The following is a 60,948-nucleotide window of genomic DNA, read 5'->3' as shown; positions in this document are numbered from 1 at the left end:
CATCCACATTCTCCATGTTCCTCCTAGTTCTAAAGCCTTGATTATACTTCATTGCAGATGTGCACACGGACACCCACAGATACATAGTTGTTGTTACTAGGCCAGTGTTATACTGTGTGTCCGTGAGAATACTAAGGTTCGCATTATGTAAACTCCATCATCTCCTTAAGAAAATCTGCGTGGATCCCTTCTTATATGTCCATGTGCAGACCACAGTCCATGCAACAGTGGTGTGTCATCAAGGCATTATACTACTTTTCTGGAATGTGGGAAGTCTCTTGCAAGACACTGTTGCATACATGCAGATGAAGTTGGATCTGTATATTCTGTGCATACATGCTACTGACAAGTATGGACACTATTGCCCTTGTAGAATAGTCTCAGGCAGGCACACATTTTGGGCCAAAGAGACGTATGTGACGGGTCTGCACAAGCTCTCTTGTGGAGATAATGAAATATAGATAGATAGATAGATAGATAGATAGATAGATAGATAGATAGATAGATAGATAGATAGATAGATAGATAGATAGATAGATAGATAGATAGATAGATAGATAGATAGATAGATAGATAGATAGATAGATAGATAGATAGATAGATAGATAGATAGATAGATAGATACTTTATTAATCCCGAGGGAAATTCAAGTGTTCAGCTTACACACAACAACATAAAATAACAAAAAGGCAGGTTAGTAACATTAACAATAAAGGTTAGTATATACTCTGAAAATCTATCACATAGACCCTCACATACTAGTGGACAAAGAAAGGATGAACTGTTTAGGTTCAGTGAACTGATATCTCTAAATTACTCCCTGAGTCTGAATGTGAGTGTTAAAGCTCTCGTGCTATGTAAGCTACTGTATGTTGGGTATGCCCTGCCTCTTGCTCGATGTGAGCTCACATTAGATGTAGCTCATGAGACTGTACATGGTTATTGGCAAGATGAATTTCAACAATAATAACAAAATATCCTAAATACCTCTCCTGGTTCCAAATCCTTTAGTGAAAGCAAAAGATCACATAGGGCCTCCAAAAAGCTAAAACCTACAACTGGAACCAACAAAATTATAATATGTACAGACTGAAATCAGTTTATAGCTGACAGTAGTACGTAGAGGCTTAGGATTGGGCTGGTAATTAGTCTGGTCATCCACCAATGATGTTTCTTTAGAGAGTAGCCCAGAAGTTCAGTTGGTTCCTATGGGGAAGACTCTTTAAGGACGCAGAAGAATTACAAAATAAGTCATGGATAAGGTGGCTGAATAGTATGAGGTAGTTCTTTTAATACTGATAACTCAAAGTTAGATTACAGTCATGGAAAAAATTATTAGACCACCTTTGATTTCTTCAATTTCTTGTTCATTTCAATGCCTGGTACCATTAAAGGTATAGTATCTGAAGAATACAATGAACACGACAAAAATGCAGCGGATTTCATAATACTTCATGTCCTATTTGACATACTTAAGCTTAATTGTGTTTTCGGGGTATATAAGAGGTCATTTCATGTCATAAGCAGCACTGCACATGTAAAGGCCTGGAGTGGTTTCTTGCTTACATTGGGCTACTCTTGAAAACAGTCTTCTTCCATCAGCTGGAAAACTCTTTCCTGCCTCCAATGACTAGATTTTCCAACAAGACAATGCCCATTGCCAAACAGCAATCAGTTAAAGCCTGGATGGAGAACCAGAACAATGGAACCATGCGTTGGCCTGCTCAATCACAAGATCTAAATCCGATTGAAAACCTGTGGAAAATCATCAAACGCAAAATGGAGAACCACAAGTCCAAAATGATGCAAATTTGTTTGAATTTGTTCAAAAGAAATGGGCTGCTGTGACAGCAGAACAATGCCAGCAGCTGGTGGAGAGCATGCCAAGATGCACGGTTGCAGTCATCAGAAACAATGGTTATGCAATCAAGTACTAACTCCTGTGCGTAACATGGGACTAAAACAGACAGAAAAGAAAACATGGAATGTCTAAAAGCACTGGCAGTACAATGGCATAGCTATTGAGGCATAGCTATTGATGCAAGAACTTAAGTGATTTTGGTTACTATCAAGAAAACCATGGAAAATGATTAGATACCAGCTCTTAAATTAAACTCTTATGAGCTATTTTGGTTGTTTTCACCATGTACCAGGCATTAAAATGAACAAGACATTGAAGAAAAAAAAGGCAGTCCAATATTTTTTTCCATAACTGTATATCAGCAATAATAGAAACATAAAATAAATAAATACATAAACATAATAAATGTGACTGGGAGCTGTGTGACCAATGTGGTGGTACATGGCTTACAGTGACAGTTTAAGGGAAGAGAGTAGAAACCATAAAACACCAAACAGGGCGGTACACAAAGCAGAGGTACTGACTGTGTTGATGATGAAGCAATTTGTGAAGGAAGAGCAGCAGCAGACTTTAGACCATAGTTTAAAGGTATTTTATAAAGAAAAGCTCATCGTCTACAAGAAGAACATCAGGGTCAAGAGTTGCTGGGAAGTCATTAGTGCTAAATGTTGAGAAAATAGATTACAAAAAGAGATAGAACAAATCCATGAAGTCTAGTGGATGCACATTCCGGGACAGCAGGTGGCGGTAATGAGCGGCAGGTCAGCGTCGTTTAAAAACAACAGAAGAAGAAAAATCCACCAGCGATCACTTGCGATGTTAGCCTGTGTAGCTCCGCTCAGTGCTTGTGATGGATATGTATGTGCGAAGCGCGGTTTGAGCGCCATTTTTCGCCAAAATATTTTGGTATTGCTGTTGTAACTTGAACGACTTCGGTTGTTCGCCTGCTTCGGGACATGTCTGGAGCGACAGTGAGGTAAAAACTGCGCTTTGAAATGCGGTTGTTTATTCTCACTAGCAAGTATAACTTGCCAGCTAGCTTAGCGACTAGCTAACTGAATCAGCTAACGGCTAAGCTAACTAGAGTAAAACCACAAATATCGATAATTAATTAACGCTGAGTTAAGTAGTAGCATAATATTAGCGGAGGTAACATAGCACATTTGGTTTAGTTAAATTGAAAAATGTATTTTTGACTTCTCAGTGGAACAAGTAGCACATTTTAACGCTAACTTTGGATGAGGTAAACGTAACCTAGCTAATCAACTCAAAATCACTCAGATGCCATGAACACAGACATAGATATATACATCCATCCATCATCTATTCACCGCTTGATCCTCATTAGGGTAGCGGGGGAGAGGGCTGGAGCCTATCCCAGCTGACTTGGGGCGAAGGCTGGGGACACCCTGGACAGGTCGCCAGTCCATCGCAGGGGCCATCTTTTAAGTGATTTTAAGGTTGTGCTTGGGATACTTTGGGATATAAATTGCATCATTCTGAATAATAATTTGTTCATTCCAGTTGTGTTGCTCAGGGTAAGGCATCAGTTATAAACAGTTCAGTAAGAAATCAATCTAAACTATTTAAATCATTTTAAACCAGAACATTTTTGTGAAGGTTGAAGTGAATTCATGCAGGTCTGTCGTACTAAACTGCATTAGTTTGGGCTGGCTGTACTGTCACCCAATAAACTATTGTTATAGAGTAAAGTTAGTTCAGTATCTGCAATAAAGGTGCACACAACCATTCCTCCATGCTGAAATAATAGTTGTCTGATTTGGATTTATAAAACCTACCGTCACCATACTCTACGTTAGTAATCAGAGGATATAATCTGTAAGTCTGATATAATGTAAGCTGTTGTTCTTGCAGGTTGTCCTCTGAAGTCAACAAAATACTGCAGCTCACAATACCTGAGTTTATTGTTTAAGTTCTGATATTTCACCGCAACATATGATAGATTTTTGATGTAATGTGCACCGGGTTCATGGTAAACATGTTTATATAAATTTCATGTTCTTATCATATTGCAACCATGTGCAGACTGCTGATAAGAAAAGATGAAAACATTGCAGTTGATGCCTGGCTTTTCTTTTTATGTTCTGTTATGGCTTTTTTTTTTGTCTGTTAATATGTGATATGTTAATGTAACCACTTGAACACAAATATGTGCTAGGTGTGTGTTCACATAGACTGCTTTATGATAAGGATAACCTGAATGCTAGAGTCAACAATTTATCAATGCATAACAAGCTGTAGGGTTAACTGAAAAGCTACAGTGCTTTGTTGTGTTTGCACGAGCCTTAAAAATGGGACAGTCATGTTTAATTTTATTCATTACTTGTTCTGGAAAGCTTAAAGATAATATTTTGTGAAACATGATATTTCATGATTGTAAGCTAATTAAGTGTGAAACCTTCAGTCATTGTTCTTCCAAAGATTTTTTTGGTTATCGGTCACCCCTTATTTGTAATGCAATGACCAACTGATGATATTATCATAACCTTGCTGTTTTCTCATCACTGTAGCACCTCTACCAGTAAGCTGAATGTATTGGTCAACAAGCTTCATGACTACTTGGCTCATTCCGCTGTTGAGGACAGCAGTGGCACGATAACCTCTGATGCTGATGGTATTGATTTTCATGAATCTAATAGTTATTAACGTAAACATTTTATTCATGTCTACATAATTGAAAAACATTTTTAACTGATCTTCTGTTCACAGGTTTCACAAATAGAAGCTGTTCTGTGGGGAATTTAACAGGACATAGTCTCACAGAGGTAACTGAAAATGTTTGAACATGTCTGGGTGTTTTTGTCATGTCTCTAACCAAGTTTGGTTCACGGCTGGCAGCGCTAATGGTGCCGGCAACCCTAGATGGATTCAGCGCACAGTTCGGTTGTATTCAGATATGTACCACAGCCGTAGTCTAAAGACTATGAAAGCAGAACTATATCTAACTTAAGTAAAGAGACATTCAAACAGTTTATCTGAACAGTAGTCTAACTCTCTGGTGACTTATCCATCTTTGTGTTCACTGAGTTTTCCATTCTTCAAAAGAAATTCTTTATGTTCGACTTTATGACGTTGCCATTACAGTGTGTCCACAAAACAGGCAAGGGCGACTTCCATAAAGAACTAAACCAACGAACGGTCTTGTTTTGCAGGCAGGAGTGGATGGCAGATACTCCAGGAGGTGAGTTTGCTGTTCCTTTAAATCGGACAAGTACTGATAGTGCGCCATGGTATCTAACAGTGCTGATGTAGAACCCAGATATTTAATCCTGCCAATCCCCAAAGTACTGTATGTTCAACTACAGTGACTGCAAAGTAAATCAGCCATAATGCATTCTATCTGTACTCGTGGCTCCATTTTCACTGTCCTAATAGATTGTCAGACTTAGGTAATGTTGCTGATGTTCGAAACTTACTTTTTTTATGTTACAGAAAACCCTCAGTTGTCATTAAGCACTCTGGAGTGGATGAATCCGGGGACTCAAATGAAAGCGAGGACGTGGATTTACCAGTCAGTGCAAATGGTCACCTCGATATCTCCAGATTGCCTAAAGGTTAGTGGTAAAGCTCTGGACTACTGTCACACAACTTGCTTTGACTTTAATTATGATTATTTACTTTGCCCAGTCACGTTTTTTTGTTCAAACTGAGATGCAATAATGTAATTTGATTGCCGTTCACTGTGTTTCCGTACCACATTGCATAAGAATTTATGTGCCACTCGAAAAATGTGTTATTCAGTGTCATTTGTCTTTGAGATCCGAAGTAGCTGTATGTGCTTCTCTCCGACTTTAAGACATACAGCTGCATTTAGGTTGTCACATTTCAGTCATTATCATTAAGGTGTTGTCTATTTTGCTATCTGTAGGGGATATGAAATCTTTAGCTCTGTCCCCAGCTTTGAGGCTAAAATTATGTCTTTCATAATGATAGAATATCTTAGATTTATTGGGTTTTGTTTCTACAGGTACTGTACTGGTCAGGCCTGAAGCTGCTGACAATGGAAGAGATGATTTCAGGGGTCCAGAGTTTCGCAGCCGGAAATCCAATGCGATTCGGAAAGAGTTTTCAAGAAGACGAGGAGGTTAGTCACCACTGCCATAAAAGTGCTCACAAGTTCATGATTAGCTGAGGCAACAATTACCAAGCAATCAGTGTAGCAACACATGAAACCAAAATAAGACATCTTTATTATTTATTGATTGTCTCAAGGCACCTTGTTCACTTTTTTGTGAGAGAGCTTACTTGTAGTCCAATCTGGTTGCATTACTTATGCCAGGTCTTTATATCCTGAAGTTTTTTTGCTCTTTATCTAGCCAGAAAGAGCCTGAATAAGGCAAGCAGCTGAGCAAACCATATTTCTAACCATGTTGTTGCTAATGATGGAGTTCTTGTTTTGTAGGAGGCGAACATGTGGGAATTGTGAGTTGCACTGCATGTGGCCGACAAGTTAACCACTTCCGGAAAGATTCCTTATATCGACATCCAGTTCTTAAAGTACTAATCTGCAAGGTGAGTCTGCTTATTTTTTTGTCAGAAACAAAAAAAAATTGCATATAATTTGGAGTTTACCATAATTGATAATCACATTTAAAGTGATTCATTTTTTGTGGTACAACTCAACACAAGGTTCTGTGTTCGTTCTTTTTGCTTTGAGTGGGTTTCTTACTTCAGGATAAGCACTGACGTGAACCATGGGTTACACTAAAGAGTGGCTGGCTTCTCTTTAAAGAATGTGAGACATTAGCCTGTAAAACATAAAAAATAATCAAACCTACTCTGATTTACTTTAGTATTTTTTGTTGTACTGATTTCTTGGCCCTCCACAGTTTAAATTTGCAGTTTAAGCCTATTTATTGAGTAGATGATTCAAGAGACCCATTAGAAGCCTGTAATCACGTAGTTGAGCAGCTATTAATTTAATTATGATATTTCTGAGGGATTTGGAGCGCATAGTATTTATAAAAATAACTTGTTGATGTTTCTAATGTACAGTTTGTCCAAGTTTTTTCTAATTCAGTGTTTTGTTTTGTCAGACTTGCTACAATTATTACTCAAGTGATGACATCAGCAAAGATGGAGATGGAATGGATGAGCAGTGCAGGTAGGATTTCTTGTGGAAGTTGACCACTCTTGTTGATTGTTGGCCTGACCAATTTTCATATTTTATGTTAAGCATTTTTATGATTATTGATGTTGTGTTTTATTTTTGAATTGATTCTCAATAAAAGGATTTTAAAATGTGCTACTTTGGCTTTGGTGAGGTCACCTCTCGATCTGTAGTCACCATTCTGTAATCTAAAACATTGTTCTGTGTGATCTGATTATTGGTTATACGTAAAGAGCAATAGTCTCTCAACACCAAAGGATAAATAATGACAATTTCTCCTTTAATTAAGCACATATAAAACACAAGTAAAAGGATTTCAGCACAGTTTTCTTGGGTCTGTTTGGGTTCATGTTCTTCAGCCTTCTAACACCAATATTTTAATTTTTACTGCAACTGTATATTGGTTGCAATATTGATTTTCAGTCTCCTTGATTAAAAACAATTATTACCACTGAAAAGAGCATATTGTTTAACTCCAATTGATTGTACTTATTATTTTAACTGAAGTATAAACACTTCCCTTAACTTAGTGTGTACTATGCCTTCGTCTCCTGTATTTACATCAGGTCCTATTTTTTTCCTAATGCAGGTGGTGTGCTGAAGGAGGGAACTTGATCTGCTGTGATTTCTGCAGTAATGCTTTTTGCAAGAAGTGTATTCTGAGAAATTTGGGAAGAAAGGAACTATCAGGCATCTTGGAGAGCAAGTGGTACTGCTATGTGTGCAGCCCAGAACCCCTTTTTGACTTGGTGGTGGCTTGCGACAGCGTCCTCGAGAGCATGGAGCGTCTGTGGTATCAGCATCGCAGGAGGAATCGAGTCGAGCCAGGGAAATCTGAACTTTACCACATGTTGCCACAGAAAAATCCTTTGCACAAGTGGGATCACACTGGCATGGATGGGAATGTTGTGTTCCACTATAACACACTGCAGATTTCTAAGGACATTACCAAAAAGGCCAAGCATTTAGTGGACTCAACAAATGCCTTAAACCAAACATTTGTCAATTTCATTCATACTGTGACAACAAGCAAGCAAACACCTGGTGTTCGTAATCTGTATCTGAACTCTTTTTTGACAGTAGTCAAGGGCTTGAGGAAATCGCTTTCAGCACTTGAGGGTAGTCTCAAGGAAGAATTCAATGACTTGGATGTGTTGAGCATTTGGGAAAAGTTCCTTAGCGATGATTTTGATACAGTTGTACCAGAAGCAGACACAGAGCTGGATATCGCTGATGAAAGATGCTTGAGTAACTTGCAGAAATTGGCAGCTGAACATTTGGAAGATAATGATTCTGACTCAAAGGGCTTCACGGACGGGAGAGGCCCAGATGACTGCACTGAAAATGCCATGGAATCCCATGAAGTCAGACTTGGAGCAAATACGACTGACTTAAAGGCTTCTGAAAGTGGTGTTAATATGTCTAAAAAACTTGTCGTACAGCTTACACCTGTAGCTATGGCGCAAGGGCAATCCAGTGATGCCCCAAAGACAGAGGAAGACCACACTAACGATAAGAAGTCAAAGGGCAAACATGAATCAGAAGATGAAGATAGCGTATGTGGTAAAGCAGACAGCAAGATGAGCAATGACAACTCAAGCGCATCTTTATACCCAGAAGAGGAACATGGCAATAGGCGGTCTCCTCGTGTGAAGACAACTCCTTTGCGCCGACCAAGTGATGTCAAGACCAAAACGTCTCTTTCAGCAGCAGATAGTGACAGTGACTCTGACGCTGAGGAGAACCCAGACACAGCACCGGCAAAAAATACTGAAGAACAAAGTCTGAGCAGAACAAGAGATGACTCTGACTCAGACGAAGTCCCTGCTGCTCTGCTTGAGCGAGCAGCTATGACACAAAGTTCAGATGAACCCCAGAGCGATGAGGATGGTGGTGAAGCTTCACCAAATAAGGTGGCCAAGAAATGCCTTTTCTGGCTCACTAAAAACCCCCCGATCTCACCAGAGAAGATGCGGCGAAAACGGAAGATGCTGGACCGCTCCCCAGAGTCTGACTCAAGCAGCAGAAGAGTCAAAGCTCGACAGGAAAGTGGAACAGATTCCTCTAGTGATGACCAAGATACACAGGACAAAATGCAACAATTGTATACCCTGAGGCCGATAGGGACAACACACCTGGTCAAAAGAGAAGAGGAAGATGTGGCTCGAAAGCAGAGGAGGATACAAGCAGGGAAATCTAAGGCTAAATCTCGTCGGGAAGCAATGGAATCATCATCGTCGTCCAGCGATGAACAAGATGACGACTCTGGGAGTGAAGGAAGTGATCAGAAGATGAAACCAATCACAGAAGGTCTGGCCTTACTAGGAGCTGCAGCATTCCAACAATCATCGGGTGAGTCTCTCATTTATCATCATGTGTATATATAGACTTACAGTATATGTTGTCAGTGGGTGTTAGAAGTACATCACTATGATTCCATGCTGTTATTAATAGCTGTCCAGTTGCATGTTGTTTCTTCAAGATCTACTTTTAAGCAGATGCTTGATTTGCATTAAAAACCATAACAATAAATATAACCTCCAGAGAGTTCCTCATAGATCTTCAGGTCTTTACTACTATTGCGCTAAGCTCTTGGCAGATGATTAATGTGCATATTAAAAATGTAATTTAAAGATGCACAGTTGTGCATTCCAGTGGTCTGGGTCAGTAGTTTCCACATTAAAGGCCAATTAATCATTTCCACATCCCAAAGTGTAGACCATTGCGGACTTTGAGATTGAACATGCACATGGTTCTATTATTACTACAGTAGGTATGTGTCGGTTTACACTCATATGATCGCATTGCCCTTTATTTCAAACTTCATATACACACATGGATGTTTCTGAAAGACTCCCTGTGACTTGCACTTTTTCTAAGCTATAACAGTTAGTCACAGACTGGGCTGTAGCTCCATATCAGTGGTTATTCCTGAGGTGTTCTGAGACACTAGGCAGTCAGCAAAAGATTACTGGAGATTTTTATTTTTTTGTAAGTAATGGATTTCAAAAGATGTGGATAATCGAGAATCTCCTGACACAGTCTCTCCTCACAACAAACATTTGTTTTCAACACCTGGCACATGTGCATTCAGCAAATTTGCAATGTGTGCACTCTGCAGTCACAAATTTTAGGCTTCATGCGGTCGCCTGAAGTGAAGTCTGTGTGGACCCTCGTAGACATTAGCAGATAATGAAATTTACACCACATGTACCCTTGTGGACACAGATGTGGTAGGAGTGAATTTGCCTTGAGCGCAATTGCTACTGGGCCTGTATGGCCAGTGGAAATGATGTGGACAGAATTGCCATGACAAGTTAAAATATCTGCTGTGAAAAGATTGTATGATTCTGATAGTTTCTGCACTGCATAGACACCAGAGTGCTCCGATATCAAAATTTATGTTAGCAAAAATAATTGAGATAGAAAAGTACCTTGTGATGTACAAGGTGGACAGACTTTGACAGAGAAGAAAAGTTGGGTTATGCCTAGTGATGGGATGATGATGCCTCAAGGAGTGTATTGACACACTACCCAAACTGTCACTGTATTGACACTGTGTTGGTCACTCAATAGTGACCTCTGCAGTAGTTCTAAAATCATTGCAAGTAAACAAAATGAAAATAAGATGGAAAAGCTTACATGCTGCAAACCCAACATCAGCCTGTGAAATAATATTTAATCTTTATTTAATTGCTAGTCTTTTACTGAAAATATGATCTCATCATTGTTTAATTTCATTTGCTCAATTTGTTTGCTGAGTTGAAGTTGTTTATGAGAAGAGTTTTAAATTTGCTTAAAACCTTGTTTGTGTAAATGCTAAAATGAGTTGGTATGTAAAATATAGCAAATTTGTCTATAATAAAATTCAGAGTTCCAATTTTTAACTTATGTATGGAATTTTTTTAACTTAAGTGTTCAATCATACGAAATAACAGACTAAAAATGGATTCATTCATACACTTTTATTGAGGAACAAAAGTTTTTGTAGTGTCTTTGCTGCAAGATGATTTCTCTTCTTGGACACCAGTTCTCCTGCCTTAGAAAAAACTCTCTCACAGGGTACAGATGAGGATGGTGTGCATAAAAATTTAAGTGCGAGTTGATACAGGTGTGGATATGTTTTCTGGTTATTTTTCCAATATTGTAACGGATCTTTTGCTCTGGGTGTGTTGGTTTCAGCCAGGTAGCGTTGGACTTCAACTATGGAATCAGCTGTAGTATTCGAGGTCGAGTTGTTCTCCTCAACCTCCATATCCAGAGGTTTCCAGAGATTGTGCCCTAACAAATATTTTAGAAATAATTCTTTGTTAGTTGTAAGTTTATTTTCACATGACAAACTGCAACAGAAATATACAAACAAACACAAAAATATGTGTTTTCATACCTGAACTGGGTTTTGATCCATGTGAAGAGCTAGGCTCTTCTCCTGCTGGGTCAGGCTCATGGCTCCTCATTTCAGCAGCACACTCCGACTTCAGTCTCTTGACAGCTTCAGTTGCTTTTAGTGGACTAAAGAAGCCAACTGTTTTAAACCTGGGGTCCAACAGTGTTGCCAGTGTCATCACACTGAGCGATTCCAGGTTGCAGATAGCCTCAGTTAGCTACTTTCTCAGATTTTCAGCCAGCTGTTGAGCAGCTGTTTTTGTCACTGTTGAGGCTTGACGTTGAAGTTCAACATGGATCATTCTCATCAGTGGAATAACCTTTGACCCTGAGACTCTTTTTTCCTCAGAGAGTTCTATTGTGGCTTGGTTAAAAGGAGCGAGCATTTCTTCAATGATGTCAAGTTCTTCAGGAGTCAGTGGAGTGATATCAGTTTTTAATGCAGCCAATGACACCCAGACTGCCTCCTTCTGCTCAGTCATTCTTTCCAGCATGTGGTAGGTGCTGTTCCATCGTGTCGGCACCTCATTTATTAATTTATGGAATGGTGTTCCCAGCTGTTGCTGCATTTGAGTGAGCTTTTCTTTGGCTGTGGTGCTTGATCGAAAGTATGTCACAATTTGCCGTGCTTTTTTGCGTATTTCTGTTAGTGTTGTTATTTGATCACATGATTTTTTTAAAATTAAATTCATGGAATGGGCAGTACAAATGGTGTGTCATATTTGCAGCATTTTAGCACATGAAATCATGTTTGCTGCTGCATCAGTGACAAGACACCTGACCTTGCCCGCTATGCCCCACTCCTCCATGAGGTTCCTTTTAACCGTGGCCATGTTTTCTGCAGTGTGTCTCTTAGGAAAATGCTGCACTCCCAAGACTGATGAACAGAGTTCATGGCTTTCTTTGTCCACATAGTGGCAAGTAACAGCAAGATATGCCTCCATATTAATGGACGTCCACATATCAGCTGTTAAACTAATAGCAACGACGCTCTGGAGGTCCATTTTTGTTTTCTCCTTTTCCTCCTCATATTTCTGGCTCACCAAGTCCTTGATGGCCTAAAAATAACCATACAAATACTTTAATACATTATGAATATATATATATATATATATATATATATATATATATATATATATATATATATATATATATATATATATATATATATATATATGACATGACATGACATGACGGTACTCATTAATTAATTCAACCATACATTTCTTAAACATACCTTCCTGCTTGGTAGAACATATGAGGGTGCAATAAGCTTCAGGAGCTCCCTGAATCCCTCATTTTCAACAATGGTGAGTGGCTGACAGTCTTTGATGATCATGTTGACCACAGCCTCATCCACTGCTTGCTTGTTAGGAACTGCAAGCCAAACGGAAATATTTTGTTTAAAGCTTCTTAAAGGACTGTTATTTTTACAAACAATATTACAGAGTCACACAAAGCCTTTTGTGTGTAATACACTATTTTTGGAAATTCAAATTTTTGACAATTTCAACATACCTGGGGTACTCCCACGAGTATCTGCCAATTCTTCATTGCCATGCGGAGCTCTATAATGCCTCAGCATTGATGAAGTGCCCTTATTGATGTAAGATAGCTCTGTGGAGCAGAGCCGACACTTCACCTACAATAAAATAAGAAGTTAATCTATCTGAAAACAATCAAACCTCTTACAGAAAAGAGTATAAACAAATTTAATTAAAAAAAAAAACTAACAGTAAACAATGCCCAAAGGAGAAAAAGATTTACCTTATTTGCCGTCAAAAGATCAAAATGATTCCAGACTGGGGAAAACTTCTTCTTATTGGAACGATCCATGAAGTCAGAAGTTGAACAAGGTGAGGGCAAACAGACACAGCAACAATACATGTCGATACAGTTTGTTTCCTTATAAACACAATTTGGCGTGGCATTTCCAAACGACACACTTCCTCTATCGGTCACATGATTTTTTTTTTTTAAAGCGATACGCGCACCAATACGGGGTTTCACACTTGTGTGCTCGGCACAGTGCTGACGCACCAGTGTTGTTCGTCCCATCACTAGTTATGCCCATTAAGGGACCACCATTTTAGACAAAGGTTGTTTCAGGTGAATTTGTTCTACTTGTACAGTTGCAATTCAGTGACTTGGCAGTCTGCATATTTGTTATGCAAAAAGCAGCATGATGATTTTTCTCTTGGTATGTCAATATTATCCAGCTTACAGTCTGCCCACTCTTTGATGTATTTTACTTTTCTGCTGAAACACCACTTGCTTAACAAATAAATTTATATCTGATTGTTTGTTTTTGCAGGAGATGAGGAGCAGTCTGGGCCCTCGTGGGCAGCAGAAGATGACGATGATCCAGAAAATAGGTATGGTTTAAAAAGCCCGGATGTAGAGTTTATGAAACATCCTAAGTGTAGGACAAAGGCTACATCTGCGAACTCTGACCTTCACGTAAAATCTAGAAACACCCATGTCATTAGGACTCAGTTGCAGTCTATTCAAATGAGACCTAAACGTAGCTGCAGTAGAGCCCCTGATATAAAATACACATTCTAGAGATACACTGTGAGACACGGGGCCCATGGTATGGTAGAGTAAGAATGAATCCTGCTTAAAACAGCTCTGTAAATGATAAGCAACTTGCTTAGCTTGTCTGTGTTTTATTTTGTGCGTTTAGTATATATATAAATTATAGGCTTAAAATTTAATCAAGTTTATTATTATTTTTTGTATGCCATACTTATATTTTTTTCCTGATATACGTAGCTGCTGAAAAACAGGAAACTTTACGGTTAACACACTTTACTCTTAAGGAGTTCCAAACATATCTTTGAACAAGGAATACAACTTTTTTGCCTTACACTTTAACCTGTTAATGCAGCACAGGTTTGTTGTCAGTGATAGTGTTCATACATATTTAGAAAGTGTTGAGCTTTAGCGTATTGTTTGTTCTGTTTTTACAGAATGCACAAAGAACTGTTGTCCACCATTGAGCAGCAATGTTAACTTAAGTAAATTGAATATTGTTATTTACAGGTGAAGTATAAAGTTTGAAACCTGCCTGCAAGATTGTTTGCACATATTTTTATTTTAAAACAATACAATTCAGATTTTTTTGTTTCCATAACTTCCTAATAATAGAAATCATAATAGAATTTTTAAAAAATTATTTATTTTTATTTTTGTTACAAATGGTGGGCAAGGCTTGCAAGGTTGTAAGCATACACAAAACTTTTATGCTTCACCTTTTTGATTTCTGCTCTTAAATTTACCTTAAATGTGTCACAGATGTGGTGTGACAATTGAAGTATGATTTGCGTATGATAAGTTGGCAAAGAGTTTTAAAAAAAAATAAATAAAATATCCAATGCAATGTACATGGCTCTGTAAATGCACTAAAGTTTTATTTCATTTTGCTTTTCAATTCTTTTTGGCACCAAAGTGACAGTTTTTGTAAGCAGTCCGTCTTAACTTCAGATCACATAATATATTTTGTAATTTTTCTACTGCACATGAGTTGAACATAAACTAAGGCGCCTTATTACTAAAGGGCCAGTGTTTGACACCGCACTATTGATGCATAATGGCAGAGTCTGACTGACAACTCTGGTTTTAAAAACATTATATATATATATATATATATATATATATATATATATATATATACACACACATATATATATATATTGATGTTTATAATGAAGATAATGGTCTTGTGAAGATCTGTAGATCTCAGGAATTGCTACAAGACTTGCTCACACAGTCCAACAAACAAAATAACTGGAGCTTCTCTAAGATAACAAGCTTAACAAATCTCTTCTGAATACACTGAAAACTATTTTCTGAATGCCCTTAACTCAAAACTTCTTTCCATTGGTTTTGAGTTATGTGCAAATTGTGGTAAGCGAACAGCAAACTGCCAGATTGCATTGCCTTTCAGTTGACACTGATTTGATTGTTAATTGGTACTTGGCATGAACATCAAGGCTCTGGTATCAACACTTGGCCACCATTATGAAAGGTATATATTTTTATGACTTAATACTTCAATAACATGTTTTCTTCTTTCAAAACTAGTTGCTTTAACTGTGAATGCAGTCTAAACAAATTTAACACTACCTAACACATTACAGACGCACCCACAATTGCACCTAAAGCTGTCTAGAGCAGACTTTACGTCAGGCTGATACTTACTGGATGCATTGGGTCCTCATGAAGTCAGAACGTGTGAACATGCATGCGTCTAAAACATTTATTGTTTTATTGGCTTCACTGACGAGAGAACTTGGTGCTGTTTCCCAAAAATATCTGTAAGTATTTTTGACTGTAATGGGTGGAGCTGCTCCTGAGTTGTCTTTTGTTTCAATAATATTTGCTTATAATATTTTATATATATATATATATATATATATATATATATATATATATATATATATATATATATATATATATATATATATATATATATATATATATATATATATATATATATATATAAAAATAGTATAATATTGATGTTACTTCACTTTACACACATGCAGCACTGGCCTTTCATTTCATTTCTTTATTCATTTGGATGGGACGGTGCATATTATCGCATAGGTTTACACAAGATTGCAGTAAATAAGCCAGATTTAGCATAAGTGCTAATTTCCATCCGTTGTCCTAAACATAAAAGAAAAACATACAAAGTTACAGACGTATATATAAAAACAAAAAAACAATATAGTGAAACAAAAACAATGATAAATTCATTCTGGCTGGGTTAAACCTACCTTATAGAGCTTTTTTTTTTTTTGTAAAGTGCTTTCTAGGCAGAGCCTGTCATAAAGTGTTTGTAGTTAAAGTGCCTGATTTTCATAATGTTTGCAAATTTGATTGCTAATCAGCCATGCCTTATACTGTCTCTAAAAATGGCCTTAGGTTGCCTGTGACTTTTAGTGTTATATTTGAAGCACAGATAAAGTCAAAGTGCTGATGTAGCTTGGGAACATTACTATTGCACATATACAAAAGGGTATGGTGGTGATGGCGGAGATTCCCTAACATTTTGCACATATTTTCTGACTGCTGTACCTCCAGTAATGTCTTGCCATGCACACAAAGTGGTTTTTTTTTTTTCTACACCGCCCCTGTATAATAGAGGTGACTGAAGTTTTGGTATTCAGGGCTCCAGACTAGCTTTTTCACTGGTCGCACCTGGGCACAGGTGAAACGCCACTAGCCGAGCATTTGCAAATCGATAGACCCTACACACTTGCAGGTTGTGGTAGATGCTGTTGGGTAGTGGCAGTACTCTCAGACAGGGATGTGAGCAAAAATCACTTTGTGAGGATTGAAATAAAATTGTGTTATATCGGATTTCTACAGGCGCCTTTTCCCATGAGCGGAGAGAACAGTGTATGATAGTGCGCTGTGCTTTTCAGGAGCAGAGCACATTTATAAATGTAAAGACCGCAGTTGATTGTTTTCATATAGTGGCTACCAGCTAATACCATGATTGCAATTAATAATCATTTATTTTGGCTGCCCTGCCACTGTGATAACCATTGTAGTTAAATCTATTGCATTTTTTTTTCTTCACTGGTCTGTCGGTATCTTCCTGCCTACACCTGCTTCTGATCATCAGTTGTGTCTGAGTTGAACCTCTCTCTCTCTCTTTCTCTGCCTCCTCTGTCCTCAATTTTGTTTGAGGAGCGAACAACAGCTCAGTAGCTCGTTTTACGTGTCAGGCAGGAACAGACTGACAGCCACGGGAGAAATAATTGTACTTTCCACCACTGTGGCTAATGCAGTTGCTACCTGCGACAACAAAACAGCTAAATGATCATTCACTCACACAAATGTAACCATTTGAGATTTTAACTCACACACTCTCAACAAATGGTAGCATATGCAACCATTTTGATTGCGGTCTGGAGCCCTGCTATTGCTGCTCAAGGCTGCGCCTAGAGTGCTATAATAGCATAGGATTTATCAGAAATACTGACACATACAATTGGATGTCATGCTGCGTATTCTGGACAGAGTTCCTGATGCAAAACTTATCATTACGATTTGACAAATTTATTGCAAAGAAAAAAAGAACAACCTATTGTTTTCTTGCCTTTAGTTTGTGTGGGCAGTTTAGCCGGGAAAGGTTCTATATGTGATATATATCAAAAACAGCTTTACTCAGAGAACGTAGGAGGTGCAACTGTATCCGGTTGTCACAATGCATTCATACCCAAATAGCTGATAATTCCTTTCCAGGGACATTGTCCTTGTTAATCAAAATGTTGTTCTTACCGTAAATGTATGTATTTGGCCGACTCTTGTCCAAAGCAAGTCATGTTTTGCCCCACTTTCTATACACAGAGTATACATTACTGCTGACCATTAAAAATAATGTTATCACAGTAGTAGTAGTACCACCTTGCGGCGACTTAAATCCAGCTTAACAGGGGAGCCAGCTGTTGTCATGCAGTTGAAAACAATTATTTTTCCGGTCAGTGCTCTTAAATATTCATTGTATATCTGAGAATTGAGAGTGGGCTGTGAAACGACAACTGTTTAAATGCAAAAGGTTCCCAAACTTACATTATGACTTTAATGACATCCATGTTTGTTTCTTATGTCTTTTTCCAGGTTGGATTTTCTGACAGCACAGCAGTGAATGCAGTGCTGTTAGGCAACAATCACTTAAATTTGGGATATTGTAGCCTCCTATCGGAACCAACTCATTATTTCCCCCCTCTGTAGTCTGTTTTTAGCTGTGGTGATAGCACAACTTTATCTTGAGAAAAATGGTCAGCAGAAATGTAGTGTTTACATCTATGTGGTTACTGGGCTAAAACGTGAAGAGAACTGTTATATGCTTTTAAAAACCACACAGCATGTGATTACCAGTGGCAGTGTTGCCACATTAATACGTGGCAGTGTGTTAATTTTCTTTCGTGTTTTTTATGTTGTCTTTTTCAAAGTTGAAACATATCAAAGGAGATTCAAGGCTCTTATTTGTTCCTGCTGCTGTCATTGCTATACTGTAATATATCATTGATAGTAAACTCTCATTAGATTTAAAGTTAATGGAAATGACACTTAACCCACCAACCTGCATTAATACGCCTCTCCAAGATCAGAATAGGACCTGTGCGCAAGAAAAGATTAAAGCAGAAGACAAACCCAGTCCTGTAACATTGGTTAGATGTAGACGGGGTCGCTACTTGTATATATTCATGATTGTTCAAAACACCATATGGTATTAAAACCATTAACTTTTTACTTTTTGAAACCTGTCATATTTATCGTGAACTTTTTCACATTGTGGACGTAAGTTCCTCATTTTTTTAATTGTATACTCCACTGGAGTTTAAAAAAAAAAAACAACTCTATAGTAATTTTTCATTCTGAATAAATATTTATGTGCAGACTTTGTTAGTAATTTGCTGTTCTTGTGTCTCAAATGTTTTTATGTCCCATTTTTGAAACACTAATTGGCAGGTAGTACAAGTATGTTGCCTTCTGGACAGCTCAAAAGACTGTAGCTCTTTAACTCTCAGTGAATTGGATGAATTAGAAATCAATGTCATTTTCATTTTCTCGTTTAAAAAAAAAAAAAAAGAAAAAGACAAAAGTCTGTCAGAATGAAGTTTCAACTCCCAGTTTCCCAAAGGAGAACAAATGATGGGAGGAGGCGGAAAGAAGACGTCTTTCTGTTTTTTTTTCTGTCAACAACACTTGTCTGTTGTAATAAATTCTTACTCTGAAATCTGTGTCTGTCTCATTTGTACCTTCTGTTTTAGTGTTTGTGACGATTCACTTTAAGTGATCTGTGACTAGCAGAGCTTCAACATGGAATATCAGTGAAAGACTTGGGTATCGATCAATGTTGACTGACTGGAGATATCCGATCAGTTTTATAGTATTGTTTCTTTTTGAAGCCAACGCTACAATGACTACTGGCACCTGACCAGTTCATAAATAATGATTTTGTTAAATATGGTCCAATGTTCTTACACTTTACTGTGATTTTAGATATTAATTGTTTTAAGTATAAAGATAACCAGCTGAAGGTGATGTTACTTACCATGAAATGAACTTCAGGTGCCTTTTCCCTCTTCTCTACTTTTGAAAGAATCGCTAAGAAAATGCTATTGGCCCAAATTAATGCCAACTACTCCTCGGGTGATGATATCTCATCAGAGGAGGAAACGCAGGAAGAGGAGTCTGAGTCGGATGGCGACAGTGAGGTCAGACAAAGCAATGAGGATAATGGAGCAGTTGAGAACGGTAAGCCATTTTTCTTCTAAGTATTACATTTGTAGCTTCTCACTTGTGTGCCTCTTTATAAGCACAAGAATTCCCATTTTAGCTTAAATCAATAGATGGACTTGGTGTGACCTTTATGTTACTAAAGGTTGTAAAAGAGGAGAAATATGATGGAATATGTCTGCTGCAGGGGAACACTTGACTTCAGATTCATCTGACGACAACTCTGATGGGCCCAACTACATGCACCATCTTCTCAACCATAAACTCAGCTTAGATGAGGAAGCATCGAGTGACAAAGCGGCGCCAAAGACAGACGAAGGAAAGCAGAGGAGCAAGAGAAGAGCCAAAAAAAAGCACCTGAGCTGTAAGTACACCTATGGCATTAGAAGCTGATCAGTCCGAACAGTGAATATCTGCCTTATTCTCATGTCTGATTTTGATTCCTGTCAAGCTGATGGTGAAAGTGGTGATGACAGCGATGAGTCGGGTGGAGAAGATGGGATGAGCGAGGAGCTGAGTCAATCAGAGGATGAGGCTTTCAAAGATGGACTCGAAAGGTACATTAATTTAAGTTGCCATAGATGACGTCAAAACCAAATCAACAAAAATGTAAAGATTTTTCTGTTATACCTATTAAATTCAGTTAATTTCAAATAATGCTACCATAGGGTTACACATCAATGTTGCCAAATACACCAGTGTGTTTCCTGCTATTACAAAACAAAATATCTGTTGTGAAAAGGAAAAACAGGCCCAACTTAGTGTAGAGTGAGAGATATTGCCAGAACAATTTACAAAAATATCAAAACTTATCTATTGTTGCACAAGTTTCACTGTATAGTATACTTTAAATGGTACAGCTGTTGAGTCCATCCTGCTGAACACAACTGACCAAGTACTGTGCATGTTAAAAACTATTACCAAACAACATATGATACAAGGGCACACAGTAAATATCAAGTATATTTTAAGATATAATTTATGAAAACAGGCTTGCTTAGGACACATTTTTCCCTTGATAATTGAAAATATTTACAATATACATTATTTACACTGAGTATTTAGCATTCAACCCTGTGAACCTCAGGAAGTATCTGGGAGTTTATTGGACTGTGGGCTAATTTTTCTCTGCAGTATAAAGTCCTGCACCTTTATGGAAACAACACAGCCTTTAGCTGGAGTTTTTGTCATGTGTTGAAATGATTTAGATAAAATATGATGTCATTGATGTGGAGTTTAAGGGCCATTTGTCTTGTGAAAATCTGACAGTCTTTTCTGTTTCTACAGTTTCTGGCTTTAGTAAACGGTGTAATTGAATGTACCACACTGGAGTCTGTCAAACTGACAGTTTAGAATCTACAAAATGCATGTAATAGAGTACAAAAGAATATATTTACCACTGAAATTGTGCAGATCATTATTGCAGTACCAGTGTGTAGAATACACGCTTACACAGTATATACTGTATATAAATGTACAAATTTCTTTTCTCCTCTTTTTTGCTCCAGTTTAATTGAAGATGTGAATGAAACACAAGATAGTCCCAAACAGAAGCAACAAACACCCTGCATTTGGTTGTCTGACTCCAGCAGTGAAACGGTAACAGCTGATGTGTCTGTTTACCTATTTCTATCCGTTCATCAATCTTATCTGTATTAGCTCATCTCTGAAGAACCATGTCTCTCAGGCGAGGCTAAGAGAAATGGCTGTTGTTAAATTGTCATATTAATTGTTGGAATGTTCTGTATTTGAGCAGAGCGATCAAGAGGACGCAAACGAGGAAATAAGTGACAGTCAAGGCACCGTCAAAGGACGCAAAAAGATCCGCAAAATCATTGAAGATGAGAATCTCCTTGCTGAGACTCAAGAAGCGCTCAGAGAGGAGGAGGAGAGATGCAAACGTCTAGCAATTAGGGATCAGCAGTTGGAGGACATGAGAGAGGTATTGCAAACCAACCATTGAACTTCATTGTAGCTGTTACAACAGATATTTACAGAAGTACAGAACTCAAATTTCTGCAGATGCCATGTTGATTAATGACAATACATCAAAGTATAGTTATTGACTTCTCAGGAAATGTTTGAGATTTTTTAAGGGGTTGAAGAAACAGACCAAATTCTGACTGCACAGCATTATTTTTCCAGATAAGTGTTATAGAAGATGAGCAGTGTCCTATTACAACCAAGCTGGTCCTGGATCAAGACGAGGAGACCAAGAATCCTCTAGTTCAGGTGCACAGGAACCTGGTGACAAGACTGAAGCCTCACCAGGTGGACGGTTAGTTTGTGCTCTCTTTTAACTCACACTGAGGAGGATGTTGCTTTACTATTATGCACAATACATGCATGTTGGCAGCAGTAGCAGCATTAGTTGATACTGTTGCTAGTTACAGTAATAATAACTCTGGATTTCATTATTTGAATATCTGCGGTTTTGTTCAAGAACCAAAGTAGAAAATGTGAACTGGTCTGCCTCATTTCAGTGGAAACGTTGTGACACATCACTCTGCATGCAGTTAAAGACTTACTGGAGGAGCTGATGGTGGTATAATCTTCATGAAAAACCTGTGAAAATGTATCTGCCATGTTCTCCTACAGGCGTCCAGTTTATTTGGGACAGCTGTTGTGAGTCTGTGAAGAAGGCCAACTCTTCTCCAGGATCAGGCTGTATACTGGCACACTGCATGGGTCTAGGAAAAACTCTGCAGGTGAAGATACACACATATCCATCTCGATTATTCTGCTTGCGTAAACAGGTCCTACAGTCAGTTATTTTAAAGTTACATCAGATATTATTGGTTTTACACAATCACAAAGTCTTCCTTGAACTACACAAGATTTTCTCCCGATGTTTCTCCTTAACTCTGTGTATTTTGGCATATTTTTGTTTGCCCGTCTGTGTGCTTTAATTGTGTATTCTTTCATATTCATGTCGTTGTCTTATTTTCTAGGTTGTAACGTTCCTCCACTCTGTCCTTCTGTCAACAAACCTGAAATTCAGAACAGCCTTGGTTGTGTGTCCACTTAATACAATCCTCAACTGGGTCAGTGAGTTCAAGAGATGGCAAAGCAACATGGGAGAAGACAAAGTCAAGGTATGCAAAAAAATTAAAATGTGTTAAATCAGTAGGCCAGTCATAAATCTTGTGCCTCAAACTGTGCAAGTTACACATCTCCATATGTGGATATAAATCAAGCACTGAAATATGTTACAGGTGAAAGACATGGCCACGACAAAGTCACCCCTGGAACGAGTCCGAGCTCTTCAGCAGTGGCACAAACATGGAGGTGTTATGATAATGAGTTATGAGTTGTACCGCATCCTGTCGCTTGGCCATAAAGTCAAGAATGAGGAGTGGAAGAAAGAGTTAAAGAGTGCACTGGTGGATCCAGGTTCAGTGACTTTTTAATGCTTTCTATTAACAAAATGTGTCCTGCTGTATATGTCCTACCATTGCTCAGTGAAACGTTTTATTTTTCCATCCAGGTCCGGACTTTGTGGTTTGTGACGAGGGGCACATCCTGCGCAATGAAAGATCCAATATCTCTAAAGCTATGAATGCTATCAAGACCCAAAGAAGAGTGGTGCTAACAGGCACACCGCTGCAAAACAACCTCGTTGAGTGTAAGTCTTCACCGTTATCTCCTAATAAACATTGCCATTAAGTAACATTGTGCTTAAAGTGATGTAGAACAAAACAGAATTATTATTATTATTCACTTTTTGATCGATGTGAGTAAACTGTCGATATGATGACCTTACTTTATATTGAGAAAACATATTTTGTTCCCACAGACCACTGCATGGTAAATTTCATCAAGACAAACCTTCTGGGTTCTCTGCGTGAATTCCGAAACCGTTTTATCAACCCCATCCAGAACGGCCAGTGCGCTGACTCCACACCGAAAGACGTCCGAATCATGAAGAAGCGCGCTCATGTACTTCATGCAATGTTGGCTGGATGTGTGCAGGTAAAAACTCATGTGAACTAGTTTTCAGTCTGTTTAGTTTTCACTTACCAGCTAACACAACACATTTTTTTCTTAGAGAAAAGATTACTCAGAGTTGACACAGTTTCTGCCTCCCAAACACGAGTATGTGCTGGCAGTGAGAGTTTCCCCACTTCAGTACCAGTTGTACCGCTACTACCTTGACCATGTTGCAGGTGAGAATCTGTCTTCACATCTGTGTTATAAAGAATGTAGACACATGGTAATGAGCATATACGTGAAAGCTAAAATTGTCCTTTTCTTCTGAAGGTTTTTACAGTAATAGTCATATATCATAATAAATTCATCAAAGTGTACTGCAAATGTGATCATCATCTTCCAGCCCTGTTTAGAGATTTTACAACCACCTGAAGTAAACACATGCTTGTTTCTTCAGGTGTAGGCTCCATAGCCAAAGCAGGGATGAGGGCTGGAGCAAACCTGTTCAAGGACTTTCAGATCCTTGGACGGGTTTGGACTCATCCGTGGTGCCTTCAGCTCAGCTACAACAGCAAAGAAAACAAGGTACAAAAACCACCTTGAATGTACATTGATTCCTCTTTGGTCTGACAACATCCTGATTCACACGTGTACGTTTATGTCACAGGGAAATTCGGAAACGAGAAATCCAGTTAAAGTGACAGATCTGCTGATGAATGCAAAAACTGCTGTAGCTGAGAGGTAAGGCCTTTGGTGTGTGTGTGTGTGTGTGTTCATCATCACACTTTGTCTCTATCTGTTCTTTTGTTACTCAATAAGGCCTCAGCGATTCTAGTGGCTTATGGAAATGCTTCAATTTTGGGAGTGCCTTTGAAAGTCAGACTTACAGTAACATCCCAGCACCCAAGGTTTCTCAGTAGACCATTGTATTATACTAAGGTTATCAATGTTATTCACATAATCTGTCAGTGGTTTTAATGATTTAATAATGTGTAAAACATTTCAAAAATCAGGTATTGATCATACTTGTGGCAGAAAGTTGATCAACTCTTGAACAAAAAACAACTAATTTGTCAAAAGAAATTAAAAGAGATGAGTTTTTCTGTAGTCGTGCTATTCTACCTGAACTGCAGTTCTTAACCCCATTTTGTAATATATATATATATATATATATATATATATATATATATATATATATATATATATATACACACAAACATTTTCATCTTTTTTTGTGCTGATGAAGTGGACTGAAAGAGAGTGAAGGAAGACAAATGAGCGACACTGGCAACAGTTCAGTGATTACTGATGTGTCCAAAGATGCCCCAGCAGTGGAAGGTATTAAAATTCCACGTGTCACTAATATTCAAGCGCTGTAACCTGCAAGTGATGTGCTACTGTAGTTCGTCCTGTCTTATCTTCTGTGTAGGGGAAAAGGCTACTGTCAGCTTGAGGTCTGAGAGTCCAGCTAAGGCCTGGTACAAAAGTCTGCTGTCTGACGGTGATGCCAAAATCATGGAGCACTCGGGGAAGATGGTGCTCCTGTTTGAGATCCTCAGAATGGCTGAAGACTTGGGGGATAAAGTGTAAGTTTCTTTTCTGATATGAAGCAAATTTAAACAGACACACCGTAAGTCATCTACCAAATCTCTAGCTTTTCTTCACATCTAACTAAATCTGTTTCTGCTTTCTTAGGCTGGTGTTCAGTCAGTCCCTGATCTCATTAGACCTAATTGAGGATTTCCTCAAGATTTCTCACTGTGCCAGAGGCCATTCATTGAAAGGTGCAATTCTGTTGTTTTGAAAGAAAATGTCCATTTATTTAGATACTGTCTTCTCATGTTTTTTTTTTTGCATTTTTGTTCAAACAGAGGGCAGCTGGATTAAAAACATTGATTACTATCGTCTTGATGGTTCCACCAATGCTGTTCTACGGAAGGAATGGGCAGATAAGTTCAATAATGCTGCCAATGAACGGTACAGAATATCTGACTGTCATGTTTTTTATATTAACAATACTGGAATAAAACTTGGGCAGTATGTTTGACAGAGTCATGACAAAGTTTCTCTCCTCTCTGTCTTCAAATATCTGTATTTTAGTGGCCGTTTGTTTCTCATCTCAACGAGAGCGGGATCACTTGGCATCAACCTTGTGGCTGCAAACAGGGTCATCATCTTTGATGCCTCATGGAATCCCTCATATGACATTCAGAGCATATACAGAGTGTATCGCTTCGGCCAGCTGAAACAAGTGTTTGTGTACCGCTTCTTGGCTCAGGTGAGCTGGCAGGTCTTTAATAACTTATCACTTAAAACACAACTGCTTTGATAAATGCTAGATGTTTAGTCCGGTTATGAGTTTTATTGTAGCATTGTGTGTTTTTGATAAAATGGGAGGCCTCTCGATCTACACTGTGTACCTTGAGTCAGGGGGGCAGGTTATCCTTCATTGGGGAGTCACAAGAGAAATGTGAGGGTTTGTAAAATGATTAATGGGAAAGCAACAAAAAACTGTTCTGCCTTTTGTATAACATTTGCTGTTTTATTCTCAACAGACTGTTGTTTGTCAAAAGGTACACTAATGAAACAATATAAGAAGTGAAAACAATCTCTCTATGCTGCTGATCACTTACATGTGTAACCTGTGATAGAGATCAGATGTGTCTCAGTTTAAGGGGCCGCACTGCCCCTGTGCCACTGACTAATGTTCTTTATATGTTAGATTTTAATATTTAGAACATACGTGTGAAAAAGTTTAGGAATAATTGGTGATTTGAAAGCTTCCTTTTCAAACTAAGTTCCATTACTGATAAATCCCTGATCACTAATTCTTGCAGGACAGTAAGAGAAGGTGTTGTGCATCTGGTGGACCCTTGCAGTTTTGCTTATCACTGTAATAACTTTTGCTTCAGGGCACAATGGAGGAAAAGATCTACGATCGTCAGGTGACCAAACAGTCTTTGTCCTACCGAGTGGTAGATCACCAGCAGATTGAGAGACACTTCACCCTAATGGAACTGACAGAGCTCTACATGTTTGAGCCAGACCTACTTGATGACCCAAACTCCAAGAAAAGCAAAAGACCCACCTCTGTTTTACCAAAGGTGATTTCGACTCTCTTTATTTTCAGGTTTTTGCTTTGATGCCACTAAAATACAACACACAGCTCTCTGAAAATGGCTTATACAACACATTTGCAGTATTGAATGGCTTTTTGTGTCTTTGTCAGGATGGTGTTCTGGCACAGCTCTTAGAAACCTGTAAAGACCAGATAGTGTCTTACCATGAGCACGAATCCCTGCTGGACCATAAACAAGAGGAAGAGCTCAGCGAGGCAGAACGCAAAGCTGCTTGGGACGAGTTTGAAGCCGAGGTAGAGAGCTGCACACTATAAAACATAAATTATCATGAACAGAGCTCTCTCCAGTGAAACCTCACACCCAGGATTTTTGCATTGTATTTTATGTGCTCGCTAAATGTAAATGTGTGTCTTTCTTTTTTCTCTCAGTCAAATGCTGTCAATCATCCAGTCAGCTCCAGCCAGGAGACCTTAGATATGAAAACCAGTGAACAGCTACAGGTATTAATGAACACAATCCTCTAAAACCTTTTCTTTAGAATTACAGTTTGTGTTTCATTTAACATGTTGTATACTGTTGTCTTTGCAGGAATTGCTTGACAAATATAAAAAAAAAATGTCAGCGGCCTTCATGTCACTGCAGAAAATGAGACCTCTCCATATCGAGGACTACATGTTGCGAGTGGTGAGTGTCTTTAAGGTGGTAAATCAAATTGTTCAAATAAAAATGGGCCTTTAAACTAATGGCACCAACCTGGAAAAGGAATGTGCTTCAAATGGCAATTTGTATTTGAAGAACTTTAAAAAATAAACACTGTAGCACCCAGAATACCTTTAAAGAGCCAATATTATGCTGTTTGGATTTTTCCTTTTCTTTCTGTGTGTCATATTGCTGTTTTTTTGGACTTTTAAAATATTTGCAATCTTAAAAAGTATATCAAAGTGAGTTACTCTCTTCCACAGAAAACATTGCTCCTCACCTACCTGTAAGGCCTCGTCTGGAGTCCTGGCTTTTCTGCCTTTACCTATTTAGGTCATCTTGTAAACATTTGCATAATGCATGCCTAATGGCTGCTTTAGGGCACCATCAAACATAGAATGAACAGCTTCCTCTCAGTCGACCATTATTTCCTCAATAAAGCCACCTCTGCTATGAATATACCCACAATACCTCTCTGTTGTTGGCCCAGCTGACCAGTCACAGTAGCAGAGTTTTTCAGGAATAGGGCTTTAAAGAGACAGAAGCTAAAATGTAACATTTCAGACAGAGGGTGAGAAGAGCTGCTGCTTGAACATACAATATGAGAAAAATAATGTGTTCAAGTAATCTAAGCTCAAGCTTAGTGGAGTTCACAGTCCCTTGAACTGAGCATTATTTAAAATCTGTGGGTAGATTTTAAGCACTTATTTGGATGATGTTCATTTTGTCGCTGACTATCATAGGATAATGTTATTTCTTTTACACCGACCAGTCAAAGTAAAGATGGTTTTACCTTGGCTGACATGTTTCAACTGCAACTGCAGTCTTCTTCAGAGCGTCATCTGACGTGTCCTTTTTATCATGTGACCGGTCTGACAGATCTGTCAGAATCTGTCAGATAGGCCACGCCCCCCGCCATCTGGTGGTCTCTGGAGGATGGAGTCCCAGGTATTAGAGGGTGTAGACCCCCCTCGTCCCGGTTCATGGAGCAGCTCACCCGCTTCCTGATCTTGATGGCCTCCTTGATCCATCGTTTATGCTTGTTGGTCTCCGATGTTACAATCCTCCCCCTGTCCCAGTTAGCTAACAGCCGAACAAGAAAACAAAAAATCAGCCATCACGGATCACTGCAAAAGAAATAATTATATCAGTGTAATTAATATGTAGCAAATTAATGTATGAAATAAAAAGAAATGATTTTTTTTTTGCAAAGTAACATGATAAGAAAGAATCCAGCTGCTACAGTTTTGAGAAGGACCATTAGCAGTGGCATCTATTGAATGACACACTTTAGCTGAACCAGACTTTGATGATTTTTTTCTCTATGTAGTTGATACGTCTCAGCACATTACATGGTAAAAAATCTGAGAATTTGAATGACTCTACCATGTCAGAATTATGTCACAGTTATGAGATCAGGCCTTCTTGTACGGTATTTTTTATCTCCCATGTGTAAGCTTGTTTTGCTTTATTTGTGCCATAGCGGCAGCAGAATCCCTACATGCCTGATGTCTTGGTGAAGACCAGAGCTGAGATCTGGAAACACGATGACGAGAAGAAGTACGAACACGGACAAGCCTTTTATCGAGAAGCCCTTGCACAGCAACAGTCGGTGAGTCATTTGTACACGTGAGTGTATGTATGTCTGCAGATGTGTGTCTACAGTGATTCTCACGATTCATTTGTGCCCCTCTGCAGCTCACTCTCAGCATTGTGGCCATACTGAACAGTCGAACAGTTCAAGCAACGCAGACGACCGTGAACACTGTGAACCAACCTGGACAGACTTGAGCAACACAATCTTGTCATAGTAGGAAATGAAAAATAATATTTTTCTTCTTCATATTATTATAGGACTGAGGGAGTGACTTTTTGTGTGGGAGTAACATAACATAAACATCAACCAACAGAACATAAGAATGTCATCAAAACCATGTTTTCATTCCTTTTGATTTAAAATATTCAGTTATAGTTATGCTCTGTTGCACTTTCATGCACAGAAGATGCAAATGCATTTTAAGAATGAACTATTTACAAAAACTTTGCTTTGTCTGCTTTATAAATGTAAATATGATTTTGACAGTAAAGGTTAACTATTTGTGCCTTAATCCTTTGTTTTCTAAATCATGCTGCTGAGTGATCTTTAGCATTTGATATGTTTTTCTGTAATAAAAAAAGATATTGATAGCAGCTGGTTCTGTTCTTACTTTTAGGAATTTATGCTTTAATTTGATACCAGTAGTGGAGATGGGCAAAACAAGATGTGATGAAAGAGCGCAGGCAATGAGGGCTGCTATTATACCGGATCTCCAACATTCACTTGTATTTTATAATACCTTCCTTGGTCCTAAATGCTGCAACTAGGTCCTGACTGATGTGTACTTGTATGTTTTACCCATTCTAATATCTATACACTGGCTACCTGTTCAGTTTAGGACTGACTAGTTTTTATATGCTTGAATGGACTCTGCTTATTGGTCAGACATGTTGCACTCATGTCTCTCACTCAGGTCATTACATCAGCACCTCTTAATACCTACATTTAGACCAAAGGCTAACTGGGCTTTCTGTGTTAGCTCCAGAACTCTTTACCTGCCTCCCCCCATATCAGGTCATTGACTTTATGACCAGTTGTCAGCAAGAGTTAGAATATCATCATCTGAAATCTTATGTCTTCTGTGTAAATCAAGCTTAAATGCAAATATATGTAGTTTTCTACAGTTTAGGTGTTGGTCAGTGTGTGCTGCACTTCCTTTCTTGAAGGCATAAACCAACATAAGGTGTTTGCATTTCCCTCCTGAGGATCCCTATAGGAACACAGCAGCTGTTCATATACTGTGTGGGTTTCCCTAAGAGGAAGACTCTACGCCCAACAAATGTATTTGTTAATTAAAGAAACCCAGCCAGCTGCAGTGCTGGAACATCCTCAAGGTTTCCCTCAGGCTCTGCATCCACTGACACCAATGCAAAGAAATGCACAAAACTGTACCAAAAAAATGACTTCACAACAAGGATGTATTTCTAATAAATTATATATTTGGATGGTAAAAAAGGCATTAGACAGGAAAAATTCTAGTAACAGTCTGAGCGCACGCACAACCCTGGGACAAGAGATGTAAATTAGCTGCTATGTAACTTTTAGTTGTGCACTGTTCTCGTAACAAAACAATAAAATGAAAAGTATCATAAAAAATTTGGCCGCTTCACTATCACAAAAGCCAGAGTTCCATACACTTGCATGCATGGTCATCATGACAGTGGTATGGATTTGTGTAAACAAATATATTGACAATCTGTTAAAAACTATTGTTTTTGATGAGAACTATTGTTCCCTCCCTCCAAGAATATTGAATCTGTTTGGGATTTCCTCTCAAGGACATTATGTTTTTAGAGTAGAAAATGCTAACGTGGGTCAGCTATCAAAGATTGTGCAATGGTATCGGCTACAATGCTTAAGATTCACTGCTAACGTTCAGTTCAAAGTCAAGCAGGAAAGAGAACATTAAACACAAAGATGGAAAACGAAGATCTGGCAGGAGTGACATTAAACCACCAGCTCATGGTTATATGCATGCAGTCAGAGCTGGAGTGTATCCCAGCATGCACTGGGCAGAAGAAACAACAGTCCATCACAAGTTTTACAGTCTTTGGTTAAGGAGTGTGGATTGCACAATAAAATTTGTACCCGTGGACGTTTTTGCAAAATGTCACAATGGGAGCTGGGGGCATTAAAGACCAAAAAAATAACTGTGGAATCACAAACTTGGTTTCCATTGTAGAAAATGTAACCCGACACTGGAATGTGTTTTTTGTGATCATGAATGGACTTGAGACTGATCACATGGTCTAAAAGATTATTATTTTTTTTTTAAATGAAAAAACACCTCAATAAGCATTTTAGGAATGAAAGTAAAACATTGACTGCCAAATTTCATTGATCTGTATGCACCAGTTTGCTGAGACGTATTAAAATATAAAAAGAATATATTCAAACACAATTATATTTTAAGTTAATTATCATAAATGTGGAATCTTAAAAAAGTAATAGTTCTAATCCACAAGTAGTCCAACGACCTTCACAGTGATGGCTGTAGTTTCCTGAAGTCCTGGAAGTTTTAATCTCTTCCATGAACACGCAGTTCGGTAAACCGTCACTCATGTTTCACTCGAGATGTGTTCCTCAGATCTGATGTCCTGAGTTCAGCGCTGTGCAGTTGTCGGGTAACATTTCCAGATGTGGCTTCAGCAGCTGGTTAGTGTCCGGTATCCAAGTCCCTCATGTATTCCTGAAGCGCCTGCAGCCTGGCATCAATCTCTGACAGCTCAGCACCTGTATCCAAGGAGCTTTCTGGGGTTTGTGACATGAAATGAAAATATGATGTTGGCTAGTGGTAAGATTTTCTTTTCTAATTATTTTATCGCACAAAAAATGTAAAGGACATTCATGAATTACCTTTGTCTTTGATTCTGTGTGTTGGAGTACTGCATAATGGCTTTCTGGTCAAAAGGCCTCCTCTAGACTAGACAGACAGAAATGTAAAAGGATAAAGGTAGCAATATTCTGTGTTTTTTATTTTCAACATATTCCATGAAAAAAAACACAACAAAGTAAAAAATACGTATAAAAGTGTATTCCACTATGCCATAGAGCTCCATAGTTGTTCAAAAACTTACTGAAAATGAGTAATGAGCCACAAGGTTGCACTGAGTTAACTTTTATTCATTATGATAAACATGTGCACTGAATATTATCCTGCTGCCTTAAATACTCACTTCTATCCAATGTGTATTAAAGTAGTGGAAGGCAGTATTATTTTGGTGTCATTGAGCAAAAATTGCAAATCACTATTTCAGTATATTGTAATTCCAGTGGACTGAGTAAAAATTTAACTTCTGCACTTCTTCTTGGCTCCGTTTTAAGAGTTTAGAAAATGACGTTGGCCAATAAGTCTCACCAGAGAGAGGGTGACGTTCCAATTGGCTGTTATAAATGCAGATGTGAATTAACGTCATGTTACATGTTGGAAAGCCTGATTCAAAGGCAGAATATTCTACACGGAAACATGCTATTCCCTCACTTCAACAAATGCCTACACTGCAAAGCAACAAAAAAAAAAAATAGGAAGATGGACTTACACTACCGTTCAAAAGTTTGGGGTCACTTAGAAATGTCCTTATTTTCGAAAGAAAAGCAGTTTTATCCAATGAAGATAACATTAATCAGAGATACAATGTAAATATTGATAATGTAGTAAATGACTATTCTAGCTGGAAACGGCTGATTTTTAATGGAATATCTCCATAGGGGTACAGAGGAACATTTCCAGCAACCATCACTCCTGTGTTCTAATGCTACATTGTGTTAGCTAATGGTGTTGAAAGGCTAATTGATGATTAGAAAACCCTTGTGCAATTATGTTAGCACATGAATAAAAGTGTGAGTTTTATGGAAAACCTAAAAATTGTCTGGGTGACCCCAAACTTTTGAACGGTAGTGTTTCTAAAAGAACAGCAAGCACAATGAAACATGTTTAAATATCTGCAAACTGGAGCTGCGCCTACTACATTCTAAGCTTGCTGTTCTTCTCTGGGACAGACAAGCTGTTAATTTTCCAGTAATATCTTAACGTGTTGTAGTGACTAGTTTTGTGTTTTTTTTCCCTCTTTATTTTTGAATCTTTTACAGATTTCTGCCAACTCCAGCTCCACCATTCAATGTACCCCGATGACTCAGTAAGTTATCTTTTTTTGACAACATTAAAACTGTATAATTGTAGCCTGTCTATGAAACTTTACATCACACGAAGAAGGAACAAATGGGCTTGAGGTTGAGGTTGCAAACAAGAAACTGAGACACAAGCACGTTGTCAGATTTAGACTTTTCGTCAGATTTAGTGGACAAAAGAAAGGAAAATCAAAGTCAAACCATAATCTTCAAATGTGGAAAAAAAAATGAGAGAAGCAATATACAGTGCAGCAGCTACATGTACTACTCACCACATTTGGTCCATTGTAAATTAGTTTTCTTCCTCTGTAAACACAGAAAATAGACATTTAAAGCAGCAGCAACAACAGAGACTTCACAATACCTATTCAAGGTAATCCCATCACCTGCACAGGGTTTTGGCCATGTCATCCATGTCTACTAAAGAGCTTTCAGAGGAATTCCTGCTAACTCTGCGCTCCACAGACAAACTCCTGCCTCTGCTGCCAGAGCGGGCCACCTGAGGATAGGCATCTCTGGAACGTGAACGGCCTCTCTCAGGGACAATGGGTGACGTCAGCATGTCCCTCCGCACCTTCCTCTGTCTGCCAAACAAAACAAGTTAGAATCTGTTGATCCAAGCAGCTGCGGCATTAAGTACTGTCAAATAAAAAAAAACAGAAACCAACTTCTTGAGATCTGCCTCCTTCTGTCTGCGCTGTCTGTCCTGGATGTAAGCAGTTGGGTCAAAGCGAGGCACCCGTGACCCTGTAAGACAGTAATAAAATCTGTTCACTTAATTTCATCATTGTGATTGATAACTGGAAGTTTTCAAAAAACAGCTTTTAGATCTTCATCATGGACAGAGCTGGTACCAGTGGGAGAAGGTGAAGGTCTGGGTATGCGAGCATGTGGTCCGGAGGAGTCTGCTCTTCTTCCCCTCTCCATCAACCTTTGTCCTCGGTCCTCTGTCCGTTCTCTAGATCCTGACCGAGCCCTCAGTGTGCCGTAGGGTGACCTCCTCTCCCGTGAAAGAGAGCGATAGATTTCCCCGTCGACTCGAGAGCTGATGTGAGCGGACACAGGAGTCACTCTGCTGCAGAGGCACAAAGTGTTTGTGCTCAGCGGGTACATAAGATCCAGAGTGCAAACGTTTAGTCCACAATTATTGCATGTGAATGGATAAAAGAGAGAAAGTAAAGATAGTACATGCTTAGAATGTCTAACCCTCTCCGTAGTAACGCCAGTTCACTGGTGAGACTCTTGACACGAACACGGAGAGCACACTCTGATGATCTCAGCTCCTCCAGCTACACAGGAAAAAAGGTTCAAGGTTACACGCTGAGTAACAAAAGAAATCGCAGGAATCTTTTCCGCAGCAGTTTCACCTGTTCCATTAGGAGTCGCTGCTCCTGGCATCTCTTGCTAGTTGAGCGTTGACTCTTGGCCCTCTCCTTGACCAGCTGCTCCTCCAGCGTCTTCACCACATCTCTGATCCTCCAGTCCTCTCGCCCAGGTGCGGCACCACTTCCACTCATCTGGAGCTGCTCCAAAACCTTCGCCATGGCCTCCTTCTCCTGCTTCACCAGAGCCAGCCTTGAAAACGGTAAAAGACATCAAAAGACGTCCCGCATCCCTTCACATTGGTAATGCTGAGAGAGATTAAATTAAACCCACTCTGCTCGTAGCCGCTGTATTTCCAGATCTGCAGCTTTGTTCGTTCCATGTGTGGTGAGAGTACTGAGCTCAGCCCTGAGAGCTCTGATCTCCTTCTGCAGTGCAGCTGGGTCAGGCTTCCCCACATAGGGTAGAGGTAGAGGGTAGTGTATCCTACAAAACAGTCAGCAAATCAAGACACCGTTTACAGACACAAGTGGAAAGCTCAGACACAAAATCTGTGGCCAAATGCTAAAAAACAATGACAATATATGACGTCTGCAGCACAAAGACACAAACCTGTCAAACTCCACAGTGTATATGAGGATTAAATATCTTTTGGCAGTGAGAGCCGAGGACTGCTGATTGGCGCGAGGACGACTGACCACTCCTGCTTTTCTGTTACGCAGCAGCTCCAGGTCGGCGTAGGTCAAGAGATCAAGTGTAACAGAATCACTCGTCTGCAGAGAGAGCTTTAGTTAATTATGCAATATCACAATATAAAAAGATTCCCTGGATAGAAATGTTCTCATGATGGAGACCCCCTGATTTTGTATTTACTTCGTCTTCATGTATGTGTAACCCTTATGATGTACAGCAAAAACGCCAACAATTGCGTATTTCTGCATCCAACACGATATCTATCTGTCTGTCTGTCTGTCTGTCTGTCTGTCTATCTATCTATCTAGATGTGTCACTGTTTTTGCACAATTTTTGGGAGCTTTAAGTAAATCTTGTGGTGCACTTTTATTCTTGTTTTAGTCCCAAACCTGCTTCATAGACAGTACTGATGTCTGCCAGAACAGACACACAATGTCCATGTATGGGTTCACTTTGCATGCTTGTATATGAGGATTCAGTTGAGACGATTTTAAATGCACCAAAATTCCAATTACTCTTCCTGTTTCGCTCTCCTTTTGGCCCTTGTCCCTGTGCATTAATTAGAAAGAGAAGTGGAATAAGACAGCTCAGAATAACTGGACATTTTTCGCTTGAGTGGAAACACTGAACTCGAATCACTGAGTCTCTTCCTCAGCTGAGACCGCCTCAAGCAAATCTGTCTCTTCAAATCATTCTATTGACTTTGTATACATTTGTCCTCCTAATTTTTTCTCTGCCTTGTGTCCGGGTGCACCTTCAGACATACCTTTCTAACAGCCGATTCCAACATGCTACAGAAAATAGGAAACTGCTTGAAGTTGCCAGTTTTGCGAGTGAGATCCTCAATGTCTGAAATAAAGAAAAAAGAATTAAACAGAGTGACAGAAACTATTTGTGCGTGAGACAACGTTTCAGGCATACCAAACATGTGCCCCTTACATGCTGGATCAAATTCTCCCCTCCACTGATCTGCTGTCATCGAGTCGGCAATTTCGACTATCAGCAAACCGTTGTCCACCTCTATCTTCACAGAAAATTCCACTCCTCGAAATACAATATCTTCCATCACCCCGGAGCCTTCTTCCATCCCTCTGAGTCTGTGTTGGAGAAGATAAATAAATCATATAAACGAAGGGCAACAGGAATCAACCAACTCTTTCATTTTAAAAACAGCATGGGATTTTTTTGTAGGTGATTTATGAGCTTTTGTATCTGCTGTTCAATCAGCTGAATTCACTATATTATTTTTATGGAGACAACCATAATCTATACAGACGTTCTTGCTTTCGTGTGTTTTCTAATGGGTTCCTGCCTTAAAAGACACAAAAATCTAATCAGAGGTGGTAATACTGCTACTAATAATGTTCATTATTAGTCATAATAAATACAAGCATACATTAAAGCAAGCCTGCAAAATAGGTTGTGCATTTGTGCATAAAATATATTATGTTATAGATGTATTTCATTTAAACTGATTTTGCAGCTCTCTATTCACTTAAACCCTGTAAGACCCAAATATAGAAAAAAATAGCTATATATATATATACATATATATACATATATATATACACACACACACACATACATGTATATATATACATATATGTGTATATATATGTATATATATATAATTTTTCCTACTTTGTTTTTTCTATTATTAAATATTTTTTCTATTCTATTTAAATATAGAAAAAAATTTAAACTTTTTTCTATCTAAATATTGAAAAAAATTGTAAAAATTTGCCAAAAAGGCACTTTTTTGTACATTTAAATATATAACTATATACAGTGGCTATAAAAAGTCTACACACCCCTGTTCAAATGCCAGGTTTTTGTGACGTAAAAAAATGACACCAAGATAAATAATTTCACAACTTTTTCCACCTTTAATGTGACCTATAACCTGTACAACGCAACTGAAAAACAAACTGAAACCTTTCAGGGAGGTGAAGTAAAAATAAACAACTGAGATAATGAGGTTGCATAAGCGTGTACACCCTCTTATAACTGGGGATGTCACTGTGTTCAGATTTAACCAACTACATTCAATCTCATGTTAAATTGGAGTCAACACACACCTGTCACCATTTAAAGTGCCTCTGATTAACCCCAAATAAAGTTCAGCTGGTCTAGTAGGCTGTTCCTGACATTTTTGTAGCCACATCTTCCAGCACAAGCCATCGTCCACAGAGAGCTTCCAAAGCATCAGAGGGATCTCTTTGTTTAAAGATATCAGTCAGGTGAAGGGTACAAAAGAATTTCCAAGGAATTAAATATAACATGGAACACAGTGAAGACAGTCATCATCAAGTGGAGAAAATATGGCACAACAGTAACATTACCGAGAACAGGACGTCCGTCCAAAATTGATGATAAGACGAGAAGTGAACTGGTCAGGGAGGCTGCCAAGAGGCCGACAGCAACATTGAAGCAGCTGCAGGAATTTCTGGCAAGTAGTGGCTGTGTAGTACATGTGACAACAATCTCCCGTCTTCTTCATATGTCTGGACTATGGGGTAGGGTGGCAAGACGGAAGCCTTATCTTACGAAGAAAAACATCCAAGCCCAGCTTCATTTTGCAAAAACACATTTGAAATCTCCCAAACGCATGTGGGAAAATGTGTTATTGTCCGATGAAACCAAAGTTGAACTTTTTGGCCATAATTCCAAAAGGTATATTTGGCATAAAAACAACACTGCTCATCACCAAAAGAACATCACACCTACAGATTTGGAGCGGTTTTGCAAAGAAGAGGGGGCAAATATTGCCACATCAAGATGTGCCATGCTGATAAACTCCTCTCCAAAAAGACTGAGTGCTGTAATAAAAGCCAAAGGTGCTGCAACAAAGTAGTAGTTTAAGGGTGTGCATATTTATGCAACCAGGCTAGTTTAAGTTTTTTATTTTTATTTTTTCCCCTTTAAAGGTTTCAGTTTGTTTTTCAGTTGCGTTGTACAGGTTATAGGTCATATTAAAGGTGGAAAAAGTTGTGAAATTATTTAACTAGGTATAATTTTATGTCACAAAAACCTGGCATTTGAACAGGGGTGTGTAGACTTTTTATATCCACTGCGTGTATATATATATATATATATATATATATATATATATAAATATAAAATAAATAAATATAGAGAGAGAGAGAAAATTATATATATATATTTAAAAAATATATATAAAAAAAATAAAACATGTATTTCTGCAACAGTGGGTTTTACAGGGTTAATGCGTAAGATTATGTTTTTTGTATTATACCTATTAAGTAGACCAATTATCAGTTTGGCCGATTATTGAATATGATATTCATCATTTTTCAAAACTAGTAATAAATATTGGTTCCAAGTATTGGCTATGGGTCTCCTTAATTTACTGAAATTCTTTAAGATATCGGTCTTAAAAAATATACTGGTCACTCCTAATCATAACTTGTAAAGACATAATGCACTATAACCTATTAGCTATTATATAAAACGATGCGTGTCATTTGTTTTAACGGTCATATTAAATGTGTGATATTACAGTTACTGAGTCTTTCTGCTCCACACAGCCTGCTGTTACCCAAACAAACCGAGAGGGGCGGCAGAGAGCGGAGTCCATTTCAAAAGGTGTCATCATTTTTATTGAAAAAAGTTCTGCTTGATGGTTCATATCAAATATCAGGAACTTAGCAAAGGTCTCAAGTTCGCAGTTAACGAGGAGGTGAGTTATGAACGGTTTATTTAGCTGCTTTACTCTGCTGTTAGATTTCGCGCTTGACTTCACTTTCTCCCTACAGAGACTGACATGAAATCTGTGTTAACCTCATTCTTCACTGAAACGTTAACAGACGGAGGGGAAACGTTTGTTTAGCTAATTTCCAACAATACCTTTGGGCTATCGACTATTGAAGCTGATAATTGCGGGCTTATGCAATATAACGCTGTGTTTATCTTGTAGTTCTCTATGCAGAGGTCAGCTAGCGACAGTAAACATCCTCGGTCTGTTGGTTGACCACCGTTAGCTGAGGTTGGTTAGCACGGACACTATCGTTACGAGTTAGTTCTATTAGCTGGCAGCTAACTAGTCGAGTTTCCCGTATTAGACCCACGCTGCAGTTTTCAGTTTCGGGGGGAAAAACACAAAACAAACCCCGGTTAACGTTACCTTTGGTTGCAGAACTGCTCCTGGACGTGCTAAGCCGTCAACACATAGCTGCTCGTTGGGAAAACATCGCGGTGAGTTAGCTAGCCGGTGGAGAGGAAGCAGCTAGCCGACCGACTGGCGCTGCGCTCAAGTTCCAAACAAACTGCAAACCACCGGCGGCACCGTGGAGACTGGAGCGGTTCAACAACCGGGAACCGTTAAATTCTTCTTCTCCACTTTGCTCAGCTGCTGCTGCCTCTTCCTCGGCCAAAATCTGACGGAGGATCGATGCCTCTCAGGCGTGTCGCTGCCCTCCACAGGTACCGAGCCGACACTGCCCTCACCGCTGTAGGAGCCCCACAGCATGCTGGCAAGTAGCTCATACTCTATATAACAATGTGATAAGCTCCACTATATGTAAAAATCCTGAATTCAAAACTTCACTTGCATAACATTTCTATATTTAGAATTGTATTTGTTACGTGTGCATACACTATGTGCAGTCAAATGCAAAAGGACTGTTCCCCAATAGCAACCAGACATAATAGAATATGTTCCATACAATAGAAGAAGACATACATAACGAGGAGTAAAGATATTGTGGAACCAAAGTCAGCTAAAGTGCAAGTGTGTGCGATTCATGTAATATAGGCTCCGGCCCTCCTAATGAGGATTAAACGGTGTATAGATAGTGGATGGATATTATAGAGAGCTATAATATATAATATTCACATTGGGGTGGTCCTATTAAAGTTAGCTGAACATCTTTCAGTGCCCGATGTCTCAGTCATTTGTGTGTGTTCATTTACAGAACCATTCTGGGTACTGTTCCTTCCCATTTGTCTTGTCGTTTAACAAGGAAACATGGAAGTCACAATCTCCAATTTATAGATGATCTGCAATTTGTCATCCCCAAAGTGCGATCTGAGCTGGGCAAGAAAGCCTTCAGGTTTTCTGCACCTAATCCTTGGAATAAACTACAATCTCAACTTCAAATTCAAGCCCTTGTTACACTGAATGAGTTTAAAGTTCTGGTGAAATCATTAGTCTATCGTGTCTGTGCGCGATTGTTATATCTGAGAAAGTTTTAAAGTTGTTAATTTTATCTGTTATTTACTGTTTGTTTTTTTTAATGTGACTATGCTGCTGCCCTCTTGGCCAGGTTTCCCTTGTAAAGGAGATCTCTGATCTCAATGGGACTAACCTGGTTAAATAATGCTTAATAAAAATTCTTCTTTTCTTTTTTTTCCAGTGAATCATTTTAGGCCAAACAGTATTTTTTAGGGTCACTCACTCTGATCATTTGGCATGTAGAAGTACACGAGAGCTCATATATGGTGTAATATGCTTTTTTTATGCTAAAAATGTGCTTTTTTTTAAAGTGTAGTTAACATTTTTAAGGTATTTACAATTTAAATTACATAAGATGGCTACTCGTGAGACACTTGGCAATACAGTGTTGTTCTGCTCAGGATGCCACCTACTTGCGTCTTCACAGTGTTCTTCCAGGCTTTTGTTTCTTTCTTTTGGCTGCACGTTCTTGGTCAGTCTTGGATTACTCAGCAGTTTGTACAGCTTGTTTCCAGAACCCTTTAAAGTAGGTTTCATCCCTGCAGTCTTTTATAATCTGTTAAAAAAAAAAAAAAAAAAAATGACACACTTTAACATTTAACATGTACAAACAAATCAAATTCCTCATTTACATATAAGAAAGACAGATTTTTTTACTGTCTATATACTTTAAATGACAATAATACAAAAATGTCAGAATTGCTGCAAAATCGGTCAACATTTAGAGTGGTTGTCTGTTAAAATGCATTGTATGTCAGATAGATAGATAGATGGATAGATACTTTATTGATCATGAGGGAAATTCAAGTACAAAATAACATCTTAGTAAAGCATAAATATTTTAACAGTTTTTTGTGTGGCAGCTTGTAATGATCGAATACTCTAACACAGCTTTATTATTTCTCTGTTGTTTAATCTGCAGTCAAAAGGAAAATTCCAAAAGCTGCAGCTGCTTCATAACAGTATCTTCATATATATGTCCATAGCTGTTAAAAGTTATTTTTTTCTATATATAAAGTATAATTATATTATATTATAATACACATTTCTCTCCAGTCAAGAAATCTATTTATGATGATATGTTATTGCTGCATTTTCAGCAACCTTTTAAAAGTAGGACACACTCTTCTGTGGACGTTGTCTCAACTTTGTTCAGCCTTCCACTGTTTGGTTATGTGGTTAATGACAGTTTTCAGTGGAAAATAAGTGCTTCCTGTAAATGTTTGATGAACCTGACCTCTACATGTCTTTACTCAGTCTCAGGGGAGAGCGGTTTCCATGAAGACGCCGCTCGCTTAAGTCAAGTGACTGAGTCTGAAGTCTGCGGTTCTTGCTGCTGGTCTGAAAAGGAAAAAGCCACACAGGCAGAGTGTGACTTGGACTGAGCACATGTTCAAAAAATGAGTGACTAAGGTTTTCTGGTTTTCTTAAACAGAACTCTGCATGGAAGAAACAAAAAAGTTGTAGGACTTCACCTCTTCTTCCTATGACTCCAAAGAAGCCTCAGCAGTGGCTGCAAGTGGTCGGACATGCAGGTTTGCTTTGGTTTGGTTTTTGCCTCATTTTGCCTAATTTGTCTTCCCTGTGTGTAGTTCTGGAAAAGAAAATATCTGCAGTTTAATTAAACAAATATATATGTCCTTTTAACACGTTTTGTGCATTCTTCCCTCTTAGTCTCCTCTTTGTTATCTGTCTCAACAGGAAGCTTTCATGTCGGGGATTATGGCACGCTGCTGAAGAGGTTTTGTGAGGGGGAGCAACAATGCTACCTGAGGCTGATGGAGGACACCCTGAGGCCCTTTGTTCCACTCTACCACGGTGTAGTGCAGCACGGCGAGCAGGATTACAACATGATGGATAACCTGTTGACCCATTTCAACACACCTGCCATCATGGACTGCAAGATGGGCAGCCGGTAAATTCTAATGGGGCAGTTTTGTCGCCAAATGCGAGTGAAATGGTTTTCTTTAATGCAAATTTGAAAGAAAAGATAAGATAAGTCCTTTATTTCTCCTCACGCCAGGGGAAATTCACATTGTTACAGCAGCTTATGTAGCAATAGACGTAGTAATAGAAATAAAATAATAATAGAACAGTAGTAATAATATTTACAATATGTACAGGGGTGAGAAATGAGGATGAAATAGTACAGTATTGACACACTGTAAGACAATGCAGTATAAAGTGGCTTAAAAAAATAAAGTTTAAAAAGTGCAAAGATTAAGCCCTTTTCAGACAAACATTGCTGGCTTGATCATTCTGTTAAACTGATAACATTTCTCTCAGTCAGACATAGGTCACAATTATGTTAATGTTCCTCACGGTTTCATTCAGACAAACCCATCACTGTGAAGGAGAAAGCCATGGTATGTGCATGATCATTGTCATACATGTGGGATTGAACAGTACATCAAATGTCGTAAATTGTATTATAATGCACTATTGAACAAAAAACTTATCTAAACTAACAGCAAGACTACCAAACTGTCCAGGTAGCTAATCGTCTAGTTTAGTTAGTCTATTTTTTGATTTTCTAAACCCTGAAAATTCTGTTCATGTGTGATGGTAATGTAACTACTGCTTTACTAACAGTAAAATTAAAATATCATGACATTCCTGACCCGCTGTTAGATTCTGATCAGTCTTGTCTCCATGTCGGGGATTATTTATTATTATAAATAAGTAATAAATTTACTGGTGATCTCGTTCCAAGTGTGTAAACGTATACAAGTCTCTCGCTTTGGAGACACTCATGGATTCTGCTACTGTTTGATGTTGCAGTTAATTAATAAACTCTGAAGAAAGACTTCTTCAAAAAGCTGGAAGCGACAAGCTAAACTTTAGTGGTTAAGTGGCTCCCAGGGTGGTCATCCAGCCGTAAAGTCGGCATGTTCACAAATATCAGATTAACAAAAAGGGCGCTTTATAGTGCAGCACTCAATGAGGCATTGTTTTTCACAGCACGTACCTTGAGGAGGAGCTTGTAACGGCTCGAGAACGGCCTCAGCCCCGTAACGACATGTATGAAAAGATGGTGGCAGTGGATCCAGAGGCCCCGACAGTTCAAGAAAGAGCGCAGCAGGCAGTGCTGAAAACCAGGTACATGCAGTGGAGGGAGACGCTAAGCTCCACAGCAAGTCTGGGGTTCCGTATTGAGGGATTCAGGGTAAGTTCTCATCAAAGATACCAAACATGGTTGCATCAGGTTGTTGAATAATCTTCATATATAGAGAATAAATACTGTTAGGTTGACAGTGTTTGAACAATAGTTTGTTTTTTGCAGCCATAAATAGTTAAGTCTGTTCCCTGATTATAAGTAGCTACACATGTTGTATTGTGATCTGTGCCTCTCCTGTGCAGAAAGCAAATGGAGAATGTCAGACAAACTTCAAAAGGACTAAAAGCAGAGAACAAGTGGTGGAAGCACTTGACAACTTTGTTGAGTCCAATACACACATTGTGGTGAGCGTAACCGTCACTGTCCTACATTCACTTGTCGATTTGTTTATCTCTAAATCTGGTATCTTTCCCTTCAGTGGGGCTATGTGAGGCGATTGAAACAGCTGCGACAGGTCTTGGAGTCATCACACTTCTTTAAAACACATGAGGTGAGCTTGTGTGACAGTTTGTTGAACAATGCAGCAGGTGTTTTGAATAAGGCTTTGAAAATGTCAAGAAAAAAAACAGATCTTGTTTCAAAACAGCAGCAATTGTAATGTGTTCTTGCAGGTGCTGGCAGACTTTGGCATGTAATATCTCAGAAACGTTTTTCTAACAGCAGTGTCCCTACAGGTTGTGGGCAGTTCTTTACTTTTTGTACATGACTGGACTGGCAAAACAGGAGTCTGGATGATTGACTTTGGAAAAACAGTGAGCTTGCCACCGCACCACACCTTGGACCATCGCACCCCGTGGGCAGAGGGGAATCGGGAAGACGGCTACCTGTGGGGTCTGGACAACCTTATTGATGTACTAACCAACATATTGCCAGTGACCTGAATGCCTTTTTGATCATGTGTGGAAATTTACTCTAAACCGTTCCTTCGGCACTTATAGCGAACGACACATGGACTTGGAAATGATTATGTTGCCAGAATTTAGGGAAGGAAAATGCAGTCACAGTCAGAGGAATAACAATGTTTTAAAGACTGGTTAAATTATCAGCAAATACTGCAAGTAAATGCTTTCCAGAACAAATTTTTATCTCCAAATCAGGCCCACAACTCCGGTGGAAGGATCATTAACGATCCTTTGGCCTTCTACAGTGAATCCAGTGCTATTGATAATTAGACTTACCTGCACTGTGCCAGAGCCAAACACAGCCTCAGCAGATGGCTGACCCGACTGTCTCTAGATGACCTGCTCACTATTTCAGGAAACACATGGCTCTACCAATTATAGGCTAAAAATATGGACGTCCCCTATGACTTGAGATAATCGGTTTAAATGTCACATTGTGTCATTAAAATGGTGTTAAGACTATAATGCTAAAAAAAAAAGGTGGATTGCTTTTTTCTGCATTTTATTCATTTGTCTGTTTGCCTCTTTATCATTATTTGATAATGAAGAGAAATTTGAAAAGTGACCTGAAGCTGATTCATTCATTCATCATCAACAAATAGATTGATTGCCAGCTATTTTGACAATTGATTCACTGGTTGTTAAACTTGAATATTTTCTAGTTTACTACTCGGACAATGAACTAAACATCTTTGGGTTGTGGACAACAAAAGACATTTGAGGGTGTCATTTTGGGCTTTGGAAAACACTAATGGCCATTTTCTGACATTTTCTGACATTTAATAAACCAAGTAACTAATTAATTCAGCGTGAAAATAATTGACACATTAATTAGCAATGTAAATATTTGTAAATTTGTGCGCTCGTAAATTCGTTGCAGCCCTTCTGTCACCATCGTGGCTTGTCGACGTAAATTATCGATGTGAAATTATTTATGCATTGGACTTAGAATTACTTTCCCCTGTTTAGGAAACAATTTTCGGGTTATGTGGCAGTTTGATTAAATCCAGCTATCTGTGATGTTAGTAGTTCCCATCAGTAAAGGTTGTGATGCTTACTTGTGGTCTAACAAACTAAGACCTTTGCACATAGTGATTTATAGGATTAGTTGTGGATTCTTTTTCTATATGAGAGCTAAATACTAGAATATGTATATTTCAGGTAGGCTGGTGCATTGATCGAGTGCAGTATTATTTCTGTTTTACTACACATGGCACTAAGTATGATTGGTCCATATAAAACTAATCCTATTTTACCCTATTTGATAGCAATCTATCTGTTATTTCTGACCATTTGATAAACAAAAATGTCTATTACTCTTAACTAAATGAAACCCAGATTAAGAGAACTAATTAAAAATCTTGAATATTTTTTAAAATTCATAATTCATATCATTTCGATTATTATTTAATTTTCCAGAAGTACCAGTAAATGTCTCGATGCAGGAAAAACCTTGTATTGAATGGAAAATGCTGGTTGGTCAGTCTCCCGCTTTCATCCAGACTGAAATCTCTCCAAAACTTTGAATGGATTGGCCCAAAATTATATTTTAAAAATGCCGGTCGCTTTGCTGATCCCCCGACTTTCCCTCCAGCATCACAGTGAGGTTGACATTTTATTGAAATGACTAAACAAACATTAGATTGCCATGAAGTTTGGTTTTATGTATGGCCATCAACAAGTAAAAATGTGAATTTTCTCTGATTCTTTAATAATGTTCTACTTTGTACTGTGTTCACAGCAAAATAGCGAATGTAGGCATGCTAATCTAAGACAGTGAACTTGGTAATTATGATCTGTTATCTACGATCAGTAAGCAGAAGTCATATTAATCTATTATAAGCTACTAGCCAAAGTTTTGGATAGTTTAGATATCAGTGCCACATAGAGTTTCATAAGTTTTATTGTTGGTTTTGGTCTTCATTCTCTTCTGAGGTGTGACTGTCGATGCCATTGAATACTTCTTTACTTTTCTGTCAGTGTGCATGACACGGCAGATGTGGTGTCTGTCCTCCACACCTGTCATTCAGCCATCAGTGGGGAGGCAGAGGGAACCCCTGCCCTTACCTGCAGCACCAGACAAGATTAAAGGGATGAGCAGACAGAGAAACTGATAGTCATGTTCAACAAATCCTCCCACACAGTCTGCAGCAACAACAAAAAGCCTTCTCAGTGGTGGTGAGGAGAGGGAGGCAAACTCACATTTGTTTGGCTGAACAGGCAAGCTTCTGATCACATTGCTCCAATATTTTTGCCACTCTTAAACACTAGTTTTAATTATTCACATACTTAATTAGGGTGGATTCCTCCATTCATGCTTGGTAGATGTAACTGAGTGACTAAATAACCAATTATCTAAAGCAAACATTTGTAGCTCTTTTGGGCAAAGTTAAATTAAGGCGAGATGAAGGCTTAAAGGAGCGAAGGGTAGTGCTTTTTAAAATGAAGAGATGTCTGCACCAGTCGGGGTGTGCTCAAAAGAGGAGGGGGTGGGGAGGGGATGGTGATGTCAGTGTGACAGATGAAACATCAGACAGCCTTTCAGTTTGCACACACACACACACACACACACACACACACACACAAAAATTCAAGAGGCTTCCTCTTACTGGTCATTGTGCAGCAGATCCATGGAATAAGCACACGCAAACCAGCAGTGCTCAGGTACGACATGGTTTTGTTCTTTAAACTTTGATTTATTTGATGGAAATGCATGTAAGAGATTGCTTATGAGAAGAAATATCTCTTTAGTGTTTTCTTATTGTCACCAGTTTAACCAAGGCTTGGTATGTTTTCTGTCAAAGTTTTTCATAAGTGGGACAAAATAATGCAAAACAAAATAATATAGTATTTAAACTGTGTCAAATGTGCTTTTAATATTTGTCTTTTTTTGTTTTGTTACAGAATATATTCTCCTCACATGTCTAATTTTCCTACTAAAATATCAAAGCAGCCCTCGACAACCTCCTCCAAGAATACATTATTCAGTCCTATACATTTTCAGAGCCAGTTGTATCACTGCTGTCTATGTAAACCAAAAATTTGACATTGTAGGTGGATGTATTTTGTGTGGTGATGCACATACAGTGAGTGTGTGACTTGGCAGCGCTGGCAGAGGTGGTGCATGTTGTTGCAGTGGTGTATCTGTGCTGCTGCTGTGCTCATGGCTCAGAGGAGGGCTGCAGGAGGCTGCTGCTGCCCCAGAGCACCCATGAATGAAGACAACGCTCGTTTCTGCCTGCTGGCCGGCCTCATCTTACTCTACTTACTGTGCGGTGCCGCCATCTTCTCGGCTTTGGAGCATCCCTTCGAGCTCCGCGCCCGCCTTCTCTGGAAACAGCAGCTGGACAACTTCACCAGGCGATACAGGGTCAACCTGGGGGCTCTGCACACTCTGCTGCGCCAGTATGAGGAGGCTAATGGAGCTGGGATCAGAGTGGACACGCTGAGGCCACGCTGGGACTTCTCTGGAGCTTTCTACTTTGTGGGCACAGTTGTCTCCACTATTGGTAAGTCTTCACTCTTAAAAAGTTTTTTTAGAACTGCATTTTTTCACAGGTACCTCTTCAGGTGTTGCTTTTGCAGCCCCATCTCCATATGTGTACTTTGACCATTTCATTTTGTTGTATTTCTTCTCCAGGCTTTGGCATGACCACGCCAGCAACCATAGCAGGAAAAATATTCTTAATCTTCTATGGTCTTATTGGCTGTGCTGCCACCATCCTCTTCTTTAACCTCTTCCTGGAGAGGATCATCACCATGCTAGCTTACATCATGCGCTGGTGCCACGAGCGCCGTCTGAGGTGTGCCGGTGTTGGGGTGATGTCAAGCAGGGAAGAGTCGTCTGGTGAGGAGGACAGTCTGGAAGGCTGGAAACCGTCAGTCTATTACGTGATGCTGATCCTGGGCATTGCATCTATTGTGATTGCATGCAGTGCCTCCACTCTGTACAGCTCCATGGAGAACTGGAGCTATGTGGACTCTCTCTACTTCTGCTTCGTGGCCTTCAGCACCATTGGCTTCGGGGACCTGGTGAGCAGTCAGAGGCAGCAGTATGAGTCACAGGAGGCCTACCGGGTCGGAAACTGCCTTTTCATCTTAATGGGAGTATGTTGTATCTACTCACTTTTCAATGTCATCTCTATTATCATCAAGCAAACTCTCAACTGGATCCTGGGTAAGATGGTCTGCTCAGAGAAGCATCAGCTGTGTTCCTGCTCTACACCCGGCTGGTGCCTGTGTTGCCCCTGCCTCCAGAGCAAAAATCAAAAGCAGAGACGTCCACCTGCACAATTCAGGCCAAAACGCATAAAACGTAACGCGGTGCAGCCCGTCTCATCCCACCGACCTGCAGGAAAGCATCGCTACACAGGCGCCTCTGTGGAGTCTGTGTGTGGCAGTGAGACGGATGCAGTGGCTGAAGTATACGTGGGGCGACGTATGTCAGGAGAGATGATCTCTGTCAACGAGTTCATGGTTTCAAATAAGGTGTCTCTGGCACTGCTGCAGAAGCAGCTGAGTGAAACAGCCCACCAGGGCCCTCGGCAGAGCTACGGCCATCAGAATGGATTCTCTGGTGGCGTCGGGGCTTTGGCCATCATGAACAATCGCCTGCAGGAGACCAGTGTGGACAGATAGCATGAAGATAGCAGTTTACTTCTTGTGTTTGGATTCTCTAGATTCCATAGGAATAGGTTGTGAATATTCCTTAGGAAGTCTTTTTTTTTTTTTTTTTTTTTTTTTTTTTAAAGAAAATCCATCATTTTTCTTCTGATTATTACAAAACCAAATTTGGAGAACAGTACAATTTTCTTCTAATTAGAATCCATTGAGTGTGAGCAGGTTCATTAGAAGTCTGCACAGATAATATCAGACTTCCAGGATGGACTCTGGACAGCTAATAACAATTTTTCGATGAGGAAAAGGAGAGTAAAAAGACGATTACAACTGAAAAAATTCAACATGACTGTGAAGAGCGGTCTGATGTCCTGAAGTGATTGACTCATACAAAAGCAATCAGATGAAAGAAGTGTGAAGGACCACTTAAAGAGGACTGCTGATTTAAAAGTGCTGCACATGTCCCCTGAGCTCCTCATCAGATATGGTTGTATGTGAGGTGGTAGTCAGTAATGGTGAACATACAGACATGATATCTACTGTCTCCATTTAGATAACCAGCTGCATATATATAACCTTTGAAATGTAATTTGTATCTGAATTAAGCTTCTGCAGGAGCTCTCAAGCACCAAGAAAGAGACATTTTAATTTGTTGATTGCGCACAAGATGCTCATCTTGTTCCATCGTCGCACGTCATTGAAATTCATAGGCTTCATAAAAGAGATCCAGGGTTTTCAACAGAGTACATCTAATCAAACATGGCCTGTAGAGGACGTCCTTATGTCAATAAGTGCTTCGCAAAAAGCCACAGGGTCACATCAGCAGTGCCGAGAGAGAGATTTAGGCTCCTTTTCTATGCAAGAAAACGTCATTTTGTAGCATGTATGTGGCAGGTTTTCATCAGCGCTTTGGTTGTTGAGTGCGAGGAGAAAAGCTTCCCTCTTAGACAAAAGCATCCATTTTCGTCTGGCAGTCACACTCAATGATTTGTCTTCTGTGTTACTAATTTCAAAACAATGAGGAGAAATAGTTCTTGTAGCAAGGTATTATGGGTAAAAATACTGCAAGTCGTCAGTCAAATGTTCTTTATTTAGGTTTAAAACAATCTTATCATGTAATGTCTATACACAGAAAATGACTAACTGAAATAATGTAACAATGCAGTATGATACAGATAAAATAATCCATCAACAAACTGACCCGTTCTGATGCTGTTTGCTTTGTCAGCTGTACAAAACATGAATAAGGCAGCACAGTACAAATCCAATTGATGGAAAAACTACATTTCACATGCACTTTATTTACGAATGTGTTCAGAAATATGTTAAATATATAGAAATAATTAAGAAATGTGGACATGTAGAACTTATTTGTGTAAAATTTAATTAGGAATTACTGGCTTTCAGCCAATTTTTGGATACTTACTTCAATTTTTTGTCACAGTCAAACATTAGTCCAGCTAAGTGAGTGTACATGTTTAAAAAATCTTAAAGCAAACAGCTTTCAGAAAGAATTTAATTGTACTAGATCGTGAAATGTATTTTTTCTTGATCTGTGTAGAACTGAATATTTAATCTCTGTTTTTTTTGCCTGCCACTTCCAGCAATGTGGGAAAGACATTTGTGCATTTCCATGAGCTGCAAAACTGTTAGCACTGTTCTCATTGAAACGACTGCATATATTAGCTGGATGCTAGCTTTTGGCTAACATCAACACATTTTTCCTCCCTGGAGATGAAAGGCAAACATAAATTCTTCTAGAAATTCTTTTAATACATCTACTCTTAAAACATTGACTTTAAAATACAACCCTACATGTACTACCTTGTTTTATGCATTGAAAATGTACAGTTTCACAGTTTGTTCAGTTTTACAGGCTGTCATTTGAATTTATCATCTGTACTTTATGTTCACTGAATAAGAGGCAGAGGTTTGTTGCTGGGTCAATGTCTCTGAGTAAAGTTTAACAAAATATCCTTCTTGTATAAATATAAAGTATCAGGCTTTATTAGATCTATTTTTGCATTGTATTTATTATGACAAGATGCTGCTTGCTAGCATGATGTAAACAAACACCACTGTCTGTTCATCATCTCTCCCCCCCCCCACCCCCCACCCCCTTTTTTTTGTCAGATTGCACACATGAAGACAACAGAATTAATATTCACATTAATTACAGTCCCTCTGTGGATCCTTGGAGAGAAAATCCAGCTTCTCAAGAGCCTCCCAGGCCCTGGACAGAGAGTCGAAGTATGAAAAATTGATGAGTTTACTGTGCATAGTCTGAGAAATAGCATGTCTTGTTAGACTGGAAAAAATAGTTTGGACTTACATTTGGTACCGTAGGTTTGTGTGTCTCTCTTTGTTGGTAGTAAGCAGAAATGATGCAATTTCTTCTGTAGCACACAAAAGTAACATGGTGTTATTTGCTAATATAGGGAGAAGATGGTGGTTTAAATGCACACATACACCTAAAAAAAAAAAAAATAAAAAAATAATCTCATGTCTCTTACTTGCTCTGTATGCCTCCACCTGGTGGTAACCCAGGGATGGCAGTGGACGCGAGGACTGTGAGGACGGACAGCAGGTCAGGCTCTTCCCCCCGGGCACACAGCTCATTGTAAATCTCTGTCAGACATCAGAAGAAAGGTACTTTCACAGTGAGTTTCTGGCTGGAGTTTTGCATGCAGTTTAAAGAATCAATCCCCATAAGACACTGATTTTTAAAAATGGGTCACTCACATACAGTAGTTTCATTATGAAAAGGGGTTAAGTAACCTGCCTCCAATCTGTGCCTAGTAGATTTTAGCGAACGCAGCTCGAACAGGGGTGAAGAGTAATCTTGTTGTGGACTATTTTTAGCTGTGGATCAATACACATTTAGTGCTCTAATGAGTTTTTACCACTTAGGGGGAGAGTATGTTGGTTTGACTGAAAAAGGAGAGAGCCTGCTTTCATGGTGATGAAGGAATATTCTAAGGTCAATAATGATGTGTTTGGATGATTTTTATACCACATTGGTAATTAGCTATTTTGATAATTCTAAAATAAGCATTGATGCACGATTGACAACAAGAAAAATAATTAAAATGGACAGTGGAGAGATATTGAGTGACAGATGTTTCAAAAGAAATTCTCCAAATGACTAATATGACTGTAACCTGCCCACAGCGTCCCTCGCACAGCATCTTTACCCACACACCTGCCACTTTGGACTCCAAGAGGTCCTCCAGCTCGGCCTCCTGGTGCAGTGCCTCTGCCGACAGCTGGGGGGCTCCGGGGAAACACAGCAGGATGATGCTGATGTTGTCTAAGCTGCCCTGTGGAGTGAAGCGGCGTCAGCAGTGGGTGAGTAACGATGGCTGACCTTACAAATGTCAACAGACGAAACATTATTTCATCCTGCGTGAACAGTTTTAGAAATAGATCATTTTCACCTCAAGGTTTGCACACCAGTGTCACACAGATGCAGCGGAGCAGGAGGATGTAAATGGAGTGTGGAAGAAACTGTGACATTTTGAGGTCATTGTGCACATCCAAGCTGAAGCCTTGTTACATAACGGAGTGACACGATGGCCAAACAAAGTGCAGCAATGATGCTAGCATGTGCACATGTGGCCTAGAATAATCTTGTCTCCTTTTTTTAAACAAAAAACAAAAAAGAGAAAGGAAATACAAGATAGATAAAAATAAATAAATGCCTTTTTAATAGTCCTTCAGGTTCATTAAACACTCATTCTTGGGTTGAGTTTATAAAGCTTTGACACCATTGAAATATTTACTAAAGTAGAAGATATGCACGAGTTAGATTATGGATCCAGCATAACTGAATAAATCTTTTCTACTGTAAAAAACTTATTTTACAGATTTACTATATAGTGAAACAAAACCCACTGCCCTTAATCTATCAGCTAGGAAAGTAAAGCTGCTACTAGACGACAAATTATTCTTCATAATCGAGATGATTTTTTTTATATATATATAATGATGCTATGATCAGCAGTTTTGTGCTTATGAACAGCAGTCTTCAACCATCTGACACTCTCATAGTGAGAGTGGCTAAAATGAGTCCTCATAGGAACCCAGAATAATCCCATGTAACCTGTTCTGACATCCCTGCATCTATTTTAAGGTGATCTGTTTGACTATTGTACCATGAACAGCAGCCACAGTTTTAATGAGACTGAACCAAAGCCTCAGCAGAAGATACTGCTGCTTTTTCGCTCGACATCTTTGCACTGCATCACAGGCACAGATGCAATTTACTGATTCGATTTGTCCATAGGGACACAGACATGTCTAGAACAGCTATAATCAATGCTTTTACATTGTCAGCGTACCACGTGACTACTGGTTTGTGAAGGTGGTCATTCTGAGTGATAAACTACCTCTCTCAGCAGCTCCTGTCAGCTCTAGAGCGCAGTCACCCTGAAAGTGCATCATACTGCAGTTTCAGAAAACACAAGCAAACATAGATAAAACACAGACAAATCCTCTCCTTTTTCACAACATCTGTTCAATACTTTATGTTTAATTGGGTTTAGAGTTTACCTGTTTACACACTCTTTTTTTGGGTTGTTACTTGCTCATCAAAAAATGTGAATCATGTGATATCGAATTGGTGCAGATCCTCTCTTAATTTTCTTGTCTGTTTATTTTGTCAAGTTTGTCGCATGTGATTTCTTAATATGCAATATATCGAACTCTCAGGGTCACCACATTGCAGAGCTTACTTAAGACCTTGTGTTTTGATTTTACTGCCTGCAGCCTGGCTGGTTAGGGGGAGTCTCATAGTGTAGTATTTGATTACAGACTGAGATTTAAATTTATGGACATGCAAAACATTCTGATGCACTCTTCAACCTCAATATCCACAACATGAGTCAAGGCCCATAAAAGATTGATTGTGATTGATTAATTGTCTCCCTGTCACTTTTAAAAGCAGTGGCCGCCTTTAGATCAGGCATAATATTCACAGCCCACTAATGTGATTCAGTTTGAAACTGAAATTGTGTTTTGCATTTAGAATCACTTAAAAAGATTTTGTCATTCAAATTATTGAACTATGACAGCAATACATTAAGCGCTGGATTGCTTTGTATTTAAAGGGGCCTATAATAATATGTCCTGGCTTGTAGTAGCAGGTTCTGACCTTATAGAGACAGAGGTCAATGACTTGTGAGCAGACGTCCCTCAGGTCAGTGCAGACACGCAACCGGTTGTGGATGAAGGCGCACAGCTCCTCGTTGCTGATGGTGTCCCAAACACCGTCGCAGGCTAGCACCAGGAACTCGTCTGCTGGCGAGCGCTCCACCACGCACACCTCTGGCTCCGGTGACACCATCTGCTGGCTGGGCGTCCGGTTCTCTGCCCCCTTGTAGCTGAAGTCCCCGAGGGCCCGGGACACTGCCAGGGAGCCGTTGATCCGTTGGAAGGACACGGAGCCACCTGCGCTCTCAATGCGCTCCTTCTCCAGAGGGCTGTAGGGTTTGTGGTCCTCAGTGGAGAAGCAAACCTGTCCCGACCGGCACAGCATGGCCCTGGAGTCACCACAGTTGGTGAAGTAGATGTAATACGGCGAGATGAGAGTGGCCACCACGGTGGTACCACCCCTCTCCCAGCCTTCTCGACGGGCCACGGAGTGCAGGTGTTTGTCTGTTTGCAGAAAGCCCTCTATGATGGCTCCTTTCACTTTTTCTGGGTCATCCTCTGGTCCCATTCCACCTGTGTGCACAAATACAGTTAGAATGCGGTGTTCCTTAATGCAGCAGCCATAGAAACACAACATTACACAGAACAAAACCAGTCTCTGTTCCGCATCAGAATATCTCAAACATAGCTGCACATTATTATGATAAAGCTGTGTTTCCTTTCAAGATATTAAATCTACGGCATTTCCATTCATTATTTTTACGCATTCTCGGTTTCCAGTCTTTCACCTGTGGCCAGGATGTGACCCAGGAGGTGCTGGGAGCAGTACTGAGCCACCATGCTGCCAGCGTGACCATCGAACACAGCGAAGAAGCTCCAGTCGGCCAGTTCTCCCCCGAGCTGTGGCACACAGTTGTGGAAGTCCTCCATGTTGGCCCTCCAGCCCTGCATGCTTCCCAGGGCGTAGGTGAGGCCCCATCGAGCGCAGCCTTCCTCCATCAGCTTGTCCAGGACTGGCCGGTCCAGGTAGGGGCTGGGGATGACCTCCTCCTTCTCCCCCTTCCCTGGCTGCTCCCCCTCTGCTGCTCCTCCACGGCCCCCCTTGAAGAAAGAGCTGACCCTCTTTTCCGTTTCTTTCACCAGCTGCCTCACGAACGCAGGCATCTCCACGCTGCCCTTCCTGGCCGTCCTCATGGCTCTGATGTGCAGCTGATGCGAGGGGAATCTTCTTTTGTCCCTGCCCCGGTGTTTGTGGCTGGGACAGAGGGCTGAGCGATAGGCCTGATGCTGGGCCTGTGCAGTGTCTGCGTAGCCCTGCTGCTCCAGGGCTCAGAGCATGGCTGCCTGAGCTGATGGATGTTCTCTGTGCTGGCTGCTTACTCCCCTCTCCCTGCTCATCTCCTTCCTCTCTTCTCTCCCTCTCTGGAGACCTCACTGATCAGCCCTCTCTCCTACACTCATCCTTCCTCTCCTCCTTGTTTGGTCTCTTCTCAATGCTGCTGTGATTTCAGCTTCTCCCTCGCTTTTTCATAGCTCTTCCTTCTTTCACCAGCTCTCGCCTTGCCTTGTTATTCTCACTGCCTCTGTTGTGATTGGCTGGCTATTTGTGTGCACCAATCCCTGCTTGGCTTGCATTGCCGCTGTCATATTTAAGCTCAGCCTCCCTCACTGTCCTCCTATCTGCAGCTCTGCCTCTCCCACATCGGTGGTAATCTCAACCTTTGATCGGCTGGGATTATGGGCTTGTGGATTACAGGACTGTCAGCCATTTAGTACCAAGTGTGTGTCGGCGGGAAACAGAGGAAAGAAGGTTTATTATGATCCATTTAAACTGATATTTCACTGCTATTACATTAAACAGGGTCATAGTAAATGTACTCTGCCTATACTGGGATTCTCCTCCTCATGTAAAACCTAAAATCAAAGCTTCTTGCACTCATAAATTATAGGTCAGACTGGACTGTATCTACTGTGTCTGCAATGTAATAAAATGTTTGGCTTGTTCTAACTCCGGTCATCCAGTGCACTTAACTGGGATTTGGCTGCTATTATTATGCTCATGTTGTTTTTCTAATACTATTAAGTAACTAACGTGAAGGCTGTGGACTGAACAATACTTAATGAGACTGTAAAGTACAATTTGTCAGACGCTGGATGTGGTAATTAAGGATCAGCATTTCTATTTAAACTCTGCAAAGAAAACACAACTATTTGCCACAAATTTGTATATTTTCTGTCTTAAAAGAGGCAAGATATTTGAAAATGGTAACCAGTTCAGTAGAGATAAATGGAAAAAAGATTGCTGCATGTCTTAAACGTTTGTTTCATTTTGAAGAAGCAGATTTAGTTTTGCATGATTATGCAGCACAGCATGACTTGGAGCTGTTTGGCATCATTCCCCAAAGAAAATCCAGGATGACATCGTCACTCTCTGTAACTGTCCACATATTTTGATTTGGGTGTAAACACTGCACCAGTCACGATGCTGCGACCAGACAAGATGAATGAACTGTTTTAATGCGTATTAAGTTACGATGCTGTTAAAACGGTTTGTCACAGAGGTACACAAAATGGAAACAATCAGCTATATGAGCTCTAAATACCAAGTTAGTACTGGAGTGTAGGATAAGATAAGATTAATATTTATATTCTAACTAGACAGCTGATATTGATAATTTAGTCATGTACACATATATGTATTATATATACACACATAACACACACATATATACATTATTTTATTCTTAATATTGTCATATTATTGGGCTGCACAGTGGCGTAGTGGTTAGCACTTTCGCCTTGCAGCGAGAAGATCCCTGGTTCGCGTCCCTGCTTTCCCGGGATCTTTCTGCATGGAGTTTGCATGTTCTCCCTGTGCATGCGTGGGTTTTCTCCGGGTACTCCGGCTTCCTCCCACAGTCCAAAAATATGCTGAGGTTAATTGATTATTCTAAATTGCCCGTAGGTGTGAATGTGAGAGTGCTTGTTCGTCTTTGTATGTAGCCCTGCGACAGACTGGCGACCTGTCTAGGGTGTCCCCTGCCTTCGCCTGAGTCAGCTGGGACAGGCTCCAGCCCCCCCCCGCAACCCTAGTGAGGAATAAGCGGTGTATAGATAATGGATGGATGGATGTCATATTATTAAATATGATTTATTTTTTTTAAAAAGCAGTATGTAATATTTTATCAAATTCAGTTCATTCTTTTTACCATAGGGGAATAAGTGTTTGTTGTTCCAAAGTATGGCATCTCTACAACAGAGTGGATTTCATGAAAAAAACAAATACAACAGAAATTACAGAAGGCAGATGGAGAATGAGGTGAAAGACAAGAAATCACAAGTCAGTAACGAGTGTTTCCACCATTTGCATGGCCCCGCGCCAGACATCTGCGATGCATAGAATTGTTGATGCTGCTTGTACAAAATTGTCTCACTCCTGAGGACTTGGTGAAGTTTGTGGACATTCAGGGCCACAGGATCACGCTGTTGGACACGTACACAACCAGTCAAAAGTTTGGACACACATTCTTATTCAATGTTTTTTTTAATTTATTTGGATTATTTTCTACATTGTAGATTAATATTGAAGAATAACACGTGTTCTTTTATAGTTTTGATGTCTTCAGTATTAATCTACAATGTAGAAAATGTAAATAACCCTCCTGTTGTCCTCATTTACGGGCACCAAAAAATATTGGTCCTTTCTCTGAAAAAAATCCAAAAATTCAGCAAAAAAAAAAATCCCCAAATTTATAAAATTTTGCAAAATCTTCAGGAAGAAAAATCCAAAAATTCCTTAAAAGTTTCACTAAAAGTTTTATCTTTAAAAAAAAAAAAAAAATTCCCAAATTTGGCAAGAAATAAAAATTTTAAAAAAATAAAATAAAAATTGTAAATATTTTCAAAAAATAAATGAAAATCTTCAAAAAAAATCCTAAAAATATCTAAAGTGATTCCATATTTATCAGTAAAACTTCTAATATTTTCTAAATGTTCTTAAAGAAACATTTTTTTTAACATTTCTTCTTTTCCACAAAAAAATTTCAAAAATTTCCCAAAAATGTTGAAAATGTGGAAGTTTTCACCGTGAAAATATATATATTTTCCCACATTTTCAAATTTTAAAATGGCTCAATTTTGACCCACAGGACGACACGAGAGTTAAATAAGAAGCACTGAATGAGTAAGTGTGTCCAAACTTTTGACTGGTAGTGTAAATCTGGATGTTAGACGGGTGACAGATCTGTTAAGTTTGCAGGCCATGGTAGGTGTCGTATTGAAACATGAAGTAATGGTAGCAAATGAATTGGATAACCATTGGTGTGAGGATTTCATCTTGCCATTGATAAATCGTTCTTTGTCCACAGCATAGGGCCACTCTGTATGGCATTGATATCTTCTTCGTGTTCCCCTGTACGACGCCAAACACAACATCTGCCAAGTGCACTGTACAGCTGGAAACAGTATTCATCAGTAAAGAGAAGCATCCTGCATCACCCTAGTGTCCATCAAATGCCAGTGCTGGAAACTTGGAGTGGATTACATCATTCTGCGGATACGTCAACGAGATCGCTGCAGGAAATAATATCACAAACCAGCTTCCTTCAAGTGATTTTGCGGAGTTTGAGCAGATTTTCTCTGGTTGTGCACAAAAACAACTTCATCAGCAGTTTCTGCAGCTGATTGCGAGCAATTTTGCAGATAGATGAGTTGTATAGGACAATTCTGGGCTTGCGTGGTGACACATGGTCTGTGGTCCCTGTTCTCATCTTTCTCTCATCTGTGGCATCGTGTCATTTCAGCAAAGTTGCATTTTAAGGTGAACTTTTATAGCCATTGGTCAAGGGAGCTGTTTAATTGTTGTCTTTAAAGCCACATCAGACTAAGGTGTGAATTAACTCAAAGGCCGGTAACAGCTCAAAAAATTTTACATGCTGGGCTTGTATTTACTTTTATATTTACAGTATATCTACATACTGTTGCTATATATCACATATGTAGTTAATCAACCTATCTGTGGTGATGTAATAAATGAATTTTCCCCTGGAGACCATTCCTAGCGTAGCTCAGCATAGCCTAGCTTAGCTTAGCTTTATTTTGAGGGTGTGAGCTGTGTTTAGGGTTGCCACCCGTCCCTTAAAATACGGAAACGTTCTTTATTCGACAATTAATTGTTGCGTCCCGTATTGAATCAATACGGGACGCAAGTTGTTCCGTATTTTCATAAATGCCCCGTACATATCTGTCACACACTCATCAAAACTGTATAATGAATAAAATAAAACACAGGCAATATTAAGGGCAGCCAATTTCATCTTCGTAGGACCTTTGGAGCGAGGACCCGATGCGGAGTCCAGCGGATAGACGTCTCTGTGTGTCCGGTCCTGTCCGGTCCTACGGTCCTGTCTCTGGTTGCCTGGTTACAGTCGCTGCTGCACCCGCACGTTTAAAAATGTCTACAAGCGAAACTCCACCACGTCTAAAGAAGCAAAAACGTTTGCAGATGTACAGACTGGAGTGGGAAGAGTGGAACCCCTGGCAATGGGTACAAGGCAAACTGTGTTTTCTGTTGCTCATGGACTGGCTGAAGTAAGGCAGCATCAGGAGACAAGCATGGAGGAAATATGAGAACAGAGAGAGCCCAACCAGCAGGTCACAGTTTATCATCATCTAATCATCTCCTGAAGTCCATATGGTAAGGGACATCATGACGAGATCAGCTAGATTTCCTACAGTATATGGCTGTGAATTTACCAGAGGATGCTTATAATAATGCTGATGTGGCCGTACACTCTACACTATTTTAGTGACTCAGTAAATGCCAAAGTTGGTCATTATTTTTTAATGCTTTTTAGTTTTTAATAAACATTTATTTAATAGTCTATATGTAATCAAACATGGCCTTTGCCTAAAAAGAATAATATTTCATTGCACAAGTAAAAGTATAGTAATTTTAAAAACTGTTCAAATTATTATATGTTGCTAAAAAACAACAAAAAAACATAAAACATATCATAGTAATATGTCAATTAAAAAAGCCTATAGTATAGCGTGTTGCCCAACAAACGTGATAGTATGGCCTTTGGTCCAGAAAATGTCCATAGTATAGCATGTCGTCCAACAAACGTCATAGTATAGTATGTCGCTCTAAAAACGTCATAGTTTAGCATGTCACCCAAAAAATGTCATAGTAAAGCATGTTGCCCAAAAAACGTCATAGTACAGCATGTCGCCCAAAGAACGTCATAGTATAGCCTTTGGTCCAACAAACGTCATAGTATAGCATGTTGCTCTTAAAATGTCATAGTATAGCCTTTGGTCCAACAAACGTCATAGTATAGCATGTCGCTCAAAAAACATCATAGTATAGCCTTTGGTCCAGAAAACGTCCATAGTATAGCAGGTCCTCCAAAAAATGTCATAGTATAGCATGTCGCTCAAAAAAGTCATAGTATAGCCTTTGGTCTCAAAACGTCATAGTATAGCCTTTGGTTCAACAAACGTCATAGTATAGCATGTCGCTCAAAAAACGTCATAGTTTAGCATGTCGCCCAAAAAACGTCATAGTATAGCCTTTGGTCCAACAAACATCATAGTATAGCATGTCGCCCAAAAAAGGTCATAGTATAGCATGTTGCTCCAAAAACATAATAGTATAGCATGTCGTCCAAAAAACGTCATAGTATAGCATGTCGCCCAAAAAACGTCATAGTATAGCATGTCGCCCAAAAAACGTCATAGTATAGCATGTCACTCTAAAATTGTCATAGTTTAGCATGCTGTCCAAAAAATGTCATAGTATAGCATGTCACTCTAAAATTTTCATAGTTTAGCATGTCGTCCAAAAGATGTCATCCTATAGCCTTTGGTCGAAAA

At 39.3% G+C, this 60,948-nt stretch overlaps 5 protein-coding genes and 1 long non-coding RNA gene across 10 annotated transcripts; 3 read left to right on the top strand and 3 right to left on the bottom strand.

Annotated features, from left to right (window-relative positions):
• The first annotated feature begins 2,651 nt into the window (after positions 1 to 2,651).
• LOC111568536 (transcriptional regulator ATRX-like) lies at positions 2,652 to 29,539 on the top strand. Its single transcript, XM_023270223.3, has 35 exons — positions 2,652 to 2,837; positions 4,393 to 4,496; positions 4,592 to 4,647; positions 5,035 to 5,063; positions 5,315 to 5,436; positions 5,850 to 5,966; positions 6,285 to 6,394; positions 6,919 to 6,986; positions 7,582 to 9,344; positions 13,693 to 13,753; positions 19,504 to 19,658; positions 19,828 to 20,004; positions 20,092 to 20,197; positions 21,149 to 21,239; positions 21,397 to 21,582; positions 21,786 to 21,918; positions 22,239 to 22,348; positions 22,592 to 22,735; positions 22,856 to 23,033; positions 23,128 to 23,265; positions 23,437 to 23,612; positions 23,689 to 23,806; positions 24,028 to 24,155; positions 24,238 to 24,311; positions 24,817 to 24,908; positions 25,000 to 25,156; positions 25,266 to 25,354; positions 25,442 to 25,547; positions 25,671 to 25,848; positions 26,483 to 26,674; positions 26,800 to 26,943; positions 27,079 to 27,150; positions 27,239 to 27,334; positions 28,833 to 28,961; positions 29,048 to 29,539. Exons 1-35 carry the CDS (start codon positions 2,818 to 2,820, stop codon positions 29,138 to 29,140), a joined length of 5,712 nt encoding a protein of 1,903 aa, XP_023125991.1. The 5' UTR covers positions 2,652 to 2,817; the 3' UTR covers positions 29,141 to 29,539.
• Positions 10,945 to 12,747, bottom strand: LOC129350443 (uncharacterized). The gene is made up of 3 exons (XR_008603846.1): positions 12,616 to 12,747; positions 11,380 to 12,436; positions 10,945 to 11,273 (listed from the first exon to the last, which is right to left on the bottom strand). It is a non-coding gene; the product is annotated as an uncharacterized LOC129350443 (long non-coding RNA).
• An 824-nt stretch (positions 29,540 to 30,363) lies between the features above and the next one.
• Positions 30,364 to 39,376, bottom strand: ccdc61 (coiled-coil domain containing 61). Of its 4 annotated transcripts, none has more exons than XM_023270224.3 (13): positions 39,235 to 39,376; positions 36,030 to 36,187; positions 35,857 to 35,939; positions 35,010 to 35,170; positions 34,731 to 34,883; positions 34,442 to 34,649; positions 34,263 to 34,363; positions 33,929 to 34,149; positions 33,743 to 33,821; positions 33,461 to 33,658; positions 33,347 to 33,380; positions 31,803 to 31,869; positions 30,364 to 31,697 (listed from the first exon to the last, which is right to left on the bottom strand). In XM_023270224.3, exons 2-13 carry the CDS (start codon positions 36,175 to 36,177, stop codon positions 31,603 to 31,605), a joined length of 1,548 nt encoding a protein of 515 aa, XP_023125992.2. In that variant the 5' UTR covers positions 36,178 to 36,187; positions 39,235 to 39,376; the 3' UTR covers positions 30,364 to 31,602. The 4 variants fall into 4 exon arrangements, with proteins under 4 accessions (XP_023125992.2, XP_023125993.2, XP_023125994.2 ...); XM_023270225.3 differs by having other exon boundaries at positions 34,281 to 34,363; XM_023270226.3 differs by having other exon boundaries at positions 33,929 to 34,146; positions 34,281 to 34,363.
• itpkca (inositol-trisphosphate 3-kinase Ca) lies at positions 38,667 to 44,869 on the top strand. Of its 2 annotated transcripts, XM_023270230.3 has the most exons (8): positions 38,667 to 38,790; positions 39,460 to 39,583; positions 41,720 to 41,819; positions 41,986 to 42,199; positions 43,246 to 43,450; positions 43,645 to 43,746; positions 43,821 to 43,892; positions 44,077 to 44,869. In XM_023270230.3, the coding sequence occupies exons 2-8, from the start codon at positions 39,578 to 39,580 to the stop codon at positions 44,281 to 44,283; spliced, it is 906 nt and encodes a 301-aa protein (XP_023125998.3). In that variant the 5' UTR covers positions 38,667 to 38,790; positions 39,460 to 39,577; the 3' UTR covers positions 44,284 to 44,869. The 2 variants fall into 2 exon arrangements, with proteins under 2 accessions (XP_023125998.3, XP_054872929.1); XM_055016954.1 differs by lacking the exon at positions 38,667 to 38,790 and having other exon boundaries at positions 39,443 to 39,583.
• Positions 44,870 to 45,795: 926 nt separating this feature from the next.
• kcnk12l (potassium channel, subfamily K, member 12 like) lies at positions 45,796 to 49,043 on the top strand. Its single transcript, XM_055016953.1, has 2 exons — positions 45,796 to 47,813; positions 47,945 to 49,043. The coding sequence occupies exons 1-2, from the start codon at positions 47,429 to 47,431 to the stop codon at positions 48,940 to 48,942; spliced, it is 1,383 nt and encodes a 460-aa protein (XP_054872928.1). The 5' UTR covers positions 45,796 to 47,428; the 3' UTR covers positions 48,943 to 49,043.
• A 949-nt stretch (positions 49,044 to 49,992) lies between these two features.
• On the bottom strand, positions 49,993 to 55,268 carry ppm1nb (protein phosphatase, Mg2+/Mn2+ dependent, 1Nb (putative)). Its single transcript, XM_023270222.3, has 6 exons — positions 54,861 to 55,268; positions 54,074 to 54,645; positions 52,124 to 52,241; positions 51,435 to 51,549; positions 51,254 to 51,317; positions 49,993 to 51,154 (listed from the first exon to the last, which is right to left on the bottom strand). The coding sequence occupies exons 1-6, from the start codon at positions 55,264 to 55,266 to the stop codon at positions 51,137 to 51,139; spliced, it is 1,293 nt and encodes a 430-aa protein (XP_023125990.2). The 5' UTR covers positions 55,267 to 55,268; the 3' UTR covers positions 49,993 to 51,136.
• Between the last annotated feature and the right edge of the window lie 5,680 nt (positions 55,269 to 60,948).

Source organism: Amphiprion ocellaris, chromosome 14, assembly GCF_022539595.1.
Source record: "Amphiprion ocellaris isolate individual 3 ecotype Okinawa chromosome 14, ASM2253959v1, whole genome shotgun sequence".
NCBI lineage: Eukaryota > Metazoa > Chordata > Actinopteri > Pomacentridae > Amphiprion > Amphiprion ocellaris.
This window is presented reverse-complemented; position numbering and strand designations above follow the sequence as displayed.

Bases quoted from the DNA above. Each gene is read 5' to 3' on its own strand.
- LOC111568536 (XM_023270223.3), top strand. From the start codon at position 2,818: ATGTCTGGAGCGACAGTGAG. The intron at 23,613-23,688 runs GTAAAAACTCAT...TTTTTTTCTTAG, and splicing joins TGTTGGCTGGATGTGTGCAG to AGAAAAGATTACTCAGAGTT. The intron at 25,355-25,441 runs GTGCAATTCTGT...TTGTTCAAACAG, and splicing joins CAGAGGCCATTCATTGAAAG to AGGGCAGCTGGATTAAAAAC.
- ccdc61 (XM_023270224.3), bottom strand. From the start codon at position 36,177: ATGGAAGAAGGCTCCGGGGTGATGGAAGATATTGTATTTCGAGGAGTG. The intron at 33,822-33,928 runs GTACCAGCTCTG...ACTGTCTTACAG, and splicing joins ACCTTCACCTTCTCCCACTG to GGTCACGGGTGCCTCGCTTT. The intron at 33,381-33,460 runs GTGATGGGATTA...CTGTGTTTACAG, and splicing joins ATGGCCAAAACCCTGTGCAG to AGGAAGAAAACTAATTTACA.
- itpkca (XM_023270230.3), top strand. The intron at 43,451-43,644 runs GTAAGTTCTCAT...TCTCCTGTGCAG, and splicing joins TCCGTATTGAGGGATTCAGG to AAAGCAAATGGAGAATGTCA. The intron at 43,747-43,820 runs GTGAGCGTAACC...CTTTCCCTTCAG, and splicing joins AGTCCAATACACACATTGTG to TGGGGCTATGTGAGGCGATT.
- kcnk12l (XM_055016953.1), top strand. From the start codon at position 47,429: ATGTTGTTGCAGTGGTGTATCTGTGCTGCTGCTGTGCTCATGGCTCAG. The intron at 47,814-47,944 runs GTAAGTCTTCAC...TTTCTTCTCCAG, and splicing joins CACAGTTGTCTCCACTATTG to GCTTTGGCATGACCACGCCA.
- ppm1nb (XM_023270222.3), bottom strand. From the start codon at position 55,266: ATGAGGACGGCCAGGAAGGGCAGCGTGGAGATGCCTGCGTTCGTGAGG. The intron at 54,646-54,860 runs GTGAAAGACTGG...TTGTGCACACAG, and splicing joins GGGTCACATCCTGGCCACAG to GTGGAATGGGACCAGAGGAT. The intron at 51,318-51,434 runs GTAAGAGACATG...TGTGTGCTACAG, and splicing joins GGTGGAGGCATACAGAGCAA to AAGAAATTGCATCATTTCTG.